The sequence below is a fragment of the Cloeon dipterum genome, chromosome 4, assembly GCF_949628265.1.
Source record: "Cloeon dipterum chromosome 4, ieCloDipt1.1, whole genome shotgun sequence".
In the NCBI taxonomy this organism is placed as follows: domain Eukaryota; kingdom Metazoa; phylum Arthropoda; class Insecta; order Ephemeroptera; family Baetidae; genus Cloeon; species Cloeon dipterum.
This window is the reverse complement of record NC_088789.1, coordinates 29,130,685-29,201,483: the sequence shown is the minus strand read 5'-3', so window position 1 is coordinate 29,201,483 and position 70,799 is coordinate 29,130,685. Positions and strand designations below refer to the sequence as shown.

General features: G+C 38.3%; 5 protein-coding genes across 7 annotated transcripts; 1 reads left to right on the top strand and 4 right to left on the bottom strand.

The window, feature by feature from the left end:
* Positions 1 to 19,541: 19,541 nt before the first annotated feature.
* Positions 19,542 to 21,479, bottom strand: LOC135942579 (uncharacterized). Its single transcript, XM_065488758.1, has 6 exons — positions 21,391 to 21,479; positions 21,276 to 21,334; positions 20,716 to 20,816; positions 20,030 to 20,228; positions 19,848 to 19,973; positions 19,542 to 19,797 (listed from the first exon to the last, which is right to left on the bottom strand). The coding sequence occupies exons 1-6, from the start codon at positions 21,428 to 21,430 to the stop codon at positions 19,588 to 19,590; spliced, it is 735 nt and encodes a 244-aa protein (XP_065344830.1). The 5' UTR covers positions 21,431 to 21,479; the 3' UTR covers positions 19,542 to 19,587.
* A 6,367-nt stretch (positions 21,480 to 27,846) lies between these two features.
* LOC135942580 (uncharacterized) lies at positions 27,847 to 29,810 on the bottom strand. The gene is made up of 6 exons (XM_065488760.1): positions 29,731 to 29,810; positions 29,613 to 29,671; positions 29,025 to 29,125; positions 28,328 to 28,526; positions 28,147 to 28,272; positions 27,847 to 28,096 (listed from the first exon to the last, which is right to left on the bottom strand). Exons 1-6 carry the CDS (start codon positions 29,768 to 29,770, stop codon positions 27,887 to 27,889), a joined length of 735 nt encoding a protein of 244 aa, XP_065344832.1. The 5' UTR covers positions 29,771 to 29,810; the 3' UTR covers positions 27,847 to 27,886.
* A 2,662-nt stretch (positions 29,811 to 32,472) lies between these two features.
* LOC135942578 (uncharacterized) lies at positions 32,473 to 34,417 on the bottom strand. Its single transcript, XM_065488757.1, has 6 exons — positions 34,329 to 34,417; positions 34,214 to 34,272; positions 33,632 to 33,735; positions 32,960 to 33,158; positions 32,773 to 32,898; positions 32,473 to 32,722 (listed from the first exon to the last, which is right to left on the bottom strand). The coding sequence occupies exons 1-6, from the start codon at positions 34,366 to 34,368 to the stop codon at positions 32,513 to 32,515; spliced, it is 738 nt and encodes a 245-aa protein (XP_065344829.1). The 5' UTR covers positions 34,369 to 34,417; the 3' UTR covers positions 32,473 to 32,512.
* A 3,035-nt stretch (positions 34,418 to 37,452) lies between these two features.
* On the top strand, positions 37,453 to 47,083 carry LOC135943255 (inactive CLIP domain-containing serine protease A8-like). 3 transcript variants are annotated; one of them, XM_065489709.1, is made up of 12 exons: positions 37,453 to 37,554; positions 37,631 to 37,709; positions 37,899 to 38,057; positions 38,298 to 38,377; positions 38,443 to 38,616; positions 38,682 to 38,820; positions 39,235 to 39,498; positions 39,761 to 39,943; positions 40,001 to 40,119; positions 46,139 to 46,303; positions 46,445 to 46,610; positions 46,665 to 47,083. In XM_065489709.1, exons 1-12 carry the CDS (start codon positions 37,549 to 37,551, stop codon positions 46,886 to 46,888), a joined length of 1,758 nt encoding a protein of 585 aa, XP_065345781.1. In that variant the 5' UTR covers positions 37,453 to 37,548; the 3' UTR covers positions 46,889 to 47,083. The 3 variants fall into 3 exon arrangements, with proteins under 3 accessions (XP_065345781.1, XP_065345780.1, XP_065345779.1); XM_065489708.1 differs by lacking the exon at positions 46,139 to 46,303 and adding an exon at positions 40,289 to 40,453; XM_065489707.1 differs by lacking the exons at positions 46,139 to 46,303; positions 46,445 to 46,610; positions 46,665 to 47,083 and adding exons at positions 40,289 to 40,453; positions 40,594 to 40,759; positions 40,815 to 41,481.
* A 650-nt stretch (positions 47,084 to 47,733) lies between these two features.
* LOC135943707 (putative ankyrin repeat protein RF_0381) lies at positions 47,734 to 49,356 on the bottom strand. The gene has a single exon (XM_065490370.1). The coding sequence runs from the start codon at positions 49,354 to 49,356 to the stop codon at positions 47,734 to 47,736; it is 1,623 nt and encodes a 540-aa protein (XP_065346442.1).
* Positions 49,357 to 70,799: the final 21,443 nt, after the last annotated feature.

The window sequence follows — 70,799 nt, the reverse complement described above, 5'->3', positions numbered from 1 at the left end:
ATGAGGTTTTCGAAGGAGCACAAATCATCAATTTTTAGCTGTTTAAACTAGCCCGTTGGCTCGCATTATTAAGGCATTCTCAGGCAACTTGTATACAAAATCTTAGATTAAGTGGCCATTCAAACCAGAAAATAATCAAAAGTCAATCGTTCCTCCTTGGTTTTATTGTACAATATCAAATAAACATTAAACAAGAACCATATCAGGAGGCTGTTTTAACATTCACTGTGGATTTAATAATCATTTTTTGCTTTTTAAAAGTATTCCAAGTTATATTTTCTATCAAATCAGAAGGTGTAGCAAGATCTAAAAAAATTGCATATATAAAGTTTATGTTCCTTAATAATTAACACAAATTCAGATCTGCGTGGAGCCCGCTTCACAAGCAGTTAAAAACTGCTTCAATTCCCTGCTGGCGGCATAGTCGATCGCCGACTTCCCCTCTTCGTTCCGGGCATGGACGTCATCGACACCCTGCTGGACCACCCAGCGACACACCTCCAGATCTCCGCCCTCGGCCGCGATGTGCAGCGAGCTTTCCCTCCCTCTCCCCAATTCGTGGATCATCCGCTCGTCCTTTTCGTGCACGAATTTGGCGCTGTCCAGCCGCTTCTCGGCCACGCAGAAATGCAGCAGGTTGAACCCGCCGCCGAATTTCACCCTGAAATCAGCGCCAAGTTCGAGCAGCTCTGCGGCGGCTGCGATATTCCCACATTCAAGAGCAAAGTGAAGCGGAGTTTTCCCCGAGGATGATTTCCCGTCAATATTCAATTTAAAAGAGGCAAAATGACGCACCAGTTGCTTTCCGTGCAGCTTGTTCAAGGCCGCGAGGTGCAGGACGCTCCTCCCTCCGCAAGAGGCGCTCACGTCGGCCCCTTTTTTCGTGATCAGCCACTGGCAAACGTCAGGGTCAGCGAACTGAGCGGCGACGTGAAGGGCTGTTTCTCCGTGCGGACCTTTTTGCGTGAAGAGGTCGCAGTTCTGCAGGTGCAGGAAGATCAGGCTGTGCAGTTGGTTCTGCTGGGCGCAAAAGTGGGCAAGATTTCTCCCCAACTGCTGCACCGTCCAACTGGCACCGAGTTCAATGAGCACTTGCGCAGCATCTACGTTTCCGCTGCCCAGCGCAAAGTGCAGCGACGTCATTTGGTGTGCGTTAAAAGCGTTCACGTAAATTCCGCACTGATTGAAATAACGCACCAGTACGCAGCCGTGACTTTTGTTCATGGCGGCGTAGTGCAAGACCGTGTTTTTTCTATTTTCTTCTAATGAGAGCACGCTGACGCCTAAATTCTTGATCAGCCACTCACTCATTTCCGGCGGGCCGAACTCTGCAGCGAGGTGAAGAGCGTTTTTTCCTCCTGACTTTCTTTTCACCTGCTCTCCGTCCTTTCCGTGCACGAATTTGGCACTCAGCAGCTTCCCTGATATGATGCAAAAGTGGAGCAGATTCTCATGTCCCTGAAAAAAATGTGTATGATTAATAAAATAATAGAAAAAAAATATACTTTTCGGCAAAGAATTAGGGTTTTGAAGCTCCCCAAATCACAAATATGATAATTATTTCGAGAAAAAAACTTAATTCCAACCTTCAAGTCTGCGCCGAGGTCCAGCAGCTGCTGCGCGGCCTGCAGGTTTTCCACCTTGAGAGCATGGTGCAGGGGCGTCAGGTCGCCTTTGTCCCTCGCATTCACGTCCAATCCGCAGACAGCAAAGAATTTTACCAAATCCGCTCCGTGCCTTTTGTTTTGGGCGGCGCAGTGCAGGACGGAGGCTCCGTTTTCCTGACTCAGGGCGTGCACGTCTACGCGCACCTCTTCAAGAAGCCACCTGCACATCCGCTCGTCGGCAAATGCGGCGCCGATGTGCACCACACTCTCTCCGAAATGCCCGATTTCACAAATCAAACTGGCATCATGTCTGTGCACGATTTGGGCGGATTCGAGGTTGTTTTCGGCCACGGAAAAGTGCAGCAGGTTGCTGTGCTTCCGCTTGTCACGCCGGTGCTGCAACAGCTCCTTGGCGGCCTCCAGGTTTTTCATTCTGAGGGCGTGGTGCAGCGGCAAAAGGCCTCTCCTATCCGTTTTCTCCACGCAGAGTCCTTTCGAGACGAACAGGTCCACGAGTTCTTTGCCGTGGACCGGGTTCAGCGCCGCGTAGTGCAGCGCCGTGGCGCCGAACCCGTCGGTCAGGGTGGTGACGTCGGCGCCGGCCTCTATCAGCCGACGACAGGTGTCGACGTCGTCCAACCAGGCGGATTTCAGGAGGTTTGTTTTCTCCGACATTTTGCCTTATCTGATATATTTGAAGCTCTGAAAAGTACTTTTCTGCAATCAGAAATTATTAGAAATGTCTGTCTATTCAACAGCTCTTGTTGCAAAGCGGTTCTGAAGACGAATGATGGACTGCTTCCTTCCGAAGCCAAGTAAAAACCGGTCCGACAATGAAACTTTTTCCAAATATATTCCAGATTTAAATAGAAATATTTGCTCTAGTTAAATGAATCACAATATTGTGTTATTCTTTCTATATCGAAATAAAGGCTATAAATAACACTAATAATAGTGATTTGTTAATAAAATATTAAAATTGAATGCTGTATATTAATTCTATAGTTTAAAGAAGACTGTAGATTTTCATTGTGTTTTTATGCAACCTTTACCGTAGCATTCATTGGCGGAACAGTCTGCATTGAGTGAAAAGTCGTTAAAGTCTCTAAACCGTATCCATTACGATTAACTGTGGTAAATATAAAAAGAGAAAAATAAGATTTGAACAACTAATTAATTTTATTGGCTTTATACCGGGGCATCAACATTGATTAAATTACAATATGGTTTATATATTCGGAAACAAATGAGAATTATAGTACTTATTGAACTCATTGAATTTCTCATTTCGAATGAAAGTGTTGATTTTGCACACAAATTAGTTTTTCGCATATTTCAAATGAGTTGACTTGATATGCTTGCAAACAAAACTTTTGGAAATAAACTGTTTTTTGCATGCATTACATTCAAATTCAAGCTCAAACAAATTGTGTTTCTTAGCGAGATGGTTAATCAAATTAGAAGTGAAATGGAAACTCTTTTGGCAATGGGCACAGTGCTTCAATTTGGCTTGGTTGTGCTTCCTGAACGAATGCTGTTTCAAGAGTTTCGCACTTTTGTAGTACCTTTTGCAGGGTTCACACTTGAATCCGAGAGCTTTGTCCTTCAAGCCACGCCATTCGCGATTGCCATGTTTCCTTTTCACGTGTTTAACGAGCAAACAATTATGAGTGAAGCTCTTAGGACACTTGGAACATTTCAACAAAGTTTCCCTGCACTTTTTTAGGTGCGATTGGTACAAACCTGAACACTGGAACTTGTTTTTACAGCGAACACAGATCAGATTTCTAACGTGTTGAGTGAAATAACCGACTGACACATCTAATTTACAAAATCGGCAGCTCTTTAATGAGTGCACTCTTTGCACGTGCTGGGATAAATCATAACTGGTTGGGAACATTTTGCTGCATTTTTCACACTTGAATTTCTTTCCTCTTCTGTGTTTTCTGGCAACATGTGTTTGTAGTGCTTGTTTATTTCTTGTTTTGAAATGGCAATATTCACAATCAATCATTTTTGTATCATCGTGAACATAGTCAAAGTGAGCCCTCATTTCAATATTAGTTTTGAAAAACGAGACGCAGCCTTTAAAAGCGCACTTGACTGGATATTCTCGATGGACATTACGAACATGTTTGACGTGCTTATCATTTCCAATCAATTCCTTGCTACAAAAATCACATTGAAATATTTTCTGTTCTGTCGGTTTTTCATGCACTTCTTCATTGTGTTTTTCCCTTTCCTCGATTGAGTAAAAATAAGTGGCACAATTACGGTTTTCACATCTGATAGCATTTTTGTGTGTTTTCTTTACATGCTTTTTCAAATTCTGCGAAAATTGATAGCGTTTACCACAGTAGAGACATTTTTTCTTTTGTGAACAAATATTGGATAGTAATGTCTCAGATTCCGATTCCACCTCATCCTCTTCGATTTCATCTCCTTCGCCTTCGGGCAGATTGACTTCTTCCAATTGCACCCAACATTGCTCAATATTCCCCTCTAAACACACAAGTTATTCGAACAAAGACTGAAAAAAAAATTTTTTACCGAAGTAATGCTTCCGTAGCTCTTTTGCCGCATCGTCCAAATCCAAATTCCACCAAACCAAAGACTCGTCTTTCATCCCATTGAATTTCCAGAGGAACCTGAGGAGAAAATGCCATAAATATATAAATAATAGAAATTCCTTAATTCCTGTGAGAAACTCACTCGGCTTGCCAGGCGCAAAAGTAGCAAATTTTGTCCTCGTCCTCGATTTCCTCGGCCAACTCGCGTCCGCAGACGTTCAAGAACCAAGTCTGCAATATCTCCTTGTCCACGTGGACAGCGAGGACAGCGCCGTCCGCCGTCGGAAGCTCGCAAATCAAACACAGCGCCTTTTGACACGACATTTGAGAGAGACCACCTGAACCTGAATGGAAGGTCCCAGAAAGGTGGCTAGGCGATCGCAGCGCCGTTTCAAAGGAGGGTTAGTTAGAAATTCATCGCGCCATCTATGAGAACGAAAAAGGGGTACAAGTTGATTGATTAGATGCAACCGGCAGAAATATTAAGCGTTTAAATGTATTTAATTGTAAAAAGCACAGATTTGCATAATTTTACATGCTATAAGACACCCCTTTGATCGATTAAATTATTCAAGGAAAAATAATAGAATATCTATTTTTTTCATTAATCAAAACTCAAGTGTTCGATAACGTTTCTTTTAAATAGACGCGATTCAGCAGTTTTACAATTTTCTGAAAACTCATCGGGTATGTCTGCCCTTTCTGCAGTGACCACGAATGTCAGAGGCACATCAACGACCACAAAAGTGTTCTGGGACGCGACAATTTGTGTTTTCTTCACAGAAGGACCTTAATTTTAATTTTTCAATAAATAAAATACGAACAAGATTTATTCACATTAATTCTATTTTAAAGAAGCTAAAAACCGTCAATTTTAACTGTGTTGTTATGCAACCTGCAGCGTAGCAATGATTTGCGGAACGGTCCGCATTGAGTTAAAAAAGAACGTCAATTTCTCTAAAAAATGGTAACCTACTATTCAAACAAAAATTATTTACTTAAATGGATTCATCTCTTCCAGCCTGCCAGAGAATCATGGCCACGAAACCTGATATTTTTACAGAAAAGTAAGATTTAACGAATTTAAATAATTTCATAATTATTTAAGAGACTGCGTAATTTAATTATTATGATGATCCAAGGACTAATACAATTTTGTTTCTAAAAGTGTGAAAAAATGTTGTGAATTTTAGACGATCGTAATTTTATTTGTGAAAATAGCTTTGAGCACAAATCATATATATTTTTAAGCTGTTTTTAAACCTGCCCGTTGGCTCGCATTGTTGAGGCATTCTCAGGAGTGTCAAAGCAATGTGAGATATTTGAGCAGTTGGGAGATCTAATACTGGCTACCCAATGTCAGAGATCACAAAAAGTGGTTAGTCAACCGGCAGCAATTTCGAGGTATTTTTAATTTAATATAATTTAAAAAAAGCAATCATATATGCACAATCTTATGTGCACGAAAACCTTATTTTGCAAAATTAATTGAGTGAAAAAATATAGCAAGAAATCTGTTACAAAATTCAAGGACAAACAAGAGAATATCCAGAAAATCTAAATTGGCTTTAATCAAAACTCAAGTGTTCGAAAAGGTCAACAGCTCTTTGAATCCATATATTTTGTTTTAGGTTGTTTTGGTTCTTATTCCTGGTGCCCAGAGCAGGCAGCAATATCAGATGCATATGAACGACTACAAAGGGTACTGGGAGACTGGGACCTGGGACGCGGCGAGGTGTGTTCTCTGCATAATAGGACACTTATTTTAATTTTTTTCATTTATACATAATACGAACAAAGTTTTTATTAATGAATATGGTGTAAGCTAAAAGCCGTCGATTTTCACTGTGTTGAGATGCAGCCTCCACATCAGCAATGATTGGCGAAAGAGTCTGCATTTGCATTGAGTAAAAATACGATAAATTCACTAAAAGAGGTTACCAGTACGATTTAACATTTGTTTTTTAAATTAAAAGTAGCAATGTTTTAATTATGGATTCATATTAGAGGAATCATGGCCATGAAACCTGATATAAAAACTAATGAACTATTATTTTTTTAGAAAAGAAAAAATTAACGAAATTAAATGATTATATAATTATTTAAGAGACTAGGTAATTTAACAATTATGTTAATGTTACTTATCAATAATGAAGAGATAAAAACGGCTACGGATTTATTCAGGATTTATAGTAAGAAGTAGTCGTGTTCAAAAATGAATTTATAAGGACAAAAGTAATTTTATTTTTTAAAAAAGGTGAAAAAATGTTATCAATTTGAGACTATCAACATTTTATTTGCGAATATCAAATCTCTGTGAGGTTTTCAAATGAGTGCATTCATTAATAAATTAAAAATAACGTTTTTGGCTGCCAGTTGCATACCTAACCAATCAACATTTAGCCCTTTTTCGTTCTCATAGATGGCGCGATGAATTTCTAACTAACCCTCCTTTGAGACGGCGCTGCTATCGCCTAGCCACCTTTCTAGAAGCTTCCATTCAGGTTCAGGTGGTCTGTCTGAAATGTCGTTTCAAAAGGCGCTGTGTTTGATATGTGAGCGTCCGACGGCGGACGGCGCTGTCCTCGCTGTCCACGTGGATAAGGAGAAACTTCAGGAGTGGTTTCTCAACGTCTGCGGATATGAATTGGCTGAGGAAATCGAGGACGAGGACGAAATTTGCTACTTTTGCGTCTGGCACGCCGAGTATGAGTTCTAAGGAATTCATGAATGTTCTCGTTTAATTTGAGGAATTTTTTAGGGTTCTTTGGAAATTCGACGGAATGTCAGACGAGGCATTGGTTTGGTGGAATTTGGAATTGGACGATACGGCAAAAGAGCTGCGGAAGAATTACTTCGGTAAAAACAATTTTATTTTTTAATCTTTTTTCTTTCAACTATATGTTTTCAGAGGGAAATATCGAGCAATGTTGGGTGCCATTGGAAGAGCTCGATCTGCCCGAAAGCGAAGAAGAAGAAGAAATTGAAGAGGATGAGGTGGAATTGGAAACTGAGACACGATCCAATATTTGTTCTCAAAAGAAAAAATGTCTCTATTGTGGTAAACTGTATAAATTATCGAAGATATTGTCGGAGCATATAAAGAGAGCACACAAATATGCTATCAGATGTGAAAACCATAAATGTGCCACATATTTTCACACAATCGTTGGAAGGGAAAAACACAACGTAGAAGTGCATGAAATACCGGGAGAAAGGAAATTATTCAAATGCGACTTTTGTAACAATGAATTCATTGGAAATGGTAAATACGTCAAACATGTTCGTTGCGTCCATCGTGAATTTCCAGTCAAGTGCGCTTTTATGGGCTGCGTCTCTTTTTTCAAAACTGATATCGAAATGAGGGCTCATTTGGACTCTGCTCACGATGATACAAAAATGATTGATTGTGAATATTGCCAATTCAAAACAAGAAATAAAAAAGCTCTACAAATACATGTTGCCAGAAAACACAGAAGAGGAAAGAAATTCAAGTGTGACAAATGCAGCAAAATGTTCCCAACCAATATTGATTTATCCCAGCACGTGCAAAAACTGCACACATTTAAGCGCTGCCGATTTTGTAAATTAGATGTGTCAGTCGGTTATTTCACTCAACACGTTAGAAAGGTGAACTGTGTTCGCTGTAAAAACAAATTTGAATGTTCAGGTTTGTACCAATCACACCTGAAAAAGTGCAGGGAAACTTTGTTCAAATGTTCCAAGTGTTTAAGGAGCTTTCAAAAGCATTCTTTGCTTGTATACCACATGAAAAGACAACATGGAAATCGCGAATGGCGTGGTTTGGAGCACAAAGCTCTTGGATTAACGTGTGAACTCTGCAAAAGGTACTACAAAAGTGCGACACTCTTGAAACAGCATTTTAACAGAAAGCACAACCAATCCAAAGTGAAGCACTGTGCCCATTGCCCTCAAAGTTTCCTTTTCACTTCTCATTTGACAAACCATCTCGCTAAGAAACACAATTTGTTCGAGCTTGAATTTGAATGTGATACATGCAAAAAACAGTTCATTTCCAAGCGTTCTCTTCGCAAGCATATCAGGTCAATCCATTTCAAATAAACGAGAAAATATATGGAGAGGATAATCAACGCTTTCACTCAAAGTGAGAAAACAGTCACAACATATTCATGTTAAACAATATGTGCTCTCTTTCTCATTCCTTTCAGAAGAATTGCTTTAAAATTTATTCAAAGTTGCTCACAAATGTTTTGTTGTTTGATTTTGTATAAAGCAAATAAATTTCACAATTATTGTTAATACCGTAAGTTAATTCTCTTTCTCTTTATTTAGATTATTCAATACTTTCTCAACAAACTCAACAAAATTCCACTTTGAACCTCAAATCACTGCATTTTTAATAATTTGAGACTCCAATTTGTTGCTCAAATAATGTTTTAGTCTTTAAAAACGAGATGAAAAGCAATTTTCTTAGACATATGCTTCTCTGTTATTCATTATAAAGTGTAAATAATGAAACATTTTATGAAATAGAAGCTATTGCTCCCCGGCAGTGGGATAATAATTCAACCAACGAATTAAAAAAGCTATATTTGAATAAAACATTTTATTCGCTAGAAATAATTTATTAGTTTCGATTTAAGCACGTTTCATGGTTATCGAATCTGGCTTTCAGAGAGTGCAAGGCACCTTTTGCTATACTTCCCCTAACTTTGTTTCATGTGCCCCTCCCTGCGCTCGAAGATTTAATTAAAACATTATTAGTTTTAAATTTAACCACACGGGCTGTTTAATATTGAGTGTGAATTCTACCAACAACAGTGGAAATTTAAAGACTCTTTATTTTCAATAAAATTGTTCGTTCAACAATATTTAATCGTACCACAAGGGATTACAATTAAAATTGCCAACGCTCTACTTTGAGGAACTATTATCACTTTGAGGAACAAAACATGTTTATTCTCGAAATTCCTCAATGTTCTTTGAGTCCAAATATTTTCAATAGAGGATATTATGCTGTTAAAGTGTAGTGAATCTATTGGTCACTCGCATACCCTCAGCCTTGTTTTCCATCGGACGAAACCCCGCTTGCCACTCTATTTAACCAAGGACCAAACAACCCTCGGATCACTTGAGAGTTATTTTTCCACTCGTTAACAACGGGAAAGTTTGGGAGACGTCCGCAGACTTTACTTCACTAATGAGTGGTGAGAGACAAGTTTTCAGTGATCTTAATTTCTTTTCTTGTCAAGTATTCATACCGAACAAAGTCCAATTCAATATTCGTTACTCCGCTCCCATTTGTATTTTAGGTATTTCAATAGTGTTTTTAAGATGGAGTCAAATTCATGGTGAAAAAACAATCAATAGTAAATATATACAAAGCATAAATTTACTGTATCGTTTAAGTACCAGTTTAAATAAAAACGTAATTTTTTCAGTACATAAACCGGCCTCTTTCACTGTTTTACCCTAGGTAATTAAAGAAACTACGCGACCATAAGCCGCTCGTCTACAATTATATATTTTAACACAATTAGTGAGGTTCTGACAATGAGAATTAATTCTTTTAACGTAAATTTAAAGTCTTTCATTTCCAACTTGGGAAACTACTTAAAGTTGGTGGTGTTAGAAATAATCCTGAAAGGCTCCACAGGGAGGGTAACTACCCTGCGGCCCGAATTATTGCCTGGGCACGCGCCGCGAAGGTTGCAACGTAATTTTAGATAAAATGCAAAATCCTGAATAATTACTCAGCTTAAGTACCCCTGATTACATCAGTCCAAAATATTCTGAGTGTAAAATCAAAAAAAAATGAATTTTACAGTCAATCGTACTGGTTTCTTTTTAGTGAATTTAAAGTCTTTTCACTCTAAGCAGACTGTTCCGCCAATCATTGCTGCTAAGGTTAGGTTGCATAAAAACACAGTGAAAATCGACGGTTGTTAGCTTCTTTAAAATAAAAATAATATACAACCCTCATTGTTCATATTTTATTAACAAGAGGCTAAAATTTAAGTTATTTATAGCCTATTTATCGACGAAGATAGAATAACATAATATTGCAATTCATTTAACTAGAGCCAATATTTTTAACAAAATCTAGAAAATATCTGGACAAAGTTCATATTGTCGGACCGGTTTATACTTGGCTGTCGAAGGAAAATGTTTCTAATTCTTCCTCAGAGCCACTAATTGCATCAAGAGCTGTTGAATAGAGAGACATTTATAATTATATATTTCTTTAGTTGCAGAAAAGTATTTTTCAAAGCTTCAAATATAACAAAGGTAGGAAAATGTCAGAGAAAAGCAACCTTCTGAAATCCGCCTGGTTGGACGACGTCGACACCTGTCGTCAGCTGATAGAGGACGGCGCCGACGTCACCACCCTGACCGACGGGTTCGGCGCCACGGCGCTGCACTACGCGGCGCTGAACCCGGTCTACGGCAAAGAACTCGTGGAATTGTTCGTCTCGAAAGGGCTCTGCGTGGAGAAAAGGGACAGGAGAGGCCTTTTGCCGCTGCACCACGCCCTCAGGGTGAAAAACCTGGAGGCCGCCAGGGAGCTGTTGCAGCACCGGTGCGACAAGCGGAAGGACCGCAACCTGCTGCACTTCTCCGTGGCCGAAAACAGCCTTGAATTCGCCCAATTCGTGCACAAACACGATGCCAGTTTGATCTGTGAAATCGGGCATTTCGGGGAGAGTGTGGTGCACATCGGCGCCGCATTTGCCGACGAGCGGATGTGCAGGTGGCTTCTTGAAGAGGCGCACGTAGACGTGCACGCCCTGAGTCAGGAAAACGGAGCCTCCGTCCTGCACTGCGCCGCCCAAAACAAAAGGCACGGAGCGGATTTGGTAAAATTCTTTGCTGTCTGTGGACTGGACGTGAATGCGAGGGACAAAGGCGATCTGACGCCTCTCCACCATACTCTCAAAGTGGAAAACCTGCACGCCGCGCAGCAGCTGATGGACCTCGGCGCAGAAATGAAGGTTGGAATTTAGTTTTTTTTTTCGAAATAATTCTCATATTTGCAATTTGGGGGGCTTCGAAACCCCAATTCTTTGCCGAAAATTATTTTTTTTTCTTTTTTCTAGTTAATCAAACATTTTTTTTCAGGGACATGAGAATCTGCTCCACTTTTGCATCATATCAGGGAAGCTGCTGAGTGCCAAATTTGTGCACGGAAAGGACGGAGAGTTGGTGAAAAGAAAGTCAGGAGGAAAAAACGCTCTTCACCTCGCTGCAGAGTTCGGCCCGCCGGAAATGAGCGAGTGGCTGATCAAGGATTTAGGAGTCAACGTGGTCTCGTTAGAAGAAAATAACAAAATCACGGCTTTGCACTACGCCGCCAGGAACAAAAGACACGGCTGCGAACTCGTGCGATATTTCAATCAGTGCGGAATTTACGTGAACGCTTTTAACGCACACCAAATGACGCCGCTGCACTTTGCGCTGGGCAGCGGTAACGTGGATGCTGCACAAGTGCTCATTGAACTCGGTGCCAGTTGGACGGTGGAGCAGTCGGGGAGAAATCTTGCCCACTTTTGCGCCCAGCAGAACCAACTGCACAGTCTCATCTTCCTGCACCTGCAGAACTTTGACCTTTTCACGCAAAAAGGTCCGCTCGGAGAAACAGCCCTTCACGTCGCCGCTCAGTTCGCCGACCCTGACGTTTGCCAGTGGCTGATCACGAAAAAAGGGGCCGACGTGAGCGCCTCTTGCGGAGGGAGGAGCGTCCTGCACCTCGCGGCCTTGAACAAGCCGCACGGAAAGCAACTAATTCGGCATTTTGCCTCTTTTGAATTGAATATTGACGGGAAATCATCCTCGGGGAAAACTCCGCTTCACTTTGCTCTTGAATGTGGGAATATCGCAGCAGCCGCAGAGCTGCTCGAACTTGGCGCTGATTTCAGGGTGAAAATCGGCGGCGGGTTCAACCTGCTGCATTTCTGCGTGGCCGAGAAGCGGCTGGACAGCGCCAAATTCGTGCACGAAAAGGACGAGCGGATGATCCACGAACTGGGGAGAGGGAGGGAAAGCTCGCTGCACATCGCGGCCGAGGGCGGAGACCTGGAGGTGTGTCGCTGGGTGGTCCAGCAGGGTGTCGATGAAGTCCACGCCCGGACCGCAGGGGGGAAGTCGGCGATCGACTATGCCGCCAGCAGGGAATTGAAGCAGTTTTTTTCTGCTATTAAGGAAGCGGACCCCTCATAGCGCAGGGCAGCATTGAATTTTAGTGTAATTATTATTGATTAAAAGTGAACTATTTTTTTTCAATTATTGAAGAGTGTAAGCTAAATAAAGAAAAATGACATAAGTTTACGATATTAACAATATTGATTTTATTCGCTTTATACAACATAACATCAACATCAAAAATTTGTGAGCAACTTTGAATAAATTTTAATGTGGTACTTCAGAGAGGAAAAAGAATGAGATCGTCACTTATTAAATTCCATGAATTTGTTGCAAATGTTCCCTCATTTTGAGTGAAAGCGATGATTTTCCACACATTTTAATTTCTCGTTTATTTAAAATGAGTTGACTTGATATGCTTGCGAAGAGTGCGTTTGGAAGTGAACAGTTTTTTGCATGTATCACATTCAAATTCAAGCTCCAACAAATTGTGTTGCTTTGCAAGATGGTTTGTCAAATGAGAAGTGAAATGGAAACTCTTTTGGCAATGGGCACAGTGATTCAATTCGGCTTGGTTGTGCATCCTGTTAAAATGCAGTTTCAAGAGTTTCGCACTTTTGTAGTACCTCTTGCAGGGATCACACTTGAGTCCGAGAGCTTTGTGCTTCAAGCCACGCCATTCGCGATTTCCATGTTTTCTTTTCATGTGGTAAACAAGCAAAGACGACTTTCGAAAGCTCTTTGGACACTTGGAACATTTCAACAAAGTTTCCCTGCACTTTTTCAGGTGTGAATGGTACAAACCAGGACATTCAAATTTGTTTTTAATGCGAACACAGTTCAGCTTTCTAATGTGTTGAGCGAAATAACCGACCGACACATCTAATTTACATATTCGGCAGCGCTTAAATGTGTGCACTTTTTGCACGTGCTGGGATAAATCATAATTGGTTGAGAACATTTTGCTGCATTTGTCACACTTGAATTTCTTTTCTGTTTTGTGTTTCCTAGCAACATGCGTTTGTACATAGTATTTGTTTCTTGTTTTGAATTGGCAATATTTACAATCAATCATGTTTGTACCATCAATTTTGTGAAGAGAGTCAAAGTGAGCCCTCATTTCGATATCAGATTTGAAAAACGAAACGCAGCCACGAAAAGCGCACTTGACTGGAAATTCACGATGCATGTGACGAACATGATTGTTGAAATTACCATTTCCAATGAATTCCTTGCTACAAAATTCGCATTTGAATATTTTCAGTTCTCTCGGGTTTTCGTGTACTTCCTCTTTGTGTTTTTCCCTTTCCTCGATTGTGTGAAAATATGTGGCACATTTCTGGTTTTCACATCTGACAGCTTCTTTGTGTGATTTCTTTACATGCCGTGACAAATTACGCGAAAATTCATATGGTTGACCACAATAGAGACATTTTATCGTTTCTGGACAAAAATTTGATTGTAATGTCTCAGATTCCAATTCCACCTCATCCTCTTCGATTTCATCTTCTTCACTTTCGGGCAGATCGACCTCTTCCAATAACACGCAACAGTGTTCTATATATCCCTCTAAAAACATAAATTATTAAAAAAAATAAAATAAAAAAATAAAATATTAATTTTACCGAAGTAATGTTTCCGCAGCTCTGTTGCCGCATCGTCCAATTCCAAATTCCACCAATCCAAAGCCTCGTCTGACATTCCATTGAATTTCCAAAGAAACCTTAGGGGAAAATTCCTTTGATATAAGAAATTCCTAAATTCTTGTGAAACACTCACTCAGCGTGCCAGATGCAAAAGTAGCAGATTTTGTCCTCGTCTTGGATTTCCTCGATCAACTCGTACTCGCAGACGTTGAGAAACCAATTCTGCAGTTTCTCCTTGTCCACGTGGACAGCGAGGACAGCGCCGTCCGCCGTCGGAAGCTCGCAAATCAAGCACAGCGCCTTTTGACACGACATTTCAGACAGACCACCTGAACCTGAATGGAAGGTTCCAGAAAGGTGGCTAGGCGATCGCAGCGCCGCTCTAAATGTGGGTTAGTTAGAAATTCATCGCGCCATCTATGATAACGAAAAAGGGCTAAAAGTTGATTGATTATAGGTATGCAACCCGCAGCAAAACATAATATTTTAATTAACGAATTGTAAAATGCATGTTTTTTGTATAATCGTATGTGCTCCAAAATTTATATTGATAAATTAAGAGAGTTGAAAAATAAACAAGAAATTTGTTACAAAATTAACTACAAAAATCAGGGAAAATCAAAATAAATTTGCTTTAAATAGCATGTGTCCGAAAAGGTTTCTTTAAGAGAGGTGATTCAGCAGTTTTAACAGTTTTTTGAAACTGCATATTTTTAATAAGTTAATATTTTAGCCCTTTCTCCAGCGGGCATCAATGTCAGAGGCACATCGATGGTTAAAAAAGTTTCCTGAGATGCGGTGAGATGTGTGCTCTGCATCTAATTAATTAATTTTAACTCTTTAATAAATAAAATTTGAACAAAATCGTCACTTAATAATTCTAGTTTAAAGAAGCTAAAAACTGTTGATTTTCACTGTGTTGTTATGCAACCTGCACCGTAGCAATGACTGGCGGAACAGTTTGCATTGAGTGAAAAGACGTTAAAGTCACTAGAAGGTTACGTTTATTTTTGTGGATTTTACACTCAGGAAGAAATAAATCACTGTCTGACATTTCATAAACGCTCGCCACTGTTTATTCTCCTCGGGCGCGCTCATCAAAATTTTCCTCGCGTGTTCAACTGTTCAAATAGCTCAACGGGCTGGGAGGCGCACCAGCGCCGACTCGCAAGTTGCTGTTTTTTGCACCTTTCCTACGGATTCTTCGGTGGCAAATGTCTGGCGTTTCAATAAAAGACCTCGGTGCGGAGAGGCGAATTGGGCCCAAGCCCCTTGTGGTCACTCGGGCCCCATGTAATCCGCTCGGCAGTGTTTTTGGGACCCAGTGAGCGAGCTCAATAGCCCTCAACATGCGCTGAACAGAGGTTAAAAAATGCTGTAAAGATTTTATTAACTAGTCGTTTGGTTGCAAGAAATGAGATTGAGGAAAAAATAGTGTGAGGTTTAGACGGTCAAGTATATATTTTTTCATTCTAAACCTCCATGAAATATCAAATGAACCCAAATTATACAATTTTAAGCTAGAACCGTAATTCAAATGTCTGAATTGGCTAAAAATCTGTCAAATTTTATAGAAAATATTTAGTAAAATCAGCTATTGCACAACAATTATAAAAATGCTGAAAAAAGAACCTGTAATTTGGCCCTGCTGTCTTAATCGTTCCTATGTTGTAAAAGAATCAGCGTTTATTTAATACAAAGAAGGTAATATTCGTAATATTACCTTCTTAACATGAACAACAGAGCAGCAAAGCCATAAAAATTGCTTTTATATCTCGTTTTTAGACTCTGAAATTTTTATCAAAATTAGGAATTTTGAAATATTATTAAATTACCCGTGAATTAAGGTTCAAAGAGTAATTTTGTTGAGTGTCAGCAGCGCCGATTCCTTACGAGTAATGAGCCTTGTTCTCTTAGCCATAATTACAGAGAGGGGTTGACGGCTTAATTAGCACGTCCAGAAAGGAAAGCGGGGTCGTTGGTTTGAAATCCATACCTATGGAGATTTATTGTAGTGGACTGCGATGCAAGGTCTACAAAGCAGGGGAAGAGAGAGCGAGAGGTGGCCCAAGTATTTTAAATGGATAACAATAATATTGATGGTATCGTCAAGTAAAAACCCTGACATTGAGAAAATAAAGTGTAAACTAAATAAAGAAAAAGAATTAGTTTCCGGCCATAATAATTTTATTGGTTTACATATATCAAAACATTTGTGAGCAACTTTCATTGAAGTCCATTAAAATGCAATAATTCAGAGAGGAATGAAAATGACAGCAAATTTTGATTTACATGAATTTGTTCAAATGTTTGCTCATTTTGAGAGAAATTGTTGATTTTAAATTTAATTCGCGTATTTGAAATGAGTTGACTTGATATGCTTACAAAGAGAACTTTTGGAAATGAACTGTTTTTTGCATGCATCACATTCAAATTCAAGCTCCAACAAATAGTGTTTTTTAGCGAGATGGTTTTTTAAATGAGAATTCAAGAAGAAACTCTTTGGGCAATGGGCACAGTGCTTCAATTTGGCTTCGTTGTGCATCCTGTTCATATGCAGTTTCAAGCGATTCACACTTTTGTAGTACCTTTTGCAGGGCTCACATCTGAATCCGAGAGCTTTGTACTCCAAACCACGCCATTCGCGATTTCCATGTTTTCTTTTCATGTGGTAAATAAGCAAATAAGACCATTGAAAGCTCTTTGGACACTTGGCACACTTGAACAAAGTTTCTCTGCACTTTTTCAGGTGCGATTGGCACAAACCTGAACATTCAAATTCCTCTTTACAGCGAACACAGGTAAACTTTCTAACGTGTTGAGCGAAATAACCGACCGACACATCTAATTTACAAAATCGGCAGCGCTTTAATGCGTGCAATCTTTTCACGTGCTGGGATAAATCATTATTGGTTGGGAACATTTTGCTGCATTTGTCACACTTGAATTTCTTTCCTGTGTTGTGTTTCCTAGCAACATGTGTTTGTAGAGCTTGTTTTTTTCTTGTTTTGAAATCGCAATATTCACAATCAATCATTTTTGTATCATCAGTTTTGTGAAGAGAGTCAAAGTGAGCCCTCATTTCGATATCAGATTTGAAAAACGAAACGCAGCCACGAAAAGCGCACTTGACTGGAAATTCACGATGGACATTACGGACATGATGATAATAACAATCGTTTCCTTTGAATTCCTTGCTACAAAAATCACATTTGAATATTTTCCGATCTCTTGGTTTTTCATGCACTTCCTCGTTGTGTTTCTCTCTTTCCTCGATTGTGTGAAAATATGTGACACATTTATGGTTTTCACATCTGATAGCATTTTTGTGTGTTTTCTTTAGATGCTCTGAAAAATCGTACGAGAATTTATATAGTTTACCACAGTAGAGACATTTTTTCTTTTGAGAACAATTATTGGATTGTGTCTCAGATTCCAATTCCACCTCATCCTTTTCGATTTCATCTTCCTCACTTTCGGGCAGGTCAATCTCTTCCAACGGAACCCAACATTTCTCAACATTTCCCTCTGAAAACACAGTTTTTAGAAAAAAAAATAAACAAGAAATATAATTTTTACCGAAGTAATGCTCCCGCAGCTCTTTTGCTGCATTGTCCAATTCAAAATTCCACCAAACCAAACCCTCGTCTGACATTCCATTGAATTTCCAAAGAAACCTGAGGAGAAAATTCCATAAATAAATAAATCCTAAATTCCTGAATTCTTGTGAAGCACTCACTCGGCTTGCCAGGCGCAAAAGTAGCAAATTTTGTCCTCATCCTCGATATCTTGGGCCAACTCGTATCTGCAGATGTTGAGGAACCAAGTCTGCAGTTTCTCCTTGTCCACGTGGGCAGCGAGGACAGCGCCGTCCGCCGTCGGGAGCTCGCAAATCAAGCACAGCGCCTTTTGACACGACATTACTGACAGACCACCTGAACCTGAATGGAAGGTTCCAGAAAGGTGGCCAGGCGATCGCAGCGCCGCTCCAAAGGTTGATTAGTTTTTGAAAATTATCACGCCATCTGTGGGATGGAAAAGAGCTTAATGTTGGTTGATTTATAATTATGCAACCGGCAGCAAAAACGTAATTTTTTAATTTGTTACTTTTACAAAGCACTCTATTTAGTAAAATCTTATAATATGCTTTATACCTTCTGATAAATTATGTGTGTGCATAATAATATCAACAATTCTCCTTCAAAATTCAAGGGCAAGTAAATAAGAGTAGAGATTAACTAAATTGGTTTTTATCAAAACTCAAGTTTTCGATAAGGGTTCCTTTAAGAGACGCGAGCCAGGAGCTTTCGCAGTTCTTTGAATCCATGCCTTTTGGTGTTTTGTTCCTTTTTCTCGCCGAACAAAAGGCTCCAGCAGGCAGCAATATCAGACGCACATCGACGAATTCAAAAGTAGCCTGAGACGCGACGAGCTTTTTATTAAATATTAAATGAACAATACCGTTTTATAATTAATTCTAGTATGAAGCTAAAAACCGTCGATGTTCACTGTGTTGTTATGCAACCTGCACCGTAGCAATGATTGGCGGAACAGTCTGCTTTGAGTGAACAAACGTTAAATTTACTAAAAATACGATTTACTGGGGATAAAATTTATTTTTGTTGTTTTTACACTCAGGACATTTTCGAATGAATATCTCGTGGTTCAAGAAAAATAACGATGTTCAATAGGATTCCTTTCTTCTATAGCCTGCTATAGAGTCATGGCCATAATAGCTAATATAAAAATTAATCAAAAACTTTTACAGAAAAAAAGAAATTAAATAATTTTATAATAATTTGAGAGATCGCGCACAACTTATTTATTATTTTAATTTTATATATCTACTGGAGCTCAAAACAGCTTTGCTCTTTTCAGGATGTATTTATAGTAGTCTTGTGCAAAAACAAAAATGAATCCAAGGACCAATTTAGTTTAATTTCTAAACGCGTTAAAAATATTGTGACTTTAGACGATCCATCATTCAATTCTGAAAATCAAAACTCTATGAGAGGTTTTTGAAATGAGTACATATCGTCCTATTTTAAGCTGTTTAATCCACAAATCTCAATCTATCTAAACACAGTCTAAAAAGCTTGAGAAAAGTACATAGCTGTGTGCGGCGTCAGGAAATTATTTTCGTTCAAATTTTAATTGTTATTTTCAGTCAGAAAAAAATATGATCGATAGTCTAGTCAAATGTCTTTCAAGTACAAAAACTAGCTCAGAAACGGTCCATATTGCACCAAAAAATCAATATTTTGAGGGAAAACCTTCTAAAATTTACAGCACAAATTATTGTGATTTGATTCTGCAGTCTTTTTCTATTTTATTTTGGCCAAGATTTAACGTTCTATGAACCTATCTTTTAATCGCGGGTTTAATGATTCCTGGTCGACTAGGATACACGGGTCAATTCCACGTGTTTTTTTAATTATTTGTGTTGAGCCCACAAAAACGGCTGAGTAGCAATAATAACTATCAAAAAGTCTCATTATCACTTAAATATTGATTACCAAATGGAAATGATTTTTATTTTGTAATTCATGAAAAAGAATAATCACTCGAGGAGATTGAAATAAAAACGAAAGAAGGAATTTGAGGGTCGAATTGAAATTTTATTCATCCAGAGACAGACGAAATCTAAGGATTCGCCACTCCGTCTGGGATTTCTGCGATTATAGTGTTAAGACTGAGTAAGATACTGGAGTAGAATCCGACTTCGTCGCTGGCGTTAGCGCTGTTGCAGCCGATTTTGGAGGAAGCGGTGTAAATCGCGTTCACCTGGCCAGCGATCACCACCGCTGGAGCTCTGACGTAAGTCGGCGTTGCTCCAAAGGCATCGGAAATATACTGCAAAAAGCAAAATTGTGGATATGTAAAGCTGTCATACTGTGTCAGACCGAGCAAAATTCAGGAGTCGAGTTCATGTCCACGCAAATACTTTCAGCGGCGACGGAGGCGTTGCTGGCGGTCGCGCAGGATGCCATGTCCAACACAGTCAAGTTGGTCACTCTTTTCAGCACGTTCTGGTTTTAATGGCCAATCAACAAAAGGAGCAAAACATTATTTTAAAAAAAATTACGTCGTCTTCCTTGAACAAGATAAATTCTGCGTCGGACACGTTAGCTGTGAGGTCATTGAAGTTCGGCCCCGACATCGAAATAAAGGGTCCAGGCAGTGGTTTGCATATTCTCAAGATGGCAAACCGTCCCGCGATTTCAGAACTCCTCGGTGTCGGATAGACCACGCCGAGCTGATCGGTAATTGTGATCAAGGCAGCACTAAAAATAAAAAAAAGTCGAAATGACACTTCCAAAAGAAAGCTAATTAAATTTAATTGCCTTTCACGAAATTGTCGAGTACACCAATCGATTCCTAAGGTTTGAATTAGGTTTGGCGACCGGAAGTTCAGCGTGACGTGCGTAATGTAAATCCAATGTTTTTTTGGCGCCTAAGCTGTACGAACCTGTGCACTACGCTCTGATTGTTCGATCCCGGCGCATGCGTCAAATCTAGGTAGGGTAGTAGAGCCGTCACAGACCGTCTGTGCGACGGCTGACTGGCCTGCCATCTATCCTAGATTTGGCTCATGCGCCAGGCTCAACCAATCAGAGCGAAGCACACAAGTTCGTACTGCTTGGGCGCCAAAAACACGTTGGATCTATTTTACGTACGGTCGCCTAACCTAATTCGATCGGTGTAAACGAAAATTTCGTCAAAGACGACCTTTAAATTTAAATCATTTCGAGAGTTAAAACAGAATCATACTCTTGACGGAAAGCCTGGCCAGAGGTGAGGATGTATTTCTGGCTCACCGCAAATCCGGGAAAAGTGGTTGGGTATCCCTGGTCTGACAGTTGCACCCTAAACTTTTTTAGAAAATGCAAAAATCATATTAATGCAATGAAATCCAAACATTTTAAAATTCTGACTGTCAGGGTTTTACTTGACAATATCACGATCAATAATATTGGTACCGATCATGCGAAAGAGGGGGTAATGCTCATCAGAGGTGAGGAAACCATCCGCTGGTCCGAGCCGGCGTCGTGGACGGTGAACATAGGATAAGGAGAGTAAAGCTTTACTCTCTTTACAGGGATGAGCGGGGGTTGGTCTGCATCAGCCGTCGGCGGGAGAGTCCTCTCTGGTGAGAGGGGAGGTTTTTTATACCTGAGACTCTCCCTCCTGTCTTCTTTTCGGGCGTTCAAATATTTTACATCGATGCCAATATAATTGATCGTAATGTCGTCAGGTAAAACCCAGACACTTTTGAACAGAAAAATTAATTCTGCGTGTTATTTTAAATTAAAACAGCTTAAAATGCGTACCACATATGGAAATTCCGTGGTATCAGTAATGTCAACAAGGACTGACTGTCCAACAACGGCTGAAGAAAAAATGGTCTTGTAACCAATGTAGAAAAAAATTAGTGCGATCACTTACCTGAAAATAACGTCAAGCTGAAGAACAAAGAGGAAATCATGTTGGCGGACAGAATGCGGCCTCAGAATCACGTCGTTTGCTCATTTTCCTCCTGCATTTATACCCGTGTATGACAATAATTGATATGAGCATTATCAGATATGTTACATGAAGTGCACCTCATTATCATTTCAGCAGATAACTATAATTAACGTATATTTTTAAATTTATTAATTTCATTTTCCTTCCCGCAGGGAGCACTAATTGGCATTTCTCTGGCTGCGGCGGTACTTTATCGGAGACGGTGCCAGCATGAGTCTCAAAATTAATTGCTCCGACTTTTTATCAAATTAATTTACCTTGGATGTCAGTCCACTTCTGACTCTGAGAAAAACATAATTGATGGAAATTTTTTCTTCCAATTAAATGAAAAATGCATTACTTGAGGTAAGCAGTTTGTGATTAAATTATTGAAAGAAAATAGTTCGACAGTTTTGCAATGCGCAAAAATGCACAACTGGTTTTTTGCGCAAAAAAAGCTGGAAAACCCACCTATTTGTAGACTCCCTATATTTGGTCATCCATCATGACAACATATTATCTTCAAATAAAATGCATCATTTGTTTCGCGCTAAATTGCAGAAAACCCCGCAAAGAAGCTTTTAGCAATGCACTGGGTTTTTCGAGAAAATGCGGGTTTTTGCGAACCTTTGATTTTAAAGGCTTACAGCGTTTTTTTTTATAAAACTAAAATTAATTCTCATAAACACCAGATCTGTTAAAATGTATTAATTTCTATCTATGGTAACATGCTGTCTGTTCGCAAAAAAACTGATTTTTTATTATTAAACGTTTTTGAAGAAAATAGGTCAACACCGAATTTTCTTTGTAGCGTTTGTCCCATTTTATTTTTAATTTATATTTCTTCAGCCTTAAAATCAAGCGAATGATTAACTTCAAATAAATTGTTCATTTTAGCCGGACATCAATTTAATTTTTTAAAGCAATATCTGTGCGACATATTCACGCAGCAGTCGTGACTCGCAACAGCCGCGCGGGCCGTGTTCGTTTATGCGCCGCCAACAAGAAAATATAAAAGCGCGCAGCATTGCACGTGAACCTGAACCTTTACAAACATTAACAAAAAAAAATATATTTTTTATTTATTATTTTTCTAATTTTTTTAGTGTACTTCCAACACAGCTTGACGGGACTTAAAATCAAAGTAGCAAAAACCCACTGCATTGCAAAAAAAAATATTTTTTGCGGAATTTTTTGTAAACACGTGCATTTTTATTGAGGATGAAAAATTGTCATGATGGATTTGTAAAATCCACTGGTAACTTATAGATCACAGCGGTCGTGACTTGCAACAGCCGCGCGGGCCGTGTTCGTTTACGCGCCGCCAACAAGAAAACTTAAAGGCGCGCAGCCTTGCACGTGAACCCTGCCAGTTTAAAAAAAATATACATTTTTTGTATTTTTCCGACTTTTTGATGGTATTTTGAACACAGCTCAACGGGATTTACAATCGGGGTACGCCAAAACCCCACTGCATTGCAAAAAACTTATTTTTGCTGGATTTTGTGCACTTTTACTGAGGATCAAAAATTATCACGATAAATTTTTAAAAGCAACTAGTTTCACTACAAGAACAAAAATTAAAGCACACGTCGCAATTTTCCATAATTTCTGACTTTTTGGTGAAAATGTGACCTTTTTGGGGTTAAATTCGGAAAAATGCGGAAAACCCCAAAACTGGTGGTATTTTCAAGCTTGGTGAATTCTGCTTAAAATAATGCTTCAATTAAAATATGACAATTATTATATTTAGTATTTCTCTACAGGTGTGTTGAACAGCGTTGTCGCTGGCCGCGACCTGAGCAAAAAAGGGGACGACAGAGGCGAGTCTATCCTGGCGCAGGTGAAATTCCACAGTAGGTGCCGCTTGGTTCCTGATATCAGACTTATGACTCATGTACATAATTGTGCATCCTAAGCATGCCTTCAAAAATAGCTGAGAATGAGGAATTAAACAAAATTAACTTCTTCATTGAGTGAATAGACGTTACATACACTAAAAGGTTACATTCGTTTTTGTGGATTTTACACTCAGGAAGAAATAAATCACAGCCACACATTTTATAAACGCTCGCCGCTGTTTATTCTCCTCGGGCGCGCACGAATCGTTTTATCAAAATTTTCCTCACATGCTCAACGGGCTGGGAGGCGCACCGGCGCCGACTCACTAGTTGCTGCTTTTCGCACCTTTCCAGCGGCCACTTTAGGGACAACTGTCTGGCGTTTCAATTAAAGGCCTCAGTGCGGAGAGGCGAATTGGGCCCAAGCCCCTTGTGGCCACTCGGGCCTCATGTTATCCGCTCGGCAGTGATATTGGGACCCCGTGAGCAAGCTCCATATAGCCCTCAATATATGCTGAGCAGAGGATAAAAAACAAAACAAAAATTATGTTAAGATTTTATTTACCAGTCGTGCACAGAGATATAGTTGCAAGAACAAAGTGTGGAAAAAAAATAGTGTGAGTTTTAGTCGGTCAACCATTTTTTTCAATTCATACCTCCATGAAGTATCAAATGAGCACAAATCATGCATTTTTTTAGCTACAACCGTAAAACGGCTTAAACTGTAAAATTTGCTAAAAATCCCACAAATTTTATAGAAATGTATGTACGACGACGTCAAGTATTTAGTAAAATCAGTAATTGCACATAAAGTATACCAATTTAAAAAAAAAACTGTAATTATAGGCCTGCTGTATTAATCGTTCCTATTTTCGAAAAGAATCAGCGTTTATTTAATAAAAATTTATTATTTACACTTTAACATGAGCAACAGAGCGATTTAAGGTTCAAAGTGTAATTATGTTGAGTTTATTGAGAAAGTAAAGTGTAATCTAATTAAAGATAACGAATTAGTTTACGGTCTTAACAATTAAATGATTTTATTGGCTTAATACTGGAACAGCAACATAAAAATCTGTGAGCAACTATCATTGTAGTCAATTTAAATGCAATAATTCAGAGAGGAACAAGAATGAGAGCACTTATTGATTTACATGAATTTGTTGCAAATGCTTCCTCATTTTGAGTGAAAGCATTGATTTTAAATTTAATTCATGTATTTCAAATGAGTTGACTTGATATGCTTGCGAAGAGAACTTTTGGAAATGTACAGTTTTTTGCATGCATCACATTCAAATTCAAGCTCCAACAAATTGTGTTTCTTAGCGAGATGGTTTTGCAAATGAGAAGTGTAAAGGAAACTCTGAGGGCAAAGGGCACAGTGCTTCAATTTGGGCTGGTGGTGCATCCTCTTAAAATGCAGTTTCAAGTGAATCGCACTTTTGTAGTACCTTTTGCAGGATTCACATTTGAATCCGAGAGCTTTGTACTCCAAACCACGCCATTCGCGATTTCCATGTTTACTTTTCATGTGGTTTACAAGCAAAGAAGGTATTTGAAAGCTCTTTGGACACTTGGAACATTTGACCAAAGTTTCTTTGCACTTTTTCCAGTGTGATTGGAACAAACCTGAACAATGGAATTTGTTTTTACAGCGAACACAGGCAAACTTTCTAACGTGTTGAACGAAATAACCGACCGACACATCTAATTTACAAAATCGGCAGCTCTTTAATGAGTGAACTCTTTGCACGTGCTTGGATAAATCAGAATTGGTTGGGAACATTTTTCTGCAATTTTCACACTTAAATTTCTTTCCTGTTCTGTGTTTCTTAGTAACATGCGTTTGTAGATAATGTTTGTTTCTTGTTTTGAATTGGCAATATTCACAATCAATCATTTTTACTTCACCGTGAAGAGAGTCAAAGTGAGCCCTCATTTCGATATCAGATTTGAAAAACGAGACGCAGCCTATAAAAGCGCACTTGATTGCAAATTCACGATGGACATTACGAACATGATGGTTGATATTACAATTTCCAATGAATTCCTGGCTACAAAAATCACATTTGAATATTTTCTGTTCTTTCGGTTTTTCATGCACTTCTTCGTTGTGTTTTTCTCTTAACTCGATTGTGTGAAAATATGTGGCACATTGGTGGTTTTCACACCTGATAGCGTCTTTGTGTGTTTTCTTTACATGCTTTGACAAATGGTACGAGTGTGAGTATTGTTTACCACAGTAGAGACAAACTTTCTTCTCTGGACAAATATTGGATTGTGTCTCAGATTCCAATTCTTCCCCATACTCTTTGATTTCATCTTCCTCACTTTCGGGCAGATCAATCTCTTCCAACGGAGCCCAGCATTGCTCAACATTTCCCTCTAATATCACAAGTTATTAGAAAAAAGATAAGAAATAAATTAATATCATTTTTACCGAAGTAATTCTTCCGTAGCTCTTTTGCCGCATCGTCCAAATACAAATTCCACCAAACCAAAGCCTCGTCTGACATTCCGTCGAATTTCCAAAGAAATCTATCAGGGAAAATAACTTCAATACTTGAAATTCCTGAATTATTGTGAAACACTCACTCGGCTTGCCAGACACAAAAGTAGCAAATCAGGTCGTCATCCTCGATTTCCTCGGCGAATTCATGGCCGCAGACGTTGAGAAACCAAGTCTGCAGTTTTTCTTGGTCCACGTGGACAGCGAGGACAGCACCGTCCGCCGTCGGACAGTCGCAAATCAAGCACAGCGCCTTTTGTAACGACATTTGAGAGAGACCACCTGAACCTGAATGGAAGGTTCCAGAAAGGTGGATAGGCGATCGCAGCGCTACCCCAAAGTTGGGTTAGTTAGAAATGCATCGCGCCATCTATGAGAAAGAGAGTGCTAAAAGTTTATTGATTAAGTATGCGACTGGCAGCATTTTTTAAATCTATTTATTTTAAAAAGCAGCACTCTATTTTGTACAATCTTTTTTGCGTGTAAACCCTTTTGATAAATTAAAAGAATGGAATAATATCAACAATTATCTTACAAATTTGAAGGACAATGAAATAAGAGCATGTCTTAATTGGTTTTTATCAAATCTCAAGTTTTCGATGCAGGTTCCTTTGAGAGACGCGAGCCAGGAGCTTTCGCAGTTCTTTGAAACCATGCCATTGTGTGTGTTGTTCCTTTCTCTCGCCGAACAAAAGGCTTCAGCAGGCAGCAATATCAAACGCACATTGACGAATTCAAAAGTAGCCTGAGACGCAACGAGCTTTTTAATAAATATTAGATGAACAATACCTTTTTTTAATTAATTCTAGCATAAAGCTAAAAACCGTCGATGCTCACTGTGTTGTTATGCAACCTGCACCGTAGCAATGATTGGCGGAACAGTCTGCATAGAGTGAAGAGACGTTAAATTTACTAAAAAAAGGATTTCGGTACGATTAACTGGTGGTACAATTTATTTTTGTAGATCTTACACTCAGGACTCAGGACATTTTGTAATGAATATTTAACATCCCTTGGTTCATTTTTAAAAATAATGATGTTCAATTAGATCCTCTCTTCTATAGCCTGCCATAGAGTCATGGCCATAATACCTGATATCAAAATTAACGAGAAGTTTTACAAAAAAATAAAGATTTACGAAATCAAATATTTTTTTAATTATTTGAGAGGCTGCGTATAATTTATTTTTTATTTTAAATATATGTTTCTACTGGAGCTCAAAACAGATTCGCTTTTTTCAGGAATATTTAGTAGGTGTGTGCAAAAACAGAAATTAATCCAAGGACCAATACAATTTTATTTCTAAAAGCGTGAAAAACTTTGTGAATTTATACGATCGATCAGTCAGTTTTGAAAATTAAAAGGTTTTCAAATGAATATAAAAGTCATCCAATTAAGCTGTTTAATCGACATAAAAAAACATCTCGATCTGCCTTATCACAGTCTAAAAGCTTGAGAAAAATTACATATTATAGCTATGTGCGGCGTCAGGATTTTTTTCGTTCAAATTTTAATTGGAATTTTTCAGTCCGAGAAAATTAGGATCGATTATCAATTCATGTCTTTCAAGTGCAAAAACTAGATCAGAAACCGTGTAACTAATATTTTGAGGAAAAACCTTCTAAAATTCACAGCACAATTATTGCGTTTTGGCTCTGCTGTCTCTTTCTGTTATACTTTGGCCGAGATGAATATATTCTCTTAATCGCGGGCTTAATGATTCCTGGTCATCTAGGAGAAGCGGGTTAGTTCCTCGCGTTCGTCCTCCTTAGAAAAATAGAGAAGGTTGTTTTTTTTTTAATTTTTACTGTTGAGCCCACAAAAACGGCTGATTAGCTAAAATTAATGATAAAAATTGTCTTATTGACACTTAAATATTGATTATCAATTGAAAATGCTTTTTATTTCGTACATATTTAGAGAGAGAGAGAGAGAGAGAGAGAGAGAGAGAGAGAGAGAGAGAGAGAGAGAGAGAGAGAGAGAGAGAGAGAGAGAGAGAATAATCACTTGAGAAGATTGAAATAAAACCAAAAGAAGGAATTTGAGGGTCGAATTGTAATTTTATTCATCCAGAGACAGACAAAATCTAAGGATTCGCCACTCCGTCTGGGATTTCTGCGATTATTTCGATACGATTGAATGACAAGCTGGAGTAGAACCCGACTTCGTCGTTGACGTTAGCGCTGTTGCAGCCGATTTTGGAGGAAGCGGTGTAAATCGCGTTCACCTGGCCACCGATCACCACCGCTGGAGCTCTGAAGAAAGTCGGCGTTGCTCCAAAGGCATCGGAAATATACTGCAAAAAGCAAAATTGTTGATATGTAAAGCTGTCATACCGTGTCAGACCGAGCAAAAGTCAGGAGTCACGTTGATTTGCACGCAAATACTTCCAGCGGTGACGGAGCTGCTGGTGACGGACGTGCAGGCTGCCGAGCTAAGCACAGTCAAGTTGGTCACTCTTTTCAGCATGTTCTGGATATAATGGCCAATCAACAAAAGGAGAAAAACATTATTTTAAAAAAATTACGTCGTCTTCCTTGAACAAGATAAATTCTGCGTCGGGCACGTTAGCTGTGAGGTCATTGAAACTGGGCTCCGACATCGAAATGTAAGGTCCGGGCAGTTGTTTGCATATTCTCAAGATGGCAAACCGTCCCGCGATTTCAGTACTCCTCGGTGTCGGATAGACCACGCCGAGCTGATCGGTAATTGTGATCAAGGTGGCACTAAAAATAAATATAGATCTTGGCTCATCAAAATGACACTTCCAAAAGAAAGCTATTAATCAAATTTTATAATGCATTCTTTGATGAAATTGTCGTGTACACCAATCGATTCCTAAGGACCGAATTTTCCGACCGGAAGTTCAGCGTGACGTGCGTAATGTAAGTCCAATGTTTGGCGCCTAAGCGGTACGAACCTGTGCACTACGCTCTGATTGTTCGATCCCGGCGCATGCGTCAAATCTAGGTAGGGTAGTAGCGCCGTCACAGACCGTCCGAGCGACGGCTGACTGGCCTGCCATCTATCCTAGATTTGGCTCATGCGCCAGGCTCGACCAATCAGAGCGAAGCACACAAGTTTGTACTGCTTGAGCGCCAAAAACACATTGGATCTATTTTACGTACGGTCGCCTAACCTGATTCGATCGGTGTGTAAACGAAAATTTCGTCAAAGACTGCCTTTAAATTTAAATCATTTCGAGAGTTAAAACTGAATCATACTCATCACGGAAAGCCTGGCCAGAGGTGAGGATGTATTTCTGGCTCACCGCAAAACCGGGAAAAGTGGTTGGGTATCCCTGGTCTGACAGTTGCACCCTAAACTTTTTTAGAAAATGCAAAAATTATATTGATGCAATGATATCCAAACATTTCAATATTCTGATAGTCAGGGTTTACCTGACGATATTACGATCAATAATATTGGTGCCGATGTAGCAAAAGAGGGGGTAATGCTCATCAGAGGTCAGGAAACCGCGTCTGCTGGTCCGAGCCGGCGTCGTGGACGGCAATGAACGTACAACGCGGAGCTACCCAAGGGATGACCAGGGGAAAGAGAGAGAGAGAGAGAGAGAGAGAGAGAGAGAGAGAGAGAGAGAGAGTGAGCGAGAGATCTTGCGTCCTCTCTGAGAGGGGTGGTTTTTTATACCTGAGGCTCTCCCTCCACTCTACCCTTCGGACACCCAAATATTTTATTACATTGGTGCCAATATTATTGATCGTAATGTCGTCAGGTAAAACCCTGACACTTTTGAACAGAAAAATTAATTCTGCGTGATATATTATATAAAAACAGCTTAAAATGCGTACCACATATGGAAATTCCGTGGTGTTAGTAATGTCAACAAGGAGTGACTGTCCAACAACGGCTGAAGAAAAAATTATCTTGTCAACCCAATGTAAAAAAAAAAATAGGGCGATCACTTACCTGAATATAACGTCAAGCTGAGGAACAGAGAGGAAAGCATGTTGGCGGAGAGAATGCGGCCCCAGAATTACGTCGTTTGCTCATTTTCCCCCTGCATTTATACCCGTATATGACAATAATTCATATATAGGCACTATCAAATGTTTTGAAGTGCACCTCATTATCAATGCAGCAGATATAGTTGACACATTCTCAAATTTATTAATTTCATTTTTCTTTCCCAGGGAGCACTAATTGCCCTTTTTTCTAACTGCGGCAGTTTTTTATCAGAGACGGTGGCAGCGCAAGGGCCTCAAAATTTATTGCGCCGACTCTATTTTATCAAATTTATTTTCCTTGGATGTCAGTCCACTCCTGACGGTTGGAAAGACATGATTGATGGGATTTTGCCTTCCGTTTTTTATGAAGAATGCATTGCTTCAGGTAAGCAGTGTGTGAATAATTTATTAAAATAATAATTTAATCACAAGGTTCGCGAATTTTGCAATGCGCAAAAATGCACCACTTGATTTTTATGCAAAAAAAAAACAGCTGAAAAACCCACGATTTTTGGGTTTTCTCGAATTTACGATGATAGGAAAGATTTTCGCTCTCTTGGCCAAACCTGTGTGGCTTTAATACTGATCCATGTCAAGAGAATTTTTTATCTTCCATAAGAATGCATGTGTTTCGGAAACAGCGCAAAATTGCAGAAAAACCGGGCAAAAATTAAAAAAAAAATTTTGCAATTCACTGGGTTTTCCAGTTTTGGCGAACCCTGGATTTTTTAGGCTTATGGCGTTTTTTTTAATAACACTTATATTAAATCCTTAGCTGAAATTTATTTAAAAAATATGTCAAAATAGATTTCCCTTGGAGCGTTTGTTCCTTTTCTTGATTTTGTATTCATTTTTCTTCGGCCTTAAAATCAAGCAAATGATGAACTTCAAATAAATTTTTCATTTTAGCCTGACATAAAATTATTTTTTTTTAAATAAAGCAATATCTGTGCGGCATATTCACGCAGCAGTCGTGACTCGCAACAGCCGCGCGGGCCGTGTTCGTTTATGCGCCGCCAACAAGAAAATATAAAAGCGCGCAGCCTCGCACTTGAACGTGAACCCTTCCAGTTTAACCTTTACAGACAATTAAAAAATATATATTTATTATTTGTATTATTGTTTAGTGTACTCCCAATACAGCTTGACGGGACCTAAAATCAGGATTCGCAATTCGCAAAAACCCCAATGCATTGGAAAAAAATGTTATTTGAGGGATTTTCTGAAATTTTGTGATTTTTTTCTTAAACATGCATTTTTATTGAAGATCAAAAATTCTCATGATGGATTTTAAAAGCCAATAGTAACATATTAACAGCAGTCGTGACTCGCAACAGCCGCGCGGGCCTTGTTCGGTTACGCGCCGCCAACAGGAAAACACAAAGGCGCGCAGCCTTGCCTGTGAACCCTGCCAGTTTAACCTTTACAAACATTAAGAAAAAGAGGTTTTTAGTTTTTTGCTATTTTTTATGGTACTCCTTGACGAGAGTAGCAAAAACCCACTGCATTGCACCGTAGCAATGATTGGCGGAACAGTCTGCATAGAGTGAAGAGACGTTAAATTTACTAAAAAAAGGATTTCGGTACGATTAACTGGTGGTACAATTTATTTTTGTAGATCTTAATACACTCAGGACTCAGGACATTTTGTAATGAATATTTAACATCTCTTGGTTCATTTTTAAAAATAATGATGTTCAATTAGATCCTCTCTTCTATAGCCTGCCATAGAGTCATGGCCATAATACCTGATATCAAAATTAATCGAGAATTTTTACAAAAAAAATAAAGATTTACGAAATTAAATATTTTTTTTATTATTTGAGAGGCTGCGTATAATTTATTTTTTATTTTAATTATATGTTTCTACTGGAGCTCAAAACAGCTTCGCTTTTTTAGGATCTATTTAGTAGGCGTGTGCAAAAACAGAAATTAATCCAAGGACCAATACAATTTTATTGCTTAAAAGCGTGAAAAACTTTGTTAATTTATACGATCGATCAGTCAGTTTTGAAAATCAAAAGGTTTTCAAATGAATACAAAAGTCATCCAATTAAGCTGTTTAATCGACATAAAAAACATCTCCATCTGCCTTAACACAGTCTAAAAGCTTGAGAAAAATTACATATTATAGCTATGTGCGGCGTCAGGATTTTTTCGTTCAAATTTTAATTGGAATTTTTCAGTCCGAGAAAATTAGGATCGATTATCAATTCATGTCTTTCAAGTGCAAAAACTAGATCAGAAGCCGTGTAACTAATATTTTGAGGAAAAACCTTCTAAAATTCACAGCACAATTATTGCTATTCGACTCTGCTGTCTCTTTCCGTTATACTTTGGCCGAGATGAATATATTCTCTTAATCGCGGGCTTAATGATTCCTGGTCAACTAGGTGACGCTTTCATCCTCCTTAGAAAAATAGAGAAGGTTGTTTTTTTAAATTTTTTCTGTTGAGCCCACAAAAACTGCTGAGTAGCAAATTTAACTATAAAAAATGTCTCATTAACACTTAAATATTGATTATCAATTGAAAATGCTTTTTATTTCGTATTTAGAGAAGGAGAGAGATAGAGAGAGAGAGATAGAGAGAGAGAGAGAGAGAGAGAGAGAGAGAGAGAGAGAGAGAGAGAGAGAGAGAGAGAGAGAGAGAGAGAGAATAATCACTTGAGAAGATTGAAATAAAACCAAAAGAAGGAATTTGAGGGTCGAATTGTAATTTTATTCATCCAGAGACAGACAAAATCTAAGGATTCGCCACTCCGTCTGGGATTTCTGCGATTATTTCGACACGATTGAATGACAAGCTGGAGTAGAACCCGACTTCGTCGTTGACGTTAGCGCTGTTGCAGCCGATTTTGGAGGAAGAGGTGTAAATCCCGTTCACCTGGCCATCGATCACCACCGCTGGAGCTCTGAAGAAGGTCGGCGTTGCTCCAAAGGCATCGGAAAAAAACTGCAAAAAGCAAAATTGTTGATATGTAAAGCTGTCATATCGTGTCAGACCGAGCAAAATTCAGGAGTCGAGTTGATGTCCACGCAAATACTTGTATCTGCGATGGAGCCGTTGGTGAAGGTCATGCAGGATCCATAGTTGAGCACAGTCAAGCTGGTCACTCTTTTCAGCATGTCCTGGATATTAAAATGGCCAATCAACAAAAGGAGCAAAACATTATTTTAAAAAAAAAATTACGTCGTCTTCATTGAACAAGATAAATTCTGCGTCGGGCACGGTAACTATGAGGTTATTGAAACTGGGCTCCGACATCGAAATGTAAGGTCCGGGCAGTGGTTTGCATATTCTCAAGATGGCAAAGTTTCCCGCGATTACAGTACTCTTCGGTGTCGGATAGACCACGCCGAGCTGATCGGTAATTTTGATCAAGGTGGCACTAAAAATAAATAAAGTCAAAATGACAATTCCAAAAAAAGCTAATTAGATTTAATTGCCTTTGACGAAATTGTCGTGTACACCAATCTATTCCTAAGGTTCGAATTAGGTTAGGCGAACGGAAGTTCAGCGTGACGTGCGTAATGTAAGTCCAATGTGTTTTTGGCGCCTAAGCAGTACAAACCTTTGTAATTTGCTCTGATTGGTCTGATTTGGCATGCGTCAAATCTAGGTAGGTTAGTAAAGCCATCTGTGCAACGGCTGACTGTCCGACCATCTGTCCTAGATTTGGCTCATGCGCCATGCTCGACCAATCAGAGCGAAGCACACAAGTTCGTACTGCTTGGGCGCCAAAAACACATTGAATCTATTTTACGTACGGTCGCCTAACCTAATTCGATCGGTGTAAACGAAAATTTCGTCAATGACTGCCTTTAAATTTAAATCATTTCGAGAGTTAAAACTGAATCATACTCATCACGGAAAGCCTGGCCAGAGGTGAGAATGTATTTCTGGCTCACCGCGAAACCGGGAAAAGTGGTTGGGTATCCCTGGGCTGACTGTACTTGCACCTTAAACTTTTCGAGCAAATGCAAAAATCATATTAATGAAATGATATCCAAACGTTTCAATATTCTGATAGTCAGGGTTTACCTGACGATATTACGATCAATAATATTGGTGCCGATGTAGCAAAAGAGGGGGTAATGCTCATCAGAGGTCAGGAAACCGCGTCTGCTGGTCCGAGCCGGCGTCGTGGACGGCAATGAACGTACAACGCGGAGATACCCAAGGGATGACCAGGGGCGAGAGAGAGAGAGAGAGAGAGAGAGAGAGAGAGAGAGAGAGAGAGCTTGCGTCCTCTCTGAGAGGGTGGTTTTTTATACCTGAGGCTCTCCCTACACTCTCCCTTTGGGGCGCCCAAATATTTTACATCGATTACAACGGTAAAAACAATATCGATCGTAATATCGTCAAGTAATACCCTGACACTTTTTTGAACGGAAAAATTAATTCAGCTTGATATTTTAAATTAAAACAGCTTAAAATGCGTACCACATATGGAAATTCCGTGGTGTTAGTAATGTTAACAAGGACTGACTGTCCAACAACGGCTGAAGAAAAAAATATCTTGTTAGCCCAATGTAAAAAAAATAGGGCGATCACTTACCTGAAAATAACGTCAAGCTGAAGAACAGAGAGGAAAGCATGTTGGCGGACAGAATGCGGCCTCAGAATTACGTCGTTTGCTCATTTTCCCCCTGCATTTATACGCGTATATGATAATAATTCATATATAGGCACTATCAAATGTTTGGAAGGGCACCTCATTATCAATGCAGCAGATAAGCATATAGTTGACATTTTCTCAAATTTATTAATTCCATTTTTCTTTCCCAGGGAGCACTAATTGCCCTTTTTTTCTAACCGCGGTAGTTTTTTATCAGAGACGGTGGCAGCGCAAGGGTCTCAAAATTTTTTGCGCCGACTATTTATCAAATTTATTTACCTTGGATGTCAGTCCACTCCTGACTGTTGGAAAAACATAGTTGATGGGAATCATTTCTTCCGTTTTTTTATGAAGAATGCATTGCTTGAGGTAAGCAGTGTGTGAATAATTTATTAAAATAGTAATATAATCACAAGAAGGTTCGCGAATTTTGTTATGCGTAAAAATGCACCACTTTATTTTTATGCAAAAAAAGCTGGAAAACCCACGATTTTTGGGTTTTTTCGAATTTACGATGAGAGTAAAGATTTTCGCTCTTTTGGCAAAACCAGTGTGGCTTTAATACTGATCCATGTCAAGAGAATTTTTTATCTTCCATAAGGATGCACGTGTTTCGGAAGCAGGCGTGAAATTGCAGAAAAATCATTCAAAAATTAAAAATAATTTTTTGCAATTCACTGGGTTTTCCAGTTTTGGCGAACCCTGGATTTTTCAGGCTTATGGCGTTTTTTTAATAAAACCTATATTAAATCCTTAGCTGAAATTTATTTCGAAAATAGGTCAAAAAAGATTTCCCTTGGAGCGTTTGTTCCTTTTCTTGATTTTGTATTCATTTTTCTTCGGCCTTAAAATCAAGCGAATGATGAACTTCGAATAATTTGTTCATTTTAGCCGGACATCAATTTAATTTTTTAAAGCAATATCTGTGCGACATATTTACAGCAGTAGTGTCAGCAGTCGTGACTCGCAACAGCCGCGCGGGCCGTGTTCTTTTACGCGCCGCCAACAAGAAAATATAAAAGCGCGCAGCCTTGCACTTGAACGTGAACCCTGCCAGTTTGACCTTTACAGACATAAAATACATTTTTTAATTTATTATTTTCCCCATTTTTTTATTGTAATCCCAACACAGCTTGACGGGACTTAAAATCAAAGTAGCAAAAACCCAATGCATTGGAAAAAAATGTTATTTGAGGGATTTTCTGATATTTTGCGATTTTTTCTTAAACATGCATTTTTATTGAAGATAAAAAATTCTCATGATGGATTTTAAAAGCCACTAGTAACATATTAACAGCAGTCGTGACTCGCAACAGCCGCGCGGGCCTTGTTCGGTTACGCGCCGCCAACAGGAAAACAAAGGCGCGCAGCCTTGCCTGTGAACCCTGCCAGTTTAACCTTTACAAACATTAAGAAAAAGAGGTTTTCAGTTTTTTGCTATTTTTTATGGTACTCCTTGACGAGACTTAAAATCAGAGTAGCAAAAACCTACTGCATTGCAAAAATCTGTTTTTTCGGGATTTTCTGCAATTTTGTGAATTTTTCTGATACACGTGCATTTTTATTGAGGATAAAAAATCTCATGATGGATTAGTAAAAGCCACTAGTTTCCCCACAAGACCGAAAATTTTAACACTCATCGCGAATTTTCCATAATTTCTGACTTTTTTGGCGCGAAATGTGACTTATTAATTTGGGGATAAATTCGTAAACATGCGGATAAACCCAAAAAATGTGTTTTATTCAAGCATGGTGGGTGATTTGGTGAATTCTGCTTAAAATAATTTTAATGCTTCAATAAAAAATATGAAAATTTTACTTGCAGTATTTTTCTACAGGTGTGTTGAACAGCGTTATCGCTGGTCGCGGCCTGAGCAAAAAAAAGGGGGGACGGCAGGCGACATCAGTCCTGATATCAGGGTCAAAGCGTCATTTATGAGTATGTTTTCACATCATTTTATAAAATAATTATGCAATTATTTATAAATTATTACTACTTACTGCGACAACACCGGCGTTTTCCCGCGTAAAATTCGCTTTGTGATCTTTCCTGTAGTGTTTATATGCTCATTTCCGCAGAATTTTACTTACTCAACTAAAAATTAAAATAGCTCTTATTTTGAACCTAACCATCCCTTCAAAAATAGTAATTAAACACATAAATAATGTCTTCATTGCTAGATTTAAATTAATTCGAATCTATAATAACTAAAAATTAAAACAATTCAAATAAATAAATTTTTAGTGTCAAATTCGGAATAATTTCCATGATGTTTTGCTGTTTTTATTTTTGTTTTAGATAGAAATCAAAGTTCAGGAACATTTAAGAAAGAGGAAAAAACACGACGAGACGTCGAGAGATAAAATCTGTACAAGTCAAAAGACGCCGCCGAGGAGGAAAAAAGAGTTGACCTTTACCAGTTAAAATAATAACCGCAATTTAAATAAATAAAAGGGCTGCGTGTGTGTATTTCTGTCTTAAAAAATTATTAATGCTTAAATTTATCCCAAACACCAAAGCAAGGTGTCCCTGTGAAATTACGTCACTTGCTGTTAGACGAGTTTAACATCATTTGGTCGGCGCTAAGGCCAGAGTGATCTCCAGATTTGTTGTTTGCTCGCGAGGCTGGCTGTGACCTTCGCGCCTGACCCGCGTGCCGCTCCGTTGCAATGTTATCCGTGGTCATCCAGTTAAATACACTATTTGAAATAAATCTCATCATCAGTACATTACAAAATTTAGCACCAAAATTTTTAAATTAATACTTATTATTATTTTTTGTTTTAAATAAAATTCAAAGCTTGAGGAAAGCATCAAAATTAAATAAATCACGCGGGAGATTAAAAACAAATTTGCATTTATACGAGTGTTCAATCTCTAATTGCGTAGCTAATTCCACTGAAATTAGATAAAATGTGATTAATGCTTAAAATTATAAAATATTTATTAAATTTGGCCAGGTTAAAATTAAGTCCCGGGGAATTTGGGCACGGAATGGTTTCGAATATTAACTCAAAAGCCAGAATGTAAACATTCCGTTTGCAATGATCGCCTCCTCTTGAATCTATTAACTCGGTTGGCAACGCTGTCGGCGCGAGAAAAGCTGACAGACCACTTTCCGCCTCGTTTTAGTGTGCGGTGAGCTGCAGGAGCCGCGAGATGAAGGTTGGCTCGCAGCCGGCGGCCGGCCAGCTGCAAAATTTCGCGAATTTTAATATTTTTACGAATTTGCTGCTCGCAGGCGCTGACTTTTCTGCTCGTTTTCCTGCTCTCTTGCCACGCATTTGCCGGGAGACGTGCCAAACGCTCCACAATCCCACGTAAGTTGTTTATTTTATTAATTGTAATTTGTCTACAGGGAAATTAAATTATCTGTCAGTTAATATGCAGACCAGAATTCTTTAAATTATTAATTTTTGAATTAAATTTTATTGCCTTCAAATAGTAAAGAAGGCATTTCTTTATTTACATAAATCTCTATTATTCTTGGCAATATTTGCCGTCCCCAGTATTTAAAAACACGAGTGATAACAAACTGAGCCACAACGAGTGCGGCCTGGTGCACGAAAACGATGACCGCGCGTGGCTGGCCAAGATCGAGATCGCCGACGACATCATCAGCAAACACTGCTTCGGCAGCGTCGTTTCCAACAGATACATCGTCACCTGTGAGTTCAACACAATTTAAATCATTATGCAAATTAATTAGAAAATAATCCAAAGAGAAAATAAAACATTTTGCCAATTAATTAAATTTAATTTACAGTAACACCGCTTGGCAAAAAATTAAAATATTGAACTGTTGGTTACATATTTAATCAAAAATGCCCCTAAATGAATTTTTTAATTAATTTTAATAATTACTTGAATTTCCTTGCCAATTTTTATAATTAAAAATTTTCTATCAGCTGCAATTTGCGTGGAAAGCGCCGACCTTAGCAACATCCGAGTCTCGTTCGCGAAAACAAACTACCAGGAGTTCGTCACAGTGCGTTTAATTAAAATTAAAAATTATTAGCAAATTTTCTTTCTCAATTTTTAATTTATTACTAGCCGACGGACAAGGTGGTGCACGAAGACTTCCGTCTGGACGACTTCAGGGCGAACCTTGCCATTCTCAGGTTCGCCAAAGACCTGCTGAAGAATGGTGTGCTGCCCATTTGCCTGTGGAATAAAGCCATCGAAAAGGAGGGATCGACCATCACGGAAAATGCCGGAATTGCCACCGTGCGAGATTTATTTATTTTTAAAATTTAAATGTTCTCATAAAAGGTGTACTCAAATTTTTACAGCTTGTGGGAAAGGATGTTTCATCGGACGACATTGTGGTCGGAAAATTCAAAATTCAACCGGCGTCCGCGTGCAAGGCGAAAGTCAGACTGCCTTTTCAGGCGTATTTCGAGAACTCCAATATTTGTCTTCTCTACGAAGGTATTTTTGTAGCGCATCAAACTAGAAATTTAACGTTATATGAAAGAACAAAAATAATTAAGTCTCATTGCAATTCAATAAAATTGTTTTTAAATGTACGAATATATTAATAATGTCAGAAATTCATTTAATTTGCAATATCAACATTAATCCCATTGCGAGACATTTTTTTATTAAATTAAATATCAATTAATATAATAATTTAATTATTTATATACTAGTTCCTTAAGAACAGAATTTAGAAATGAAATTGCTTTAATTTTTCGTCTTTGATGATTCTAAATATTAAACTATTTTAAAAAACAAAAAAATTAGAATTTTCAATTTAATAAGCGTGCGTACATTTTAAAATGGTATCAATTATAAGCATTTTTTTTTTATTAAAAATCCTATTTAATTTAAATTTTCTTTTAGATGGTTTGAGCAGCTGTCTGAGAGGATTCGGGGCGCCGATACAGTTCAAGATCGGCGAGCGGTGGTTCCTCAGAGGCCTGTACAACGTGGCGCTGAAGAAGGTGGCTGGAGAGGTGCCGGCGGAGCGGTCGGGCAGGCAGCAGCAGTGCCGCAAGTACCAAGTGATCAGCGTGACAGACGCGGCCCGCTATGTCGACTTCCTCACCAAGAACACAGACATCTCCTTGCAAAGCTCCGTCGCCACTTCCATTTTGGAGTCTAAAAGTACACAATTTACCATTTTTATTTATTATTTTAAAATAAAAAAAAGATAAAATTTATTTATTCTTTAAAAAAATTGCACAGACGGAAGAATTTCACTGCTAATTGTTTAACAATTTTCATTAATACAATAAAACAGTCAGAAAACTGAATGCCAAACTTAAAATTTTTCTGGCGAAATAATTTTAAACACATTTTAATAAAAAAAAATATTAATATACAGGTGAAGCTAGCAAATAAAATTAAAAAAATCCCGTCTTTACAGATTTCCGGAGCTATCTAAATTGCGGCGTGCGGAGCAAAGACCTGGGAACGAAGCTTGCGTTCGGCGGCGTGGACGCCACCCTGCGCGAGTTTCCCTGGTCGGCGGCCCTCTTTAAGGTCTACTACACGCAGCTCAAGTACTCGTGCGTCGGCTCCCTCATCTCCAAGAAATTCATCCTCACCGGTGAGCAAATAATAATAATTTTAATATTTAATGTTTAATTTAATTTTGGGGTAACAGCGGCGCACTGCGTCGACGAGAAGGGCAGCACGGCCGAGGCGGGCAGTCTGGTCGTCGCCCTGGGAAAGGAGCTGCTCAACTCGGGCTGGACCAAGGATGATGGCGTCTCCATACACTCGGTATTAAAGTGATTTTAATGCTGGAACTGCGGCTGATTTTTTTAAATGTTTTCTTGAAGGAATTAAAAAATAAAATTTGAATTAAATTTCCAGTTAGAGTAAAATTACTGTAATTTAAAAATTTGCAATTTTTGAGATATAAATTATGGACGTTAATTTTTTGCTTCAGGTGAGGAGCGTGATTAAACACGAAGAGTACGACCACAACTTGGTGAAAAATGACATTGCGTTGCTGCAGCTGACGAGGAGCGTCGAGACCACCATCACCGTGTCGCCTCTCTGCTTGTGGTACAAGTCCAGCAGTTTCGAACTCCTGAACAACGTCAACGGCACCGTGAGTGTCATTTGGTTAATAAAAATTAAAAAATAAAATAAATCAATTATTATAATGAAAAAACGTAAAAATCCTCAAGCGCTTTTAAATAATTCGTGTTAATGGAATTTCAATAAAATATTTATTTTGTGTCTAAATAGATCGCTGGCTGGGGCCTAATCCAGGACTACAATTTGGCGGACCAGCTGCAGAGGCTGGACTTGCCGATCTTGAATCCGAATCAGTGCAAGCTGATCGAGGGCAAGGAGACCTTCTACAGCACCAAAATGCGCGCCTCGCCCAAGTTCTGCGCCGGATATGTTAACAGTGAGAACAATTTGATTAATCTAAATTTTAAATCCATTTTTAAATTGAATCACAGAGAACAAGAGTCCTTGCAACGGTGACAGCGGCGCGGCGCTGGTCGTGGAGGAGAATGGCGTTTTTTACGCGCGCGGCATCGTCAGCGAGACCGTGGCCAGGAATATCGACGGCGGCAAGTTCTGCAACACCGACTACCCGGCCATCTTCACCGACGTCGCCGCCTACAGACGCTGGATCATCGAACACACCGACGACGAACTCAAATACTCCTACATCCCGTGAAACAAACAAAAATCATGTTTACACTGTTAGAATAATAAAAACACTACTGCGGCTCGTAAACAAACAAAAACAACTGTTATATTGGATATATTTAAATAAAAATAATATTTTAACAGCTGACCATTGGAGGCCTGGGAGGCCAAAATGCCAAAACTTTAGCTGCTAATAATAATGGTAGAATGCAATGAGTTTTCTCTGCTGGGTTTTACTTTTAATAACCAATTTGGTAAAAAAATCCACAAAATGTACAGCCAATTATTTTTTAACTCTTTTAATGCATGTTATTGATCTTAATTTTCTCTATTACTTTTTAAAATTACAGTTTAGCAATTATATTTAATGATTTTATCATACATTTTCCTATTCTAAATATTAATTTGTAAATTATTAAATTATTTTAAATTAAAAGGTTTATAAGTGTTGAAATAAAAGTTTGATTTAAATTTCAAAGATTGTTATTATATTTGGCGATGTGTTTACAACATTCATTGGCAAAATTATGCACATTTATTAACAGTTATTAATAATAGTTATAAATTCAGGATGTTCATTATCTACCCAAGTTTGATTTCAGTTATGAATTTAATACAGTTAACATTCAGAAGTAAAATAAATTCGATTTTACAACAACATAAACCAATCAATAAAACATTATTATTTCACTCCAAAAGCGCGGAAGTAAATTCCCTTTGTCATCCTTCAGTCCCACTGAACAAAACACAAAAAAAGTCCATAAAGTCATTCTCACGGCGTGCATTTCATCTCCTTTCATTTACTTGAGTTGGCCCGTGGTTTACGCTGACAGTGAAAGAGATCTTGCGAACGCCAACATTTCTCTTAAAATATCCGCATAACGGCACAACCTTGGTCACTGTGTTATCCATGAGCAAACAACCAGACTGACCCGTGCTCGTGATTTTGTTCAGCTCTCGAATCCCTTCATCGTCGAGGATCGCCTTCAATTCTGCTCCAGTTTGCAGCAATTCCCTGGCGAATCCGATGTTCTTCTCTAAAAGGGCAGGGTGGAGCGCTGTTTTTGACGCAAAGTTTTTCTCATTCCCATTTACACCCTTAGACACAAAAAACTGAGCTAAGCTGGCACCGTGATTCAAATTATGCGCAGCACAATGCAGGACAGTTTTGCCGTCTTCACCACTCTTGCCTGAGCTGGGGTTTACGAGCTTCAAATACCGAAATAAATAAACGGAATTATATAACATTAACAGGGTGATTTTATTTTAAAATTCACCTATACCTACAAGTGCACTGCTTTTTCGCCGTGGGCAGTTTGATCATGGCACTGGGAAAGGATAATTTCTGCATTTTAACTTTCAATATTCTAAAACCAGAGCGTTTCTTGAATTTTCGGGATCGACCAGTGATTCTGACAATGAGCGTGGCTGATGATTTATCACCGCTTTGTTGCGCGTTGCATACCCTTTAGGAGGCTCGCTGCAGCGAGTTCGGCCTGCCTTATCCAACTTTCATCTTTTTTTATCTCTAGCAGCAAGTTTGCATTAACAAAAACTTTGAAACTTATGTAAAAAGGAAGGATCAAATAATTTAAAATAAAAAATAACACGATGTATTTCGTACATGATTTTCAAAGTTGTCTCATCGCATGATAACGATGTGAACTATGAAGAAAATTCCATATTGATGATTTTGTTACCTACAAATTCCGCTTCAGAACTCGAGAAAAAAAGGAATTTTTCAAAATACGTTATAATTAAAATTCCTAGTCTCGGGTTCTAAGCAATAGATTTACAAAAACTACCCACTATTGGCTAAAAAATCCAAGAAAATTCATAATTTGTAGTTTTTTACACCGTCAATTATCTAGTTACCTAATATATTTGGCGTAGAGACCTTCTACAATGCAAGAGCAAAAAACCTAAAATAATTAACCAATTTCAGATAGAATTCACCGCTTTGCAATTTTTTCTGTCCTATTTCGAAATAGATTTAGCGTTCTGTGAAAATATCCACTTGTTTTCTGGCCAACTTAGGAGACGCGTGGGTCAATTTAACGCGTTCATCTATATAAGAAGAATATCGCATGAGGAAGCAGATTATTAGATAAATTATTGGTAATCCATAATTTCACCTTAATTATGGCACATTCTTTTTTTGTAATTAGCTTTTGTAGTTCGTTTGTTGAGATAATATCATATCCCAAAAAACTGCTGACGTTGTAATAGGTTATATTTATTACAAATTTATTATTTTCACTTTAAAATGAAAAAACAGAGCAGAATGCCTATTAGTCAAAATTGCTTTTTATCTCGTTTTTAAAAATAAAAATGGAAATATTGACAAATTTAAAACATCAGTGATTTGAAGTTTGTTTAGAAAGTAGAGTGTAATATATAGAAAAGTAAAAATAATATCGTTTACGGTTTTAACAATTAAATGATTTTATTGACTTTGTAGTATAACATCAACATCAAAAATATGTGAGCAAATTTCATTGTAATCCACTGAATTTCGATACTTCAGAGATGAATAAAAGAGAGAGCACATATGAATATTTTGTAAATATTTTCTCAATTTGAGTGAAAGCGTTGATTTTAAATTTAATTCAAATGTATTTCAAATGAGTAGACTTGATATGCTTGCGAAGATAACTCATGGAGATGAACAATTTTTTGCATTTATCACATTCAAATTCAAGCGCAAACAAATTGTGTTTCTTAGCGAGATGGTTAATCAAATTAGTAGTGAAAAGGAAACTCTTTGGGCAGTGGGCACAATGCTTCAATTTGGCTTGATTGTGCATTCTGTTAGAATGCTGTTTCAAGAGTTTCGCACTTTTGTAGTACCTTTTGCAGGATTCACATTTGAATCCGAGAGCTTTGTGCTCCAAACCACCCCACTCGCGATTTCCATGTTTTCTTTTCATGTGGTACACAAGCAAAGAATGCTTTTGAAAGCTCCTTAAACACTTGGAACATTTGACCATAGTTTCTCTGCACTTTTTCAGGTGCGACTGGTACAAACCTGAACATTCAAATTTGTTTTTACAGCGAATACATGTCAACTTTCTAATGTGTTTAGTGTAATAATCGGCCGAAACATCTAATTTACAAATTCGGCAGCGCTTAAGTGTGTGCACTCTTTTCACGTGCTTGGATAAATCTGAATTGCTTGAGAACATTTTGCCGCAATCATCACATTTTAGTGTTTTTTTCGTGTGTTTTCTGGCAATATGGCTATGTAAAACGTATTTATTACAGAACTTGTGTTCGCAATATTCACAATCAATCAGTTTTGCACCATCAGTTTTGTGAAGAGAGTCAAAGTGAGCCCTCATTTCGATATCAGTTTTGAAAAACGAGACGCATCCATGAAAAGCGCACTTGACTGGAAATTCACCATGGACACGACGAACATGATGGTTGAAATTACAATTTCCAATAAATTCCTTGCAGCAAAAATGACATTTGAATATTTTCTGTTCTTTCGGCGTTTCATGCAATTGTGCACTGTGTTTTTCCCTTTCCTCGATTGTGTGAAAATATGTGGCACAATTATGGTTTTCACATCTGATAGCTTCTTTGTGTGATTGCTTTACATGCTTTGACAAATCGCGCGAGTATGAATGTAGTTTACCACAGTAGAGACATTTTTTCTTTTCTGAAGGAATATTGCATTGTGTCTCAGATTCCAATTCTTCCCCATCCTCTTCGGTTTCATCTTCTTCACTTTCGGGCAGATCAACTTCTTCCAGTGGCACCCAGCATTGCTCAACATTTCCCTCTGTAAACATAGTTGTTGGAAAAAAAACAATAAATAAATATAATTTTTACCGAAGTAATGCTTCCGCAGCTCTTTTGCTGCGTCGTCCAAATCCAAATTCCACCAAACCAAACCCTCGTCTGACATTCCATTGAATTTCCAAAGAAACCTGAGGAGAAAATTCCATAAATAAATAAATAATAGAAATTCCTAAATTCCTGAGAGAATCTCACTCGGCTTGCCAGGCGCAAAAGTAGCAAATCAGGTCGTCATCCTCGATTTCCTCTGCCAACTCGTGTCCGCTGACGCTCAGAAACCAAGTTTCCAGTTTCTCCTTGTCCACGCGGGCAGCGAGGACAGCGCCGTCCGCCGTCGGAAGCTCGCAAATCAAGCACAGCGCCTTTTGAAACGACATCTCAGACAGACCACCTGAACCTGATTAGAAGGTTCAAGAATGGTGGCTAGGCGATCGCAGCGCTGCTCCAAAGGTGGGTTAGTTAGAAATTCATCGCGCCATCTATGAGAACGAAAAAAGGTTAAGAGTTGATTTATTAGGTATGCAACCAACCAGATATAACCGTAGTTTTAATATTATATTAACTTTAATTAACTATAAAAAGCTCTGTTTTTGCATAATCTAATAAATGCTTTAAATCCTTTTGATATATAGATCAAGTGAGTGGAATAAATAATCAAATCTGTTACACATAAAACATAATAATCTCAATTGGCTCGAGTCTCAAAGGGTTGTTTTAAGAGACCCTAATCAGCAGTTTGTACAGTTCTTTGAATCCGTACTTTTGGGTGCGTTTTTCCTTTTTCTCGCCGCCAAAGGCTCCAGCAGGAAGCAATGTCAAAGGCACATTTACGATTATAAAATTTCCCTGGGACGCGGCGAGCAAGTGTCGACCTATGAAGTTGCAGCCTTTGCGCGGTCCTTTTGCCTGGAAGTGACAACGAAGTCATTCGAATGGCGTCCGAAGCCATCGAAAAGGAGGGATCGACCATCACGGAAAATGCCGGAATTGCCACCGTGAGAGATTTATTTATTTTAAAATTTATGAATTGTTCTCATAAAAGGTTTACTCAAATTTTTACAGCTTGTGGGAAAGGATGTTGCATCGGACGACGTTGTGGTCGGAAAATTCAAAATTCAACCGGCGTCCGCGTGCAAGGCGAAAGTCAGACTGCCTTTTCAGGCGTATTTCGAGAACTCCAATATTTGTCTTTTCTACGAAGGTATTTTTGTAGGGCGTCAAACTAGAAATTTAACGTAACAAACGTTTAAAAAAATAATTAAGTCTCGTTGAAATTAAATATTTTTTTTTAAATGTACGAATAAATTAATAATTTCAGGTTTAGGTGAGGAGCGTGATTAAACACGAAGAGTACGACCACAACTTGGTGAAAAACGACATTGCGCTGCTGCAGCTGACGAGGAGCGTCGAGACCACCATCACCGTGTCGCCTCTCTGCTTGTGGTACAAGTCCAGCAGTTTCGATCTCCTCAACAACGTCAATGGCACCGTGAGTGTCAATTGGTTAATAAAAATTAAAACATAAAAATAAGTCAATTATTATAATGATAAAACGTAAAAATCCTCAAGCGCTTTTAAAGAATTCGTGTTAATGAAATTTTAATAAAATATATTATTCTTGTATATATAGATCGCTGGCTGGGGCCTGATCCAGGACTACAATTTGGCCGACCAGCTGCAGAGGCTGGACTTGCCAATCTTGAATCCGAATCAGTGCAAGCTGATCGAGGGCAAGGAGACCTTCTACAGCACCAAAATGCGCGCCTCGCCCAAGTTCTGCGCCGGATATGTTAACAGTGAGAACAATTTGATTAATCTAAATTTTAAATCCATTTTAAATTGAATCTCAGAGAACAAGAGTCCTTGCAACGGTGACAGCGGCGCAGCGCTGGTCGTGGAGGAGAATGGCGTTTTTTACGCGCGCGGCATCGTCAGCGAGACCGTGGCCAGGAATATCGACGGCGGCAAGTTCTGCAACACCGACTACCCGGCCATCTTCACCGACGTCGCCGCCTACAGACGCTGGATCATCGAACACACCGACGACGAACTCAAATACTCCTACATCCCGTGAAACAAACAAAAATCATGTTTACTCTGTTGGAATAATAAAAACACTACTGCGGCTCGTAAACAATCAAAAACAGCTGTTATATTGGATATATTTAAAATAAAAATAATATTTTAACTGCTGACCATTGGAGGCCTGGGAGGCCAAAATGCCAAAACTTAAGCTGCTAATAATAATGATAGAATGCAATGATTTTTCTCTGCTGTGTTTTACTTTTAACAACCAATTTGTTAAAAAAATCGGCAAACTGTACAGCCAATTATTTTTTAAACTTTTTTAATGCATGTTATTGTTCTTCATTTTCTCTATTACTATTTAAAACTACAGTTTATCAATTATATTTAATGATTTTATCATATATTTTCCTATTCTAAATATTAATTTGTAAATTATTAAATTATTTTAAATTAAAAGGTTTATAAGCGTTGAAATAAAAGTTTGATTTAAATTTCAAAGATTGTTATTATATTTGGCAATGTGTTTACAACATTCATTGGCAAAATTATGCACATATATTAACAGTTATTAATAATAGTTATAAATTCAGGATGTTCATTATCTGCTCAAGTTTAATTTCAGATATGAATTTGTTACTTAACATATTAAAAGTAAAATAAATTGGATTTTACAACAACGTAAACAAATCAGTAAAACATTATTATTTCACTCCAAAAGTGCGGAAGTAAATTCCCTTTGTCATCCTTCAGTCCCACTGAACAAAACACAAAAAACAAGTCCATAAAGCCATTCTCACGGCGTGAATTTCAACTCCTTTCATTTACTTGAGCCGGCCCGTGGTTTACGCTAACAGCGACAGAGATCTAGCGAACACCAACTTTTCTCTTAAGTTATCTGCGTAACGGAACAACCTTGGTCACTGTGTTATCCATCAGCAAACAACCAGACTGACCTGTGCTCGCGATTTTGGTCAGCTCTTGGACTCCTTCATCGTCGAGGATCGCCTTCAATTCTGCACCAGCTTGCAGCAATTCCCTGGCGAATCCGATGTTCTTTTCTAAAAGGGCAGGGTGGAGCGCTGTTTTCGACGCAAAGTTTTTCTCATTCACATTTACACCTTTAGACACAAAAAACTGAACTAAGCTGGCACCGTGATTCAAATTATACGCAGCACAATGCAGGACAGTATTGCCGTCTTCACCACTTTTGTCCTGTACGTCGAAATTGAGTCCTACGATCCACAAACACATGTTCAAATCCGCGTACGAGGCTGCGAGATGAAGCGAGGTCATTCCTCCCACACTGAGTTTCCGCACAAGTTCAGGGATCTTGGAATGCACGAATTTGGCGCCTTCCAGGTTGTTTTCATTGATACACAGGTGTAGCAAATTCACGTCTTCATTCTCTGAGTTTAAAGTGGCACCGTGGTTCAGCAACTCCTGCGCCACGTCCAGGTTTATCGCCCTCAGCGCGAATATAAGAGGCGTGTTTTGTCCCTCATCTTTGCAGTTGAGATCAACGCCAATGGAACTGAATAAACGGACGAGTTGCGGCCCAAACTGCCTGTTGAAAGCTATGTGGTGGAGAATCGAGCATTTCCACTGGTCAAGAAAACACTTAGATCCGATGTTGGTACTCAAAATCCACTTTAACATTTCAGCATCAGCGAACTCAGCAGCTAGGTGCAGAGCCGTGCGGCCGTCGAGATTCATTCTCATGATAAGTTCACCATTAAAATTGTGAATGAAATTGGCACACTCGTGGTTGTTCGCGGCAATTGACAAAAAGAGGTAATTATTCCAGTTTTTAGTGTCTAGAATTGCACCAAGTTTCAGCATTTCGTGTGCTATTTCGAGGTTCCCAGCGGCAAAGGCGGCATGGAGTGGCAGAAGCCCACTCTCTGACACTTCATTCAGGTTAAGCTTCAAACTTACAAAATATTTAATGATTTCGATGCCGTGGTTTTTGTTAAGTGGGGCGCGGTGCAAGGCCATCCCGAAATAAGAATTGGAAGCGGCATCGATTCCCATCTCGATTAACAACTGGCACACCCTGAGGTCGGCAAATTCGGCGGCAAGATGCAGGGCATTCCTCCCGTACCCATCCACCTCTCTAATGAGCAGGGGGTTCCACGCGTGGACCAAAAGTGCGACGTCGGACTGATTCAGCGAGATGAATAAATGGAAAAGGTTGATCGCCTCACATTCGCGCAAGCGGAACAACTCCTGGGCAAACCTGAAGTTTTCATTCCTGATTCCGTGAATAATGGCTTCATTTCCTTTGACGTCTCTCTTCGTGGCATCCAGTTTGTGTTTGTGAACCAGCAGCCACGCAATTTCATGTCCGTGTCGTTTGTTCTGCGCCGCAAAGTGCAGAATCGTCTCTCCGGACTCTGTCTCTGCATGGACATCGGCTCCTTGTTGCAGAAGGGCAATGCACGCCTCGAGGTTTTCGTCCCTGGCTGCGATCATCAAGGGGGTCAGGCCCTGCTCGTTCTTCTTGTTTGTAGCCATTTTACTTGCACTGGGTGGAATTGTAAGATCTCCGTAAAAAAAAAAAAAAACAGCAATAAAGATTGAGAGCTGTTCAAGGAGCTGTGGTATTGCGTTTCGGGTAAACCAGCGAGTCACAAGGCTATCGAATAACTAAAGAAAGAGAAGATCGACTGCCAGGAGATCGGACGCCTTGTTTGTGAACTTTGAAACTTGAATTAATAAACAAACACAGACTAAACAAAAGTTTTATAGAGTAACAAACAAATCAAAGGAGCGAAATGGCCACGGAGCTTGAAGCGGAAAAATTGTTTGTTTGTTTTGGTGGTGCTGCTTTTAAGCGCAAATATTTATTTTTTTACAACACTGGATATTTTGATAGCTCAACAAAATTAAAAAATTAACATATTGAACACTAATAAATTTAAATTATATGAGGACCAAGTTCTCTGCGCATAAAGCACATTTTAGGATTTTTTTAAAATGTCACTCTCCCAAGTGGCAGGAAATGCACGGCAGAGCATTTTTAAGATTTATATACAAATATCCCAACCATGCATTCAAATCTCAAAGTCAGCAATTATGCTCGAGCAGGCGTTTACGAGCTTCAAATACCGAAATAAATAAAAGAAGTTGTGACATTGACATGGTGATTTTATTTTAAAGATAATTTATTTATGGAACCTTCAAGCGCACTGCTTTTTCGCCGTGGGCAGTTTGAACATGGCACTGGGAAAGGATAATTTCTGCATTTTAACGATCAATATTCCAAATTCCAAGGCAGCGTTTCTGGATTTTTCGGGATCAACTGTGTCTGAGTCTGAGCGCGGCTGATGATTTATCACCGATTTGTTGCGCGTTGCATACCCTTGATGAGACCCGCTGCAGCGAACGCGGCCTGCCTTATCCGACTTTCATCTATTTCTATCTCTAGCAGCAAGTTTGCAGTAGCAAAAACTTTGAAAATTATGTCAAAAAGGAAGGATCAAATAATTTAAAATAAAAAAATAACATGGTGTAATTCGTACATGATTATCAAATTTAGAAAATGTGTCTCAAAATTGTCACATCCCATGATAAGTATGTGTACTATGAAGAAAATTCCAGATTGATGATTTTGTTACCTACAAATTCCACTTCAGAACTCGAGAAAAAAAGAATTTTTCCAATTCCGTTACATTTGCAATTCCTAATATCGGGTTCTAAGCATCAGATTAACAAAAACTACCCACTATTGGCTAAAAAATCCAAGAAAATTCATAATTTGTAGTTTTGTACACCGTACATTATCTCGTTACCTAATATAACTGGCGTAGAGACCTTTCTGCAAGAGAAAAAACCTAAAATAATTGACCAGTTCGTGATAGAATTCATCGCTCTGCAATTTTTTCTGTCCTATTTCGAAATAGATTTAGCGTTCTGTGAATCCATCCACTTGTTTGCTGGCCAACTTTGGAGACGCGTGGGTCAATTTAACGCGTTCATCTCCATAAGAAGAATATCGCATGAGGAAGCAGATTATTAGATAAATTATTGGTAATCCATAATTTCACCTTCTAGCAAGTTCATTGTTTTTTGTAATTAGTTTTTATAATTCGTTTGTTGAGCTAATATCATGTCCCAGAAAAACTGCTGACGTGGTAATAGGTTATATTTATTACAAATTTATTATTTTCACTTTAAAATGAATAATAGCGCAGAATGCCTATTTGTAAAAAAATGCTTTTTATCTCGTTTTTAAAAATAAAAATGGGAATATTGAAAATTTAAAATATCAGTGATTTGAGGTTTGTTCAGAAAGTAGAGTGTAATATCTAGAAAGAAAAAATATTTTAGTTTAAGATTTTACCAATTAAATAATTTTATTGACTTTGTAGTATAACATCAACATCAAAAATATGTAAGCAAATTTCATTGAAATCAGATAAATTGCGATACTTCAGAGAGGAATAAGAGTGAGAGCACATATTGATTTACATGAATTTGTTGAAAATGTTTTCTCACTTTGAGTAAAAGCGTTGATTTTCCACGAAATTTAATTTTTCATTTATTTCAGATGAATTGACCTGATATGCCTGCAAAGAGAACTTTTGGAAATGTACTGTTTTTTGCATGCATCACATTCAAATTCAAGCTCCAACAAATTGTGTTTCTCCGCGAGATGAGTTTTCAAATTAGAAGTGGAAAGGAAACTCTTTTGGCAATGGGCACAGTGATTCAATTTGGCTTGGTTGTGCATTCTGTAAGAATGCTGTTTCAAGACACTCGCACTTTTGTAGTACCTTTTGCAGGGTCCGCACTTGAATCCGAGAGCTTTGTGCTCCAAACCACGCCATTCACGATTTCCATGTTGTCTTTTCATGTGGTACACAAGCAAAGAATGCTTTTGAAAGCTCCTTAAACACTTGGAACATTTGAACAAAGTTTCCCTGCACTTTTTCAGGTGTGATTGGTACAAACCTGAACATTCAAATTTGTTTTTACAGCGAACACATGTCAACTTTCTAATGTGTTTAGTGTAATAATCGGCCGAAACATCTGATTTACAAATTCGGCAGCGCTTAAGTGTGTGCACTCTTTTCCCGTGCTTGGATAAATCACAATTGCTTGAGAACATTTCGCCGCATTTGTCACATTTTAGTGCTTTTTTCATGTGTTTTCTGACAATATGGCTTTGTAAAACGTATTTATTACAAAATTTGTGTTCGCAATATTCACAATCAATCATTTTTTCACCATCAGTTTTGTGAAGAGAGTCCAAGTGAGCCCTCATTTCGAAATCAGTTTTGAAAAACGAAACGCAGCCTATCAAAGCGCACTTGACTGGAAATTCACGATGGACCTGACGAACATGAGTGTTGATGTAACTATTTCCAGTGAATTCCTTGCAACAAAATTCGCATTTGAATATTTTCAGTTCTCTCGGTTTTTCGTGTACTTCCTCGTTGTGTTTTTCCCTTTCCTCGATTGTGTGAAAATATGTGGCACATTTATGGTTTTCACATCTGATAGCATCTCTGTGTGTTTTCTTTACATGATGTGACAAATGATGCGAAAATTTATATAGTTTACCACAGTAGAGACATTTTTTCTTTTCTGAAGGAATAATAATGGATTGTTTCTCAGATTCCAATTTTTCCCCAACCTCTTCGATTTCATCTTCTTCACTTTCGGGCAGATCAACTTCTTCCAACTGCACCCAGCATTGCTCAACATTTCTCTCTGAAAACACAGTTGTTAGAAAAAAAACATTAAATAAATATAATTTTTACCGAAGTAATGTTTCCGCAGCTCTTTTGCTGCATCGTCCAAATCCAAATTCCACCAAACCAAACCCTCGTCTGACATTCCATTGAATTTCCAGAGAAACCTGAGAAGAAAATTCCATAAATAAATAAATAATAGAAATTCCTAAATTCCTGAAATAATCTCACTCGGCTTGCCAGGCGCAAAAGTAGCAAATCAGGTCGTCATCCTCGATTTCCTCTGCTAACTCGTATCCGCAGACGCTCAAGAACCAAGTCTGCAGTTTCTCCTTGTCCACGTGGACAGCGAGGACAGCGCCGTCCGCCGTCGGGAGCTCGCAAATCAAGCACAACACCTTTTGACACGACATATCAGACAGACCACCTGAACCTGAATAGAAGGTTCCAGAAAGGTGGCTAGGCGATCGCAGCGCCGTTTCAAAGGTGGGTTAGTTAGAAATTCATCGCGCCATCTATGAGAACGAAAAAAGGCTAATAGTTGATTTAATAGGTATGCAACCAACCAGATATAATCATATTTTTAATATTATTTTAACTATAATTAACTATAAAAAGCTCTGTTTTTGCATATTCTAAAAATTGCTTTAAATCCTTTTGATATATAGATCAAGTGAGTGGAATAAATAATCAAATCTGTTACACATAAAACATATTAATCTCAATTGGCTCGAGTCTCAAAGGGTTCTTTTAAAAGACCCTAATCAGCAGTTTTTACAGTTCTTTGAATCCGTGCTTTTGGGTGAGTTTTTCCATTTCCTCTCCGCAAAAGGCTCTAATGGGCAGCAATGTCAAAGACACATTTACACATTTACTGTACGATTATAAAAGTGCCCTAAGACGCGGCGAGCAATTAGTGCCAATCTATGAAGTTGCAGCCTCTGCGCGGTCCTTCTGCCTGGAAGTGACAACGAAGTCGTTCGAATGGCGTCCGCAAGCGGACGGTGGCTTCTACGGTCAACAATGTTGTCTCAAATTACAACGAGTAACATTCAATTATATTTTATTTATAAGTAAGATCAAATTTTGTTAGAAGTTGCATAGTTACAAATATTTCAAATCATTTTCAAAAGAACATATAAAGACGGTTGAACTTTGACCACTAGCTATATATATTGTCCAGAATTAAATACAAATATTTTCTCTGTTAAAATTAGTTTAAAACAATTCATTATATATTATTTCTTTATCGATAAACTGCCAGCAATAGAAAATAATTTTAGCTCATTTTAATACAATATGGACTAGAATAATATTTTAAATTAAGTCTGGTGTAAATAAGCTGCAAACCTATCAATTTTCACTGCTCGCTTATGCAATCTGCTCTTTAGCAATGTTTGGCGGAACAGTCTGCATAAAGAGAAAAGTCCCTAAAAGATTACCAGGACGATTAACTGTGGTAAAATTCATTATTGTAGATTTAAAACAAATATCGGTTGTTGTGTGTGGATTCTTGCACCAAATCCGCAACCGCACAGAATTCTAACTCACAAGTGAAAAAGACAAAAGTATTACATTTGGATTACTCGCCTGTTAGGGAATCTGGTTTAAAGCGGAATAATGGTGGGCCTCGTCGCGACTGTTGAAAGATGTTATTTTCTCACTATTATTACAACAAAAGAATATAAAACGAAATTATATCGTTCAGAGCTCTAACGTCTACGCCTTGTTTGATAATACACTCACACATTTTCAGGTCCGCAAATTCAGCCGCAAGGTGGAGGGCATTATTACCTTTTGCGTCCTGGTGTTCGATCAATTCAGGATCGATTGCGTGCATAAGCTGAGCCATAGTTAAATTGTTTCGGGCAACAAAGAAGAGCAACAGGTTTGTTTCCCCATTCTGAAGCTTAAAAATATTCCTGGCGAGGCTAAAGTCTCCTGCCCTGATGGCGTAAAGGACTGGCCCCTCGCCGTCAACGTCTTTTGCTTCTGATAAATCGAGTCCTTTGCCCAGGAAGTGCGAAATAACTTCCAGTCCGTGCCTCTTATTCACGGCAGCGAAGTGAAGAAGCGATACGCCCAAATTTGTGGTTGTTTTGGGGTCTTGGCATTTTTCCACGAGCGCCAGGCGGCTTTTCAGGTCTTTGTTTTTGGCCGCGAACATTAATGGAGTGGCGCCCAATTTTATCTTCTCGGCGAAACGTTCCATGTCATTTTTACCCGTGAATGAATTCATTTTCTGCGAGAATTTTTTTTTTTGCTTAGTTGTAGAAAATTGTATATTATGACTTACAAGTTTTGAATATTTAATTTTATTCCGACAGTTGGCTCTCTCTCTCTCTCTCTCTCTCTCTCTCTCTCTCTCTCTCTCTCTCTCTCTCTCTCTCTCTTCGTTTCGGGTCAACCAGCTAGTCACAAAAAAGCTATCGATTTACTACAGGAAAGAGAACACGGACTGCAGTGGGCAGAGGGCATTATTTTTTTAACTTTAAATCTTGAATTTATTGACAAACACACATTAAACAAAAGTGTAAAAGTGGAACAAACAAATCAAAGGCTCACGGAGCATGTTATATAGAGGAAAATATTGTTCATGCTTTTAATTGCGGTGTTTGTATAATGCGCAAATATTTATTTTTTACTTCACCGCTGCATATTATGAGATACCTCAGATAAATTATAAAGTTAAATAAATATATCATCAAACCTGGAAGTGCCGTTCATCTATGTAGTGGAAGGAAATGCACGGCAGAGCATTTTTAAGATTTATGTAAAAGCATCCAAACCATGCATTCGAATCTCAAAGTCAGCAATGTGCCTGAGCAGGTGTTTACGAGCTTCAAATACCGAAATAAATAAACGGAGTTATATAACGTTAACAGGGTGATTTTATTTTAAAATTAATCTATTTAAGGATCCTACAAGCGCACTGCTTTTTTCAGTGGGCAGTTAAAAAAAATTAAAAAATAAGCTAAAATTTGTGTTATTTCTTACCCATTTTTTATCAAGAAGGAATCACATAATATTCATATTGCTCGAGTCAATCTTTTTTATTTAAATCTCGATAACATAGGAAATGGACAAAGTTCATACTGTCTCGGACCGGTCTTTAATTGGCTGCCGAAAGAAAATGTTCCTCATTCGTCTTCATATCCGCTATGCAGCAAGAGTTGTTGAATACAAGACCATTTATAATTTTTTAATTAACTTTGGATAGCAGGAAATAGAAATGTTGGTTTTAATTAATACCATTAGCGTAATAAAGCTAAATTCAATCGATTTTTACTGTATCGTTTATATGCAATCTGCAGCATCGCAATGATTGGCTGAACAGCATATAGAATGAAAGGACGTTATAGTCATTAAGAGATGTTGTTTGTTTATTCTCACTCTAGGTCAAAATACATTCATGCTTTTTAAAAAAGTCGTCAACAATTTTATAAAAATGATAGCCAGTGCGAGAGTACACGATTAACTGTAGTGAAATTCGTTTTTGTGGATTTTACACTCAGTCAGGTCGTTTTGAAATGCATACAAAAACGTCAGTGGTTCAAATTAAAATTACTTAATGTTTGAATTTCAAGCCTGATTCGCTAACCATCAGACTGATCAGACCTGCTACTTGATGAAATAGAAATTAATAAACGGTTTTGACGGAAAAGATCGATTTTTCTAAATGATCTAAATCAAATAATTTTCACTGATTCTAGAGGCTGCGTGATTTATTCAATATTTTGTTTACACCATCTAAATATTTTAGTTACAAGCACCCATTTCGTACATAGTTCGACTAGTAAAGCCAATATTTAACCTTTTTAATAAATATGCTAGTTATAATACCTTCTTCATTGTTAGAAACAGCCCGTTAGCTCGCATTTTTAAGGCATTCTCAGGAGTTTCTGATATTTCAGCTGTTCTATTACTATGATACCCCGCTGCGCGCCGCGCGGACGAAGCTTCCACCGCCAGCTGACCGATCGACCATCGGTTTTCACGGCCACTTTTGCCGCGGCTGATATTATGATACATCCAGCGTTAAACGGGGAGGTGGCAGCCTACCGATGGGATCAGTGATCAAATCCTTCGGGTAGTACCACGTCAGATAAAAGCTTTAGTTTTAATCTCCAAAAATAATTTTTATAATAATCTTTAAAATCTAAATTTAAAAATATTTTTTAATTTTTAATAATGTTTTATATAATTGGGTTTTAGGGATTAAAATTAAATTCAGATTTATGATTTAAACATTCTAGTATCGATTTATTCACATCATCCATCAGCAAAACTATTTAAACATTTAAGAGAATTAAAAATTATAAAGCAACATGTTGTCTTCATAATAACAAAACAAAATTAAATCATTATTTTCAATTTTTAAGCAAGGATTAATATTTAGCTTCTGTCACGACCCATCAAAACAAATTCAAACAAAAAACAGTTCAATGAAGCCACTCACGGCGTGGATTTCAACTACTTTCTTTTAGTACAAAAATAAGCCCGTGGTTTTCGCGTACAGCTTTTACGAACACCACCCCTTCTCTGAGTTTGTCGAGACTGCTTTTTCACTGCATTGTCCACAACCAAAGCACCAGACTGACCATTGGTTAGGATTTTCTTCAGCTCTTCAATGCTAACAGAATCGAAAATCGCCTTGAACTGACAAGCACCAGCACACAGCAATTCCTCGGCGAACCTGTGATTCTTTTGCAGAAGGGCAGCCTGAAGCGCTGTCTGCGAGGCACAGTTTCTTTCATGCACATTCACGCCCATTGAAATAAAAAATCTAACTAAACTCGCACCATGGTTTAAATTAAATGCAGCGAAGTGAAGCACAGTGTTGCCATCTGCTTCACTCTTGCCCCTTGCGTCGAAATTCAGTCCTACGATCCAGTGACACATTTTCAAATCCGCGAACGAGGCTGCGAGATGGAGCGAGTTTTTGCCTCCCACACTGAGTTTCCGCACAAGTTCTGGGTCTTTGGAGTGCACGAATTTGGCGCCTTCGAGATAATTGTTCATAACGCACAGCTGGAGCAGATTAAAATCTTGTTTTTCATGGTTTAAAGAGGCGCCGTGGTTCAGCAACTCCTGCGCCACGTCCAGGTTTTTCGCCCTCAGCGCGTAAAAAAGTGGCGTTTTATTATCATTATTTGTGCAGTTCAGGTCAACTCCAATGGTGCTAAATAGCCGCACGAGTTGCGACCCGAACTGCCTGTTAAAAGCTACGTGGTGGAGAATCGAGAATTTCCACTTGTCGAGAAAACACTGTGAGCCAATTCCGGTACTCAAAATCCACTTAAACATTTCCGCATCGGCAAATTCTGCTGCTATGTGCAGAGCTGTGCGGCCGTCGCGATCCATGCGCATTACAAGTTGGTCGTTCTGATCGTGAATAAACTGGGAACTTGTCAGATTGTTCACGGAAATCGTATAGAAGAGATAGTTGTTTGAATTATTGTCCAAACGAGCACCAAGTTTCAGCATTTCTTTTGCAATTTCGAGATGACCGGCGGCAAAGGCGGAATGGAGTGGCAAAAATTTACCCGGTGAATTTCCGTTGAGGTCGAGCTTCATGCAGACTAAATACCGAATTATGTCAATGCCGTGGTTTTTATTCAGGGGGGCGCGGTGCAAGGCTGTCCCGAAATAAGAATTGGAAGCGGCATCGATCCCCATCCCAACCATCAATTGGCACACTCTGAGGTCAGCAAATTCGGCGGCAAGATGTAGGGCATTCCTCCCGTACCCATCCACCTCTCTAATGAGCAGGGGGTTCCACGCGTGGACCAAAAGTGCGACGTCGGACCGATTCAGCGATATAAATAAATGGAAAAGGTTGATCGCCTCACATTTGCGCAAGCGGAACAATTCGTGGGCAAACCTGAAGTTTTCATTCCTGATTCCGTAAATGATGGCTTCATTTCCTTTGACGTCTTTCTTCGTGGCATCCAGTTTGTGTTTGTGAACCAGCAGCCACGCAATTTCATGTCCGTGTCGTTTGTTCTGCGCCGCAAAGTGCAGAATCGTCTCGCCGGACTCTGTCTCTGCATGGACATCGGCTCCTTGTTGCAGAAGGGCAATGCACGCCTCGAGGTTTTCGTCCCTGGCTGCGATCATCAAGGGGGTTAGACCCTGCTCGTTCTTCTTGTTTGTAGCCATTTTACTTGCACTGGGTGGAATTGTAAGATCTCCGTAACAAAAAAAAAAAAAAAAAAAACAGCAATAAATATTGAGAGAGCTGTTCGAGTAGCTGTGGTATATTGCGTGTCGGGACAACCAGCTAATCACAAGGCTATCGAATAACTAAAGAAAGAAAATACCGACTGCCAGGAGGACGGACGCCTTGTTTGTGAACTTTGAAACTTGAATTAAACAAACACACACTAAAGAAAAGTGTTATAGAGTAACAAACAAATCAAAGCAGCGAAATTGCCACGGAGCTTGAAGCGGAAAAAATGTTTGTTTGTTTTTGTGGTGCTGCTTTTAAGCGCAAATATTTATTTTTTACAACACTGGATATTTAGATATCTCATCAAAATTAAAAAAATAACTTATATTGAACACTAATAAATTTAAATTACATGAGGACCAAGACCTCTGCGCATAAAGCACATTTTAGGATTTTTTAAAAGTGTCACTCTCCCAAGTGGCAGGAAATGCACGGTAGAGCATTTTTAAGATTTGTATAAAAATATCCCAACCATGCATTCAAATCTCAAAGTCAGCAATTGTGCCTGAGTATGGGGTTACGAGCTTCAAATACCGAAACAAATAAACAGAGTTGTAACGTTAACAGGGTAATTTTATTTTAAAATTAATCTATTAAAGGAGCCTTCAAAAGCACTTCTTTTTCGCCGTCGGCAGTTTGATCATGGCACTGGGAAAGGATAATTTCTGCATTTTTACTTTCAATATTCTAAAACCAGAGCGTTTCTGGAATTTTCGGGATCGACCAGTGTGTGTGACAATGAGCGTGGCTGATGATTTATCACCGCCTCGATGCGTGTTGCATACCCTTAAGGATGAGACAAGCTGCAGCGAGCGCAACCTGCCTTATCCGACTTTCATCTATTTCTATTTCCAGCAGCAAGTTTGCAGTAGCAAAAACTTTTAAAATTATGTCAAAAAGGAAAGATCAGATAATTTAAAATAAAAAAACATGATGTATTTCGTACATGATGTTCAAAGTTGTCTCATCGCATGATAAGTATGTGAACCATGAAGAAAATTCAATAATGATGATTTTGGTACCTACAAATTCCGCAAATTCCACTTCAGAGCTCGAGAAAAAAGGAATTTTTCAAATTCCGATACATTTGCAATTCCTAGTCTCGGGTTCTAAGCATCAGATTTACAAAAACTACCCACTATCGGCTAAAAAAATCAAAGAGAATTCATAATTTGTAGTTTTACACACCGTCAATTATCTAGTTACCTAATATATTTGGCGTAGAGACCTTCTACAATGCAAGGGCAAAAAACCTAAAATAATTGACCAATTTGAGATAGAATTCACCGCTCTGCAATTTTTTCTGTCCTATTTCGAAAAAGATTTTGCGTCCTGTGAATCTATCCACTTGTTGGCTGGCCAACTTAGGAGACGCGTGGGTCAATTTAACGCGTTCATCTACGTAAGAAGAATATCGCATGAGGAAGAAGATATTTAGATAAATTATTGGTGATCCATAATTCCACCTTCTCGCAAATTCTTTGTTCTTTTGTAATTAGCTTCTATAATTCGTTTGTTGAGCTAATATCATGTCCCACAAAAACTACTGACGTGGAAATAGGTCATATTTATTACAAATTTATTATTTTCACTTTAAAATGAATAACAGAGAAGAATGTCTATTAGTAAAAATTACTTTTTATCTCATTTTTATAAATAAAAATGGGAATATCAGTGATTTGAGGTTTGTTCAGAAAGTAGAGTGTAATCTAGAGAGTAAAAATAATTTAGTTTACGGTTTTAACAATTAAATGATTTTATTGACTTTGTAGTATAACATCAACATCAAAAAATATGTGAGCAAATTTCATTGTAATTTACTGAATTTCGATACTTCAGAGATGAATAAAAGAGAGAGCACATATGAATATTTTGTAAATATTTTCTCAATTTGAGTGAAAGCGTTGATTTAAAATTTAATTCAAATGTATTTCAAATGAGTAGACTTGATATGCTTGCGAAGATAACTCATGGAGATGAACAATTTTTTGCATTTATCACATTCAAATTCAAGCGCAAACAAATTGTGTTTCTTAGCGAGATGGTTAATCAAATTAGTAGTGAAAAGGAAACTCTTTGGGCAGTGGGCACAATGCTTCAATTTGGCTTGATTGTGCATTCTGTTAGAATGCTGTTTCAAGAGTTTCGCACTTTTGTAGTACCTTTTGCAGGGTTCACACTTGAATCCGAGGGCTTTGTGCTTCAAGCCACGCCATTCGCGACTTCCGTGTTTTCTTTTCATGTGGTAAACAAGCAAGGAAGACTTTTGAAAGCTCTTTGGACACTTGGAACATTTGAACAAAGTTTCTCTGCACTTTTTCAGGTGCGATTGGTACAAACCTGAACATTCAAATTTGTTTTTACAGCGAATACATGTCAACTTTCTAATGTGTTTAGTGTAATAATCGGCCGAAACATCTAATTTACAAATTCGGCAGCGCTTAAGTGTGTGCACTCTTTTCACGTGCTTGGATAAATCTGAATTGCTTGAGAACATTTTGCCGCAATCATCACATTTTAGTGTTTTTTTCGTGTGTTTTCTGGCAATATGGCTATGTAAAACGTATTTATTACAGAACTTGTGTTCGCAATATTCACAATCAATCAGTTTTGCACCATCAGTTTTGTGAAGAGAGTCAAAGTGAGCCCTCATTTCGATATCAGTTTTGAAAAACGAGACGCATCCACGAAAAGTGCACTTGACTGGAAATTCACCATGGACACGACGAACATGATGGTTGAAATTACAATTTCCAATAAATTCCTTGCAGCAAAAATGACATTTGAATATTTTCTGTTCTTTCGGCGTTTCATGCAATTGTGCACTGTGTTTTTCCCTTTCCTCGATTGTGTGAAAATATGTGGCACAATTATGGTTTTCACATCTGATAGCTTCTTTGTGTGATTGCTTTACATGCTTTGACAAATCGCGCGAGTATGAATGTAGTTTACCACAGTAGAGACATTTTTTCTTTTCTGAAGGAATATTGCATTGTGTCTCAGATTCCAATTCTTCCCCATCCTCTTCGGTTTCATCTTCTTCACTTTCGGGCAGATCAACTTCTTCCAGTGGCACCCAGCATTGCTCAACATTTCCCTCTGTAAACATAGTTGTTGGAAAAAAAAACATTAAATAAATTTAATTTTTACCGAAGTAATGCTTCCGCAGCTCTTTTGCTGCGTCGTCCAAATCCAAATTCCACCAAACCAAACCCTCGTCTGACATTCCATTGAATTTCCAAAGAAACCTGAGGAGAAAATTCCATAAATAAATAAATAATAGAAATTCCTAAATTCGTGAGAGAATCTCACTCGGCTTGCCAGGCGCAAAAGTAGCAAATTTTGTCCTCGTCCTCGATTTCCTCTGCCAACTCGTGTCCGCTGACGTTCAGAAACCAAGTTTGCAGTTTTTCCTTGTCAACGTGGACAGCGAGGACAGCGCCGTCCGCCGTCGGAAGCTCGCAAATCAAGCACAGCGCCTTTTGAAACGACATCTCAGACAGACCACCTGAACCTGATTAGAAGGTTCAAGAAAGGTGGCTAGGCGATCGCAGCGCCGCTCCAAAGGTGGGTTAGTTAGAAATTAATTGCGCCATCTATGTGAAGGAAAGTAGATTGACTAGATATGCAACCAACCAGATTTAACCGTATTTTTAATAGTATATTAACTATAATTAGCTATAAAAAGCACTGTTTTTGCATAATCTAATAAATTCTTTAAATCCTTTTGAATATGTAGATCAAGTGAGTGGAATAAATAATCAAATCTGTTACACTGAAAACAAAATAATCTCAATTGGCTCGAGTCATTTGAGGATTCTTTTAAAAGACCCTATAATCAGCAGTTTTTCCTTTTTCTCGCCGCCCAAGGCTCTAGCGGGCAGCAATGTCAAAGGAACATTTAAGATTATAAAAGTTCCCTTGGACGCGGCGAGCAAATTAGTGCCGATCTATGAAGATGCAGCCTCTGCGCGGTCCTTCTGCCTGGAAGTGACAACGAAGTCGTTCGAATGGCGTCCGCAAGCGGACGGTGGCTTCTACGGTCAACCACGTGGTCTCAAATTACAACGAGTGACATTCAATTATATTTTATTTATAAGTAAGATCAAATTTTGTTAGAAGTTGCACAATTACAAACATTTCAAATCATTTTGAAAAGAACATATTAAGACTTGAACTTTGACCAGTTGGTATATATATTGTCCAGATTTAAATACAAATATTTTCTCTGTTTAAATTAGTTTAGAAAAATTCATGATATTCTTTCTTTATTGATAAACAGTCCAGAAATAGAAAATAATTTTAGCTTCTTTTTAATGCAATATGTGCTAGAATAATATTTTAAATTAAATCTGATGTAAATAAGCTACAAACCCATCAATTTTCACTGCACGCTTATGCAATCTGCTCTTTAGCAATGTTTAGCGGAACAGTCTGCATAAAGAGAAAAGTCCCTAAAAGATTACAAGGACGATTTACTGTGGTAAAATTCATTATTGTAGACTTAAAACAAACATCGGTTGTTGTGTGTGGTTTCTTGCACCAAATCCGCAACCGCACAGAATTCTAACTCACAAGTGAAAAAGACAAAAGTATTATAATTAGAATACCACTGTTGGGGAAACTAAATTAAAGCTTAATAATGGTGGGCCTCGTCGCGACTGTTGAAAGACGTTATTTTATCACTGTCAGTCAGTTTACAATAAAAGCTTTCCAATATTTTTTCCAATAAAATCATTTCTATTTTGCTACAACACCATATTAAAAATTTAAATGAGCAGTTATTTGCGAGATTGGAGGTCAATTGGACGCGATTTTTCAGCGTAGAAATTTTTAGGTGGCAGTTATATTTGCTTAAAGTACTTGTTAATAGATGGTGAAATTCCAAATTTGAAGCTCGGGAATGGGGGCGTTCCCTATTTTTTCGGTATCTAAAAAATTCCCGAAAAACGAATTGTGTTAATGAATTGTAAACTGCAACTCTTGACTGCATTGTGGTATCACCTTGAAATTTTCACTGCCCAACCTAGTTTTTGATCCTGAACAACTTTTGCATTTACAAAAAATTCGCAGGTCAAAGGTCAAGGTCACCTTTTGCGACCTTTTTTTGAAAATTCAAAATTAAGGGATGATAGCCCCCTACGATTTTTTTGGGGTTCAGGGCTGAAATGTAGCCCGTGAAATTCTGCACAAGCACATCAAGTTTCATAGGTGCAATCGCGATACTTTTGCTGCAATTCGAATTTGAAGTTTGAAAACCTGCTCGAGGCCGCTTTACCGCGCGTGGACTTTGAGCAGCGAGTTCACCTCTCGTTCTTCAAGTTGATTTTTTTCGCATTTAACTTGCTTAGAAACACCAATGGGGCCTAGGGTAGACCAAGGAAGGTCAAAATCGACCTTCAGGGTCTGTCCCTGACGTGACCCTGAGATCCGAAATATCGAAAATTTCCAATTTCATCGAACTTGGTGTCCTTTAATAGGTTTTCACCACCGTAGAGCTCAAATATACAGCCAGAACTGCCGAATGACAATCCTGAAACCGGTTCTTGAAATAATTGTGGTATTAGCCATAATTCCATATATGTTAAAAATGGTCAAATTTTGAAATCTGAAATTTATGAAAAGATTCTTCTGTTTTGTACACACGAAGTTTATATTGAGTTTTAAAAAAACCGATCGTTTTTTTTACAAAGTTAACAAATCTATTTAGAGCAATAACAAATAAATTACATGTTTAAAATTTTTACTTGAAAAGTAAGGAAACAATTTTTTTTAGTTTTTAAAAGTAGATTATTTGTTATTGCATTTAATAACATTTTTTCATAGCATTAAGCATAAGATCCTTTATTATCAGCACATATTATACTTCATATGTGCAAAATAGAACTATCTTTTCATAAATTAAAAATTTCAAAATTTTGGCCATTTCACACCGTCTGGATTAATGGCTACCACAATTATTTCAAGACCCGGTTTCAGGATTGTCATTCGGCAGTTTTGGCTGTATATTTGAGCTCTACGGTGGTGAAAACCTATTAAAGGACACCAAGTTCGATGAAATTGGAAATTTTCGATATTTCGGATCTCAGGGTCACGTCAGGGACAGACCCTGAAGGTCGATTTTGACCTTCCTTGGTCTACCCTAGGCCCCATTGGTGTTTCTAAGCAAGTGAAATGCGAAAAAAATCAACTTGAAGAACGAGAGGCGATCTCGCCGCTCTGAGTGCACGCGCGTTCAAGCGGCCTCGAGCAGGTTTTCAAACTTCAAATTCGAATTGCAGCAAAAGTATCGCGATTGCACCTATGAAACTTGGTGTGCTTGTGCAGAATTTCACGGGCTACATTTCAGCCCTGAACCCCAAAAAAATCGTAGGGGGCTATCATCCCTTAATTTTGAATTTTCAAAAAAGGTCGCAAAAGGTGACCTTGACCTTTGACCTGCGAATTTTTTGTAAATGCAAAAGTTGTTCAGGATCAAAAACTAGGTTGGGCAGTGAAAATTTCAAGGTGATACCACAATTCAGTCAAGAGTTGCAGTTTACACTTCATTAACACAATTCGTTTTTCGAGAATTTTTTAGATACCGAAAAAATAGGGAACGCCCCCATTCCCGAGCTTCAAATTTGGAATTTCACCATCTATTAACAAGTACTTTAAGCAAATATAACTGCCACCTAAAAATTTCTACGCTGAAAAATCGCGTCCAATTGACCTCCAATCTCGCGAATAACTGCTCAAATATAATTTAAGAACTTTTTCAATACATTATAACTACAAAAGAAAATGAAACGAAATTATAACGTTCAGATCTCTTATTACGTCGACGCCTTGTTTGATGATCCACCCACACATTTTCAGGTCCGCAAATTTGGCCGCAAGGTGGAGGGCATTATTGACTTTTGCGTCCGTTGTTTGATCAATTCAGGATCGATTGCTTGCATGAGCTGACCCATAGATAAATTGTTTCGGGCAACAAAGAAGAGCAACAGGTTTGCTTCCCCATTCTGAAGCCTCAAAATATTCCTGGCGAGGCTAAAATCTCCTGCCCTGATGGCGTAAAGGACTGGCTCCTCGCCGTCTACGTCCTTTGCTTCTGATAAATCGAGTCCTTGGCCCAGGAAGTGCGAAATAACTTCCAGTCCGTGCCTCTTATTCACGGCAGCGAAGTGAAGAAGCGATGATAGGCCCAAATCTGTGGTTTTTTTGGGGTCTTGGCATTTTTCCACGAGCGCCAGGCGGCTTTTCAGGTCTTTGTTTTTGGCCGCGAGCATCAATGGAGTGGCGCCCAACTTTATATCTTCTCGGCGAAACGTTCCATGTCATTTTTACCAGTGAATGAATTCATTTTCTGCGAGAGTTGTAGAAAAGTGTATATTATGACTTACATAGGTTTTGAATATTTAATTTTATTGCTACCAATGGCTCCGACAGCTCTCTCTCTCTCTCTTTCTCTCTCTCTCTCTCTCTCTCTCTCTCTCTCTCTCTCTCTCTCTCTCTCTCTCTTCGTTTCGGGTCAACCAGCTAGTCACAAAAAAGCTATCGATTTACTAAAGGAAAGAGAAGCCCGACTGCAGGGAGCAGAGGTCATATTTTTTAACTTTCAATCTTGAATTTATTGACAAACACCCATTCAACAAAAGTGTAAAAGAGGAATAAACAAATCAAAGGTTCACGGAGCATGTTATATAGAGGAAAATATCGATAATATTGTTTATGCTTTTAATTGCGGTGTTTGTATAATGCGGGAATATTTATTTGTTACTTCACCGCTGCATATTATGAGATACCTAAAATATTAAGTTAAAAAAGTATATCATCAAACCTGGATTCTATATGTAGACCAAGACCTCATGAGTACACATTTTAGATTTTTTTAAAGTGCCTTTCTTCTATGTAGTGGAAGGAAATGCACGGCAGAGCATTTTTAAGATTTATGTAAAAATATCCGAACCATGCATTCAAATCTCAAAGTCAGCAATTGTGCCTGAGCAGGCGTTTACGAGCTTCAAATACCGAAATAAATAAACGGAGTTGTAACATTGACAGAGTGATTTTATTTTAAAATTAATCTATTAAAGGAGCCTTCAAGCGCACTGTTTTTTCGCCGTGGGCTGTTTGATCATGGCACTGGGAAAGGAAAATTTCTTACCAAGTTTGTTTTTATCAAGAAGGAATAACATAATATTCATATAGCTCGAGTCAATCTTTTTTATTAAAATCTCGATAACGTAGGATATGGACAAAGTTCATACCGTCTCGGACCAGTCTTTAATTGGCTGCCGAAAGAAAATGTTCCTCATTCGTCTTCATAGCCGCTATGCAGCAAGAATTGTTGAATACAAGGCCATTTATAATTTTTTTTAATTAACTTTGGATAGAAGGAACTAGAAATGTTGGTTTTAATTAAAACCATTAGCGTGATGAAACTAAATTCAATCGATTTTTACTGTATAGTTTATATACAATCCGCAGCATCGCAATGATTGGCGAAACAACATATAGAATGAAAGGACGTTATAGTCATTAAGAGATGTTGTTTGTTTATTCTCACTCTAGGTCAAAATCCATTCATGTTATTCAAAAACGTCGTCAACAATTATATAAAAATGATAACCAGTGCGAGAGTACACGATTAACTGTAGTGAAATTCGTTTTTGTGGATTTTACACTCATTCAGGCCATTTTGGAATGCATACAAAAAGTCCGTGGTTCAAATTAAAATTACTAAATGTTTGAATTTCAAGAGCCTGATTCGCTAACCATCATACTGATCAGACCTGCTACTTGATGAAATAGAAATTAATGAACGGTTTTGACAGAAAAGATTGATTTATCTAAATGATCTAAATCAAATAATTTTCACTGATTGAGAGGCCGCGTAATTTTTTCAATATTTTGTTTACACCATCTAAATATTTTAGTTACAAGCATCCATTTCGTTAAAAGTTCACCGAGTAAAGCAAATATTCAACTTTATTAATAAAAATAAATATGCTGGTTATAATACTTCTTCATTGTTAGAAACAGCCCGTTAGCTCGCTTTTTTAAGGCATTTTCAGGAGTTTCTGATATTTCAGCTGTTTTATTACTATGATACCCTGCTGCGCGCCGCGCGGACGAAGCTTCCACCGCCAGCTGACCGATCGACCATCGGTTTTCACGGGCACTTTTGCCGCGGCTGATATATTATATTCAGCGATAAACGGGGAGGAGGCAGCATGCGGATGAGATCAGTAATCAAATCCTTTGGGTACTACCATGTCAGATAAAAGCTTTAGTTTTAATCTCCAGAAATAATTTTTATAATAATCTTTAAATTTTAAAATATTTTTTCATTTTTAAATAATATTTTATATAAACGGGGTTTAGGGAATAAAATTAAATTCAGATTTATGATTTAAACATTCTAGCATCGTATTTATTCACATCCTCCATTAGTAAAACTATTTAAACATTATTGAGAATTCAAAATTATAAAGCTACTTGTTGTCTTCAAAATAACTACTTTGATTTCAAATTAAAATTTGATTTATCTTTTAATTAACAGTTCAATGAAGCCACTCACGGCGTGGATTTCAACTACTTTCTTTTGGTAGAAAAATAGGCCTGTGGTTTTCGCGTACAGCTTTTACAAACAGCACCCCTCCTCTGAGTTTGTAAGGACTGCTTCTTCACTGCGTTTTGTCCACAACCAAAGCATCAGACTGGCCATTGCTTAGGATATTCTTCAGCTCTTGAATGCTGACAGAATCGAGGATCGCCTTGAACTCACAAGCACCGGCACACAGCAATTCCTCGGCGAACCTGTGATTCTTTTGCAGAAGGGCAGCCTGAAGCGCTGTCTTCGAGGCACAGTTTTTTTCATGCACATTCACGCCCATTGAAATAAACAATCTGACTAAACTACACCATTTAAGGCAGCGAAGTGAAGAATTTTTAAGATTTTTGTAAAAACATCCCAATCATGCATTCGAATCTCAAAGTCAGCAATTGTGCCTGAGCAGAGGTTTACGAGCTTCAAATACCGTTAATTTATTTAAGGAGCCTTCAAGCGCACTGCTTTTTCGCCGTGGGCAGTTTGAACATTGCACTGGAAAAGGATAATTTCTGAATTTTAACGATCAATTATACCAGCCCGTTGGCTCGCATTGTTAAGGCACTCAGGAGTGTCAAAGCAATGAGAGGTATTTGAGCAGTTGGGAGATCTAATACTGGCTACCCAATGTCAGACATGGCAAAAAGTGGTTAGTTTAGTGACTCGAATTGCTCAAATTGCTCAACGGGCTGGTTTGCACCTTTCCAGCATGCGTGATTTGGCTTCACGGGACGAATGTCTAGCGTTTCAATGCAGTCCTCGGTGCGGAGGCAAGTGGCCCTTGAGTGGGCTGGGTTTCTGTGCGGCCTGGTGCGCCCATGTTATCCGTTCGCGATGTCATTGGGACCCGGGTTTCAGCATTCGTGCTAGTGCAGTGCGCGCCCTTCCCGGTCCTCCGGTCCTCGGACAGGGATAAAAAGAGCGAAAAAAAAAAATTTCTAAAACCAGAGCGTTTCTGAAATTTTCGGCATCGACCAGTGTGTCTGATTGTGAGCGCGGCTGATGATTTATCAACGCTTGGTTGCGTGTTGCATACCCTTAAGGATGAGACAAGCTGCAGCGAGCGCAACCTGCCCTATCCAACTTTCATCTATTTCTATCTCGAGCAGCAAGTTTTCAGTGACAAAAACTTGGAAAATCATGTCAAAAAGGAGGGATCAAATAATTTAAAATAAAAAATAACATGATGTATTTCGTGTTTCGTCGTCGGATGTTTTTCAAATGTGTCTCAAAGTTGTCTCATCGCGTGATAAGTATGTGAACTATGAAGAAAATTCCAGATTGATGATTTTGTTACCTACAAATTCCGATTCTGAACTCGAGAAAAAAGGAATTTTTCAAATTCCGTTACATTTGAAATTCCTAGTCTCGAGTTCTAAGCATCAGATTTACAAAAACTACCCATTATTGGCTAAAAAATTACAAGAAAATTCATAATTTGTAGTTTTAAACACCGTCAATTATCTAGTTACCTAATATATTTGGCGTAGAGACCTTCTACAATGCAAGAGCAAAAAACCAAAAATAATTGACCAATTTGAGATAGAATTCACCGCTCTGCAGTTTTTTCTGTCCTATTTCGAAACAGATTTAGCGTTCTGTGAATCTATCCACTTGTTTGCTAGCCAACTTATTGTTAGGAGACGCGTGGGTCAATTTAACGCGTTCATCTACATAAGAAGAATATCGAATGAGGAAGCAGATTATTAGATAAATTATTGGTAATCCATAGTTTCACCTTCTCGCAAGTTCATTGTTTTTGGTAATTAGTTTTTATAATTCGTTTGTTGAGATAAAATCATGTCCAACAAAAACTACTGACGTGGTAATGGGTTATATTTAATACAAATTTATTATTTTCACTTTAAAATGAATAACAGCGCAGAATGCCTATTAGTCAAAATTGCTTTTTATCTCGTTTTTATAAATAAAAATGGGAATATTGAAAATTTAAAACATCAGTGATTTGAGGTTTGTTCAGAAAGTATAGAGTGTAACAACTAGAAAGAAAAAATATTTTAGTTTACGGTTTTAACAATTAAATGATTTTATTGACTTTGTACTAAAACATGAACATCAAAAATATGTGAGCAAATTTCATTGTAATCCACTAAATTGCGATACTGCAGAGAGGAATAAGAGTGAGAGCACATATTGATTTACATGAATTTGTTGAAAATATTTTCTCACTTTGAGTAAAAGCGTTGATTTTCCACAAAATTTAATTTTTCATTTATTTCAGATGAATTGACCTGATATGCGAGCAAAGAGAACTTTTAGAAATGTACTGTTTTTTGCATTCATCACATTCAAATTCAAGCTCCAACAAATTGTGTTTCTCCGCGAGATGAGTTTTCAAATTAGAAGTGAAATGGAAACTCTTTTGGCAATGGGCACAGTGCTTCAATTTGGCTTGGTTGTGCATTCTGTAAGA

What these genes read in the sequence shown, in the direction of transcription:
- LOC135942579 (XM_065488758.1), bottom strand. Translation starts at nt 21,430, where the DNA reads ATGATTTCCTCTTTGTTCTTCAGCTTGACGTTATTTTCAG. An exon ending in CCACGGAATTTCCATATGTG is followed by an intron (nt 20,817 to 21,275) that starts GTACGCATTTTA and finishes TTTCTAAAAAAG; the next exon opens with TTTAGGGTGCAACTGTCAGA. An exon ending in GGCCAGGCTTTCCGTCAAGA is followed by an intron (nt 20,229 to 20,715) that starts GTATGATTCTGT and finishes TTTTATTTTTAG; the next exon opens with TGCTGCCTTGATCACAATTA.
- LOC135942580 (XM_065488760.1), bottom strand. Translation starts at nt 29,770, where the DNA reads ATGCTTTCCTCTCTGTTCCTCAGCTTGACGTTATATTCAG. An exon ending in CAGCTTGACGTTATATTCAG is followed by an intron (nt 29,672 to 29,730) that starts GTAAGTGATCGC and finishes TTTTTTCTTCAG; the next exon opens with CCGTTGTTGGACAGTCACTC. An exon ending in GGCCAGGCTTTCCGTGATGA is followed by an intron (nt 28,527 to 29,024) that starts GTATGATTCAGT and finishes ATTTATTTTTAG; the next exon opens with TGCCACCTTGATCACAATTA.
- LOC135942578 (XM_065488757.1), bottom strand. Translation starts at nt 34,368, where the DNA reads ATGCTTTCCTCTCTGTTCTTCAGCTTGACGTTATTTTCAG. An exon ending in CAGCTTGACGTTATTTTCAG is followed by an intron (nt 34,273 to 34,328) that starts GTAAGTGATCGC and finishes TTTTTTCTTCAG; the next exon opens with CCGTTGTTGGACAGTCAGTC. An exon ending in GGCCAGGCTTTCCGTGATGA is followed by an intron (nt 33,159 to 33,631) that starts GTATGATTCAGT and finishes ATTTATTTTTAG; the next exon opens with TGCCACCTTGATCAAAATTA.
- LOC135943255 (XM_065489709.1), top strand. An exon ending in ACTACCAGGAGTTCGTCACA is followed by an intron (nt 38,378 to 38,442) that starts GTGCGTTTAATT and finishes ATTTATTACTAG; the next exon opens with CCGACGGACAAGGTGGTGCA. An exon ending in CTGCGCCGGATATGTTAACA is followed by an intron (nt 46,611 to 46,664) that starts GTGAGAACAATT and finishes ATTGAATCTCAG; the next exon opens with AGAACAAGAGTCCTTGCAAC.
- LOC135943707 (XM_065490370.1), bottom strand. Translation starts at nt 49,356, where the DNA reads ATGGCTACAAACAAGAAGAACGAGCAGGGCCTGACCCCCTTGATGATC.